General features: G+C 52.8%; 3 protein-coding genes across 3 annotated transcripts; 1 reads left to right on the top strand and 2 right to left on the bottom strand.

Annotated features, from left to right (window-relative positions):
• Nucleotides 1-22,366: 22,366 nt before the first annotated feature.
• Nucleotides 22,367-23,483, bottom strand: IUM83_04770 (uncharacterized protein; the record flags this gene model as incomplete). Its single annotated transcript, XM_067928867.1, has 2 exons — nucleotides 22,367-22,918; nucleotides 22,977-23,483. 2 exons carry the CDS (start codon nucleotides 23,481-23,483, stop codon nucleotides 22,367-22,369), a joined length of 1,059 nt encoding a protein of 352 aa, XP_067796147.1.
• Nucleotides 23,484-40,049: 16,566 nt separating this feature from the next.
• Nucleotides 40,050-40,415, bottom strand: IUM83_04769 (uncharacterized protein; the record flags this gene model as incomplete). The annotated part of the gene is made up of 1 exon (XM_067928866.1): nucleotides 40,050-40,415. One exon carries the CDS (start codon nucleotides 40,413-40,415, stop codon nucleotides 40,050-40,052), a length of 366 nt encoding a protein of 121 aa, XP_067796331.1.
• A 3,135-nt stretch (nucleotides 40,416-43,550) lies between these two features.
• IUM83_04768 (uncharacterized protein) lies at nucleotides 43,551-47,297 on the top strand (the record flags this gene model as incomplete). Its single annotated transcript, XM_067928865.1, has 2 exons — nucleotides 43,551-43,727; nucleotides 46,878-47,297. 2 exons carry the CDS (start codon nucleotides 43,551-43,553, stop codon nucleotides 47,295-47,297), a joined length of 597 nt encoding a protein of 198 aa, XP_067796332.1.
• Between the last annotated feature and the right edge of the window lie 24,792 nt (nucleotides 47,298-72,089).

Here is a 72,089-nt window from a genome sequence, read left to right as displayed (position 1 = left end):
GAAAAAAGCCATGGATTTATGTAATTATGAAATGTGTACCGATCGATGTCTACACCGCCTAAGCACCTTCGAATATCTGCCTGTACACAATGTTGTCAGTGTATGCACCGTCGTCTTCCTCCAGCTCCGGGTACTCGATCAAAGCCTTGAACTTGGACCTGGATGTAACTCGCGACAGCGCCACATAGAGCTGTCCGTGGGAGAAGCAGGGTGCCACCAGATACAAACCTTGGTTCTGGACAGTTTGGCCTTGGGCTTTGTTGATTGTCATGGCCAACGCTGGCACAACTAGAAACTGCTAACATCGCAAACGGAAGGGGAACTCGCGCGCGTCCCCATCGCTGACGAAGACGATCCTTGGAATTAGAACGTTTTGGCCAATCTGTTCGCCAGTCATGGTGGTAGCATGAATGACGTGGGGCTCGAGCTGGACAACCCGTAGACGCGTTCCGTTCCCAAGTCAGGGTTCAGGTTTCTCATCATCATAATTGAGGCGCCTTCCTTCAGTGTAATCTTGTCTGGAGAAATACTGTTGATAGTAATCGAATGCAACACCTCCGGCCCAAAGAAGTTTCCTTCGTTGTCGTCATCCACTGAATCCACGGAAAGATACACGTGGGTCTCCCCGGAGAGTCGTTCCGAGACAGCTTGGTCGATGGGGTGCACCACGGCGTTGGTAGTCGTCACGATGGTCCTGTTGGCGAAGCACTCGTCCGTTTCAACCTCGGGATCGTTGATGTCGGCGTACATCTTATCAATGATATTCTTCAAACCCCGTGGAACAGCTCCAGGAGCGATTTCTTCGTCTTCAGTGTCGTATCCTTCTTTGTAGATATTGTCGATCGGCATATCGCGCGGAATCTTCGCATAGTCCCTGCCCAGGTGTAGTGGGCCTACTTTGGCTCACTACTTTAGCTTGCACGTCGCGCCACGTGTATGAGGAAGCGTAGCAGTTTATTAATAATTTGAATTAATTATACTTGAGTCGACAAGTATAATATATATCAAATAAAACACCCAGTAGCTAGTTTAAGGTAAAATGAGAACTGTATTGTTTGTAAATTGATCTTCCTCCTAAATCTGCTAAAACTGTTTATCATTTATGAAAGGGGTTGACAGCGGCTGGCTGTCAGAGCCCCGCCAATATGCACGTCTCTAATTGGTAGAAAGATGCTGTTTTCTACCAATAGGATCTTTGGGTAGGTGTGGACCGCTCATTGTGGTGGCCCACTTCAATATATCCATTGGTGTGCCTTACACCAATGTGAGGAAGTATCTAAAACCTTTAACAGATATATATCTGTTAAGCCATAAGTGACAAATGTCATGCACAAGTGACAGTTGTCACTTGTGACCGTTGTCATGCACAAGTGACTGTTGTCACTTGTGTGTGTAACCCCGTTACACCATCCCCCCGTTAAGCTTAGACGTGTCGGTCTCGACACGTCAATTAATATTGACTGCTTGTCAATTGTTTGTGCTGGGGGATTCCGTGCTCATCCGTAATGAGCACGACCAAGCTGAAGACTGCCATTGCAGCAGAGTGTAAACTCTCTGTTGCTGAGTACCATGCGCGGTAGCGCGAGGTGCGCCGCTACCACGGGGACAGACAACACAGTGTCTGTGTACGATTCTTCGATGTCGACCACATCTATGCTTCGACGTCTCTAAGCGAATTTCTGTGGCTTACCGTGATCGGGTAAGCAAGCGCCAAAGCACTTCGAGTCCTTCTCGAAGTGAGGCAAGTAATAGCAACTCCACGCTGTTGCGGTGGAGGCTGGTGTCCGTGCGCCGCGCGCACTGTCCGTCCAGGTGGCGGTGCGTATTAGCAACCGCGACTACAACAGGTATACTATATGTATACCTGAAAGCTTCAATGATCTCCGTGCTAATTATCTAGCACGCGAGTCGTCAGGCGTTGTAGCTTACTACAGCGCTCGCACTACCTTCTTGCTGGTAGTGCGTGTTGGATTTCGTATTCCTTCACCATGTCCGGAACGTCTTCCATCAGGTCGTTCCGTGGTTCCCACCTGTCGTGTTGGGGAGGGAAACCTCTCCAGCGAATGCGAAAACAATCCGGACCTCGAATTGTTTTCCTATAATCAACAATTCGCTGGACGATCCAGCGCATTTCTCCGCGTGCGTCACGCAGCGGTGGCGGAGGTGGTGGAAACACGCCCCGATGGTCAACGCCGTGTTGACCTTCATCTCGTGTCGCTCCACGACCGTCACCCGGTCGTGGAGTACCTTCAGAGGGCGGCGGTAGCCGCTCTGTACCTTCGTGTCCCGGTTGTGGCGGTCTCCCAGACCGCCTTGAACGTGTCAGTCGTGCTGTAGGCCCGACTGTATTAACTGCTCTAGCGCGACCACGCGCTGGAGAGGAGGGTTTCCCCTGCCGATTCTGTCTCTTCGGGTCAGCCGAGCTAGATGGCTCGTGCTGCAGGTACGGCTTCAGCCGCCCGACGTAAAAGGTCGGATGGAGCCGCATCCTAGACGGTATGTCTAGCGTGTATGCGTTACCGTGGTGTGCCATCACCGTGAATGGCCCGATGAAGCGCGGAGCAAGCTTGCTTGCTCCGAAATCCGAAACTGCATGTTTAGGCAGGTTTTGAGTAGCTAACAAAACTAATGAACCAACTTTAAATTCATTTGTGTTGCCTCTGCCAACATTATCGGCGTTCAGCTTCTGTTGGTCACCAGAAGCTGTCATTGTGTCTTGGACACACCGAATTACGGCTTGGCTTTTGGTGATGAAACTGATTGCATCCGAGCCGAAGTCATTCAGCTCGTTCTCCGCTAGAGGCCCGACCTCTGCGTGGTTCTTTGCGGTGTCTGCGCCCTGCGTAGACTCATGTGGTTTGTCCATTGTTGCAGCTGACACTGTGCAAGTGTCAGCGGTTTTCTGCGGCTGCTGTATTGCAGTCGTAGATCCTCCCCCACTTAAAGTGGGAGCCATCACTCCGAGTAAACTCGGTAGACGAGGATGCCGCATGGCATTCACGTAGAACGGTGTATGCCCGGTCGAGGCATGCACTGAGTTATTGATGGCAAACTCTGCCATCGATAAGCACTCGCTCCAGTATTGGAACGAGTGAGCGTAGCTCTTCAACATGTCGATGAGCACGCGATTCACGCGCTCGGGTTGGCCATCCGTCTGTGGATTATCCGCAGTCGACATCGAAAGCTGGCTCCCAAGAAGTGTAAGCACTTCTTGCCACAGGTGCGCTGTGAAGCGTGGGTCTCTGTCCGACACGATGTCGGTCGTCATGCCATGGTGTTTGAACACCATGTCGACGAACAGACGGGCCGTCTGCTTCGCGGTCACTTCTGCCGGCACCGCAGCAAGATGTACCATCTTGCTGAAGCGGTCGACGAAGACCACAACACCGGTGTTCCCTCCGCTATCCGGGGGAAGACCAAAGATGAAGTCCAAAGACATGGACTTCCAACACTCCGACGGAGTCGGTAGTGATTGCAAAGGAGCTTGCGCGAATGGCGCAGGCTTTACGCGTTGGCATACCTCGCAAGCACGGATGTACTTGCGCACCCACTTACACTGGTGGTGCCAGTAGAAGTCGCGCGTGAGAAGGACGTATGTCTTCTCACGTCCGAGATGTCGCGCAGGCGGGGCATCGTGATACTCGTACATGATCCTGAGTCGCAGGTCAAGGTCATTTGGCACGACAACGCCGATCGCGTTGTCGTCGACTGCATTATAAAGAAGCAGTCCGTCGTGCACCCGATATCGGTGTGCACGCGCACGAAGGTGTTTGGGAAACTTCTGACGAGGCTTGTCAGAAGGTGTTGTGCCATAGGCCAGTAAGAGCTTCGCGTCCGCGTCGTGCGCGTACGCGGCCTTCACATCATCCAACAGAGATGATGTGGGTTTGCTCGATCGCATGGCGTCAATGGCATTGACGTCAACAGCTTCTGCATAGTCCGGCCGACGTGATAACGCGTCGGCCACCACGTTCAATCTTCCGGGTTTGTATTCGACCCGGAAGTTATACTCCGCAAAGAATGAGAGCCATCTCGCCATTCTTTGTGAAATGTGTGGCGACTTCACTGCGGTACGCAGTGAAGCATGGTCGGTGTAGACCACAAATGGTCTACTTCCAAGCAAATACACTCGGAACTTTGCGAGTGCGTACTTCATGGCAAGGCGTTCCTTGTCATGTACCGGATAGTTGCGCTCAGCTGGCTTCAGCTGACGCGATTGGTAGTAGACGCCACGATCACGGCCCTCGTGATCGTGCTGCATCAACGCGCATCCGATTGCAAAGTCGGATGCGTCACAGACGACGTGAAATGGACGATCTTGGTCGGCTACTGCCAAGATCGGTGCCTCAGTCAAGCCCCTCTTGACTGCATTGAATGCCTTTTGGCAATCGGTTGTCCAATTCCACACAGCTTCCTTCTTGAGAAACTGTGACAGCGGGCGGATCTTGCCCGCGTAATCCTCCACGTACTTGCACAAGTACGTGGCCAATGGAACTGCCTCAGTTCCTTGACACTTGAAGGCGTTGGCCATTCATTGATCACTCTGACCTTTTCCGGGTCAGGGCCAAAACCCTTTTTTCCTACGAGACACCCGAGGACGGGTATCTCGCTCGCCCCGAAGATACACTTCTTCAGGTTCGTGTAGAGCTTATGCTTTCGCATAAGCTCAGGCAGCTTCCGGAGATGCACCCTGTGCATCTCAATGTCGGTCTTCCCGTCCACAGCCCGGCTGTGGATGAATACATCATCGAAGTAGCTCGGCACGAAGTCGCGCACCGAGCGCAACAAGTGCGCCACGCACCTGTTGAAAGTCGCAGGGGCGTTCTTAAGCCCCTGTGGCATTACTAGCCATTCCCAGAGCATGCCGCTTGGCGTGCTCACTGCCGTGAGAGGGATATCGCTCTCACGCATTAGGATTTGATAGAATCCATCTCGCAAGTCGAGACCACTGTAAGCGGTGCTCCCGGCCATCGAGTCGATGATGTAACGGGGTTACACGCACAAGTGGCTACAAGCCACTTGTGAATTTAACAGATAGGTTATCTGTTAAAATCTTTAGATACTTCCTCACCTTGGTGTAAGACACACCAATGAATACATTGAAGTGGGCCACCATAGTGAGTGGTCCACACATACCCAAAGATCCTATTGGTAGAAAGCAGCATCTTTCTACCAATTAGAGACGTGCATATTAGCGGGGCTCTGACAGCCAGCCGCTGTCAACCTTTCATAGATGATAAACTGCTTTTAGCAGATCTAGGAGGAAGATAAAGTCACAAACAATACAGTTCTCATTTTACCTAATCTAAGTCACTTGGAATCCTATCTTACTTAACTTATATTTGTGTATTCAAATATAATTAACCGAAGTAATTACTAAGTACTTACGCTTCATCATACACGTTGCGCAACGTGTAAGCTAAAGTAGTGAGTCAAGTTAGACCCACTACACCTGGTAGCACTTTGTAGTCCGTCCAACGACCGACGGCTGGACGTTCGTACGAGGTGTACGAACGCGGAGCCGAGAACCACATGAGCACGGAGGTGCCCGTGGAGAGCTCCAATACGCCTGCAACGCATGTTGCACGCGCAGACTGCCCCCACCTGTCTGACCCAGAGTGGGAGGCCCTCCAACGACTGTCAGCAGTCATTGGAGAAGCGGCGATAGCTACGATGTTGCGTACGCTATCGCCGACGGAGCAACATGGTGTTGCTCTGGGGTTCATCATGAAGGAGCAGCGCGATGCTGCTTCCCCAGCAACGGCGTCGTCGGGGACGACACCGCGTGCTCAATCATTAAAATTGAGGGTAAGCAATTACGTGGGGAGAGAGGGCGAGCCTCTCCTCCGATGGCTTGTCGAACTCGACACAGCCATTGCGGCTCGACGTATCGTCGACCCGCTGTCGAAGGTCGCGTTCGCCATGTCATGTCTTGGTGGACGAGCGAGGAGTTGGGCGTACGGACGCCGACTCTCCGATCCTACGTGCTTTAACACGTACGAAGTATTCAAAGAGGAGCTCAGACAAGCGTTTGAGCCCCCGCAAAATGAGTTCCGGTCGAGGGCGGAATTCCTCGACCTGCAGCAGGGTAAGCATGACGTCCATGCTTACGCGCAGCGTGCACGGTACTTGGTCTCGAACATCGTGACCGACCCGATAGACGAGGCGACTAAAGTCGTCACGTTCATGAAGGGACTGAGAGATGGGCCTGTGAAGACCTATCTCTTCCGAGAGTACCCGAGTACTCTCGAAGCTGCGATTACTCTCGCAATGCAAGAAGTGTTTAGCCTGCGGCAGGCTAAACTGCATGCGAACGTGCCGAGGTCGCAACCGCGTCCGGTAGTGAGCACGGGAGGTCCGGACCAATGGACCTCTCGAATGCAACGGCTGCTGGTCACCAGCAGCACGGAAGTGATGTGCGATGCTTCCGTTGCGGAAGGATCGGTCACTTTGCCAGAGAGTGCACAGCTCCCGTGCACTACAATGGTGGCCGTCGTGGTGATGCCGGTCATCGCCGCGAACAAACAAAAAACGTGAACATCCAGTAGGCGCGGGGCGCCCTACTGATACTGCGGTCGCGCGTGCCGACATCGGGCACGCGACACTGAGGACTGCAGCCCCCAGCGAGACCAGCTCTCACTGCAAGAAACAAGATGACAGGCCAAACCTAGTCATCTTGAAGGTTTGCTCGAAGAGAGCGAGTGACTCTCTTCGAGCTTTGGTAGATTCAGGCGCGTCGAACAACTTTGTTCGACTACGAAGCCTGCCGAGACTTGACTTCGAGGAGGTAAAGGCACCTCGAAGTCTTCTGGAGGTACGACTGGCAACAGGTGCCATCGTAAAGACCGACAAGCGTGTCGTGAACGTGCGCTTCTCGTACAAACAACGAGTGTTTGTCGAACACTTTGTCGTCCTGGACCTGGACGATAAGTTCGACGTGGTAATGGGCATGCCGTGGCTTGCACGGCATGATCCGGTAATTGAGTGGAAGAAGCGCACGCTAGTGCGCTTCGGTCGCGTCTGCGAAACAGAGAGCGATGGCCCTGTTACCACAGCGCACGCACCAGCAGGTGCGCGCGACTCGCCACTCGAGACAGCGCTTAATGCCGCTGTCCCGGAGTGCCCAAGGAGTGCGCGAGGATGCGCACAAGTGGAATCCTCGTCGGCAATGCTGCCGACGTCGGAAGGAAAAGATGTGTCGGTTCCGGGAACCAACACTCGCGTTCAAGTACGCATGGGACAGTCCCTGACCCGAAGAGGTCAGGTCGACGACGACGCGTCGACTCCGGGAGTCGACGCACCCCCGGTGATGAGGGGCTCCGCCAATAACTGGCGTCGAGGTGGCAAATGCGTGTCAACTCCGGGAGTTGACGCTGCAAACAGTACGGACGGTTCCAAACGTCCCGTACTGATGCAATTTGTATGCTGTCGTGCAGCCGGGCGGCACGACGAAGCGCCATGCGCTCAAGCCGGGCTTGATACCGCGCGCCCGCGGACAGGGTCCGCCGGCGAACAACCGTCCATGGCCGGGCCTGGACCAGAAGAACCACCGTGTGGAGCCGGGCTCCGCACAACAAGAAGACGGCGCAAGCGGAGAACGCTGCGCAAGTCTCGGTCCGGGACCGAGACGCAACAAGAACAGTCTGCTGGGCAGACTGGGGCGGTGACGCCGGGCGTCGAGACGCTAAGCGTCTTGACGCGCACTGATACTGGATTCCAGTATCGCGAGATGGAACTCGCTAGTTCTCCGACGAGGGCGTCGGAGTTGACTTCGCTTCCAGCCATGAGCTGGAAGCGCTGCACGCGCGACTTGCACGATGGACGCATCGAGCAAGTCTGTGTTCTTTCGGACAGCGAAAGAACGGCGAGCGAGAGCGAAGAGCTGAGGCAGCTCTTCATGGGAAGTACCACTGAGAGTGAAGACACTCTCAGTGCGAAGACGAAGCGAGAGCGCTTCGAGGAACAAGGTTGGGACTCGCTGAAGTCGAGTCCCTATTACGAATTGTTGAGGGAGTACAAAGACGTACTCCCGGAAGCGATTCCTGCGGAGCTTCCGCAGGATAAGGGCATTCAGCACGAGATTGATCTCGTGCCGGGCACGAAGTACTGTGTCACGCGGCAGTGGCCACTGCCGCGAGAGCAAGTGAAAGCGATCGACGACTTCTTTGAAAGTCGTCGCAAAGCAGGGCAAGTGCGGGAATCAAAGTCCCCGCACAGTGATCCGACGTTCTGCGTCAAAAAGCCACAGGGCGGATGGCGCATCGTTCATGCGTATAACAAGCTGAACGATACGACGGTACCGGCGCAGACGCCGATACCGCGAAAAGATGTTGTCATCGATTCGATGGCCGGGAGGACCGTTTACAGTGCTCTCGACTTGCGCGATGGATTCTATCAAATCCCAATGCGTGAGAGCGATATCCCTCTCACGGCAGTGAGCACGCCAAGCGGCATGCTCTGGGAATGGCTAGTAATGCCACAGGGGCTTAAGAACGCCCCTGCGACTTTCAACAGGTGCGTGGCGCACTTGTTGCGCTCGGTGCGCGACTTCGTGCCGAGCTACTTCGATGATGTATTCATCCACAGCCGGGCTGTGGACGGGAAGACCGACATTGAGATGCACAGGGTGCATCTCCGGAAGCTGCCTGAGCTTATGCGAAAGCATAAGCTCTACACGAACCTGAAGAAGTGTATCTTCGGGGCGAGCGAGATACCCGTCCTCGGGTGTCTCGTAGGAAAAAAGGGTTTTGGCCCTGACCCGGAAAAGGTCAGAGTGATCAATGAATGGCCAACGCCTTCAAGTGTCAAGGAACTGAGGCAGTTCCTTGGCTTGGCCACGTACTTGTGCAAGTACGTGGAGGATTACGCGGGCAAGATCCGCCCGCTGTCACAGTTTCTCAAGAAGGAAGCTGTGTGGAATTGGACAACCGATTGCCAAAAGGCATTCAATGCAGTCAAGAGGGGCTTGACTGAGGCACCGATCTTGGCAGTAGCCGACCAAGATCGTCCATTTCACGTCGTCTGTGACGCATCCGACTTTGCAATCGGATGCGCGTTGATGCAGCACGATCACGAGGGCCGTGATCGTGGCGTCTACTACCAATCGCGTCAGCTGAAGCCAGCTGAGCGCAACTATCCGGTACATGACAAGGAACGCCTTGCCATGAAGTACGCACTCGCAAAGTTCCGAGTGTATTTGCTTGGAAGTAGACCATTTGTGGTCTACACCGACCATGCTTCACTGCGTACCGCAGTGAAGTCGCCACATTTCACAAAAGAATGGCGAGATGGCTCTCATTCTTTGCGGAGTATAACTTCCGGGTCGAATACAAACCCGGAAGATTGAACGTGGTGGCCGACGCGTTATCACGTCGGCCGGACTATGCAGAAGCTGTTGACGTCAATGCCATTGACGCCATGCGATCGAGCAAACCCACATCATCTCTGTTGGATGATGTGAAGGCCGCGTACGCGCACGACGCGGACGCGAAGCTCTTACTGGCCTATGGCACAACACCTTCTGACAAGCCTCGTCAGAAGTTTCCCAAACACCTTCGTGCGCGTGCACACCGATATCGGGTGCACGACGGACTGCTTCTTTATAATGCAGTCGACGACAACGCGATCGGCGTTGTCGTGCCAAATGACCTTGACCTGCGACTCAGGATCATGTACGAGTATCACGATGCCCCGCCTGCGCGACATCTCGGACGTGAGAAGACATACGTCCTTCTCACGCGCGACTTCTACTGGCACCACCAGTGTAAGTGGGTGCGCAAGTACATCCGTGCTTGCGAGGTATGCCAACGCGTAAAGCCTGCGCCATTCGCGCAGGCTCCTTCGTAATCACTACCGACTCCGTCGGAGTGTTGGAAGTCCATGTCTTTGGACTTCATCTTTGGTCTTCCCCCGGATAGCGGAGGGAACACCGGTGTTGTGGTCTTCGTCGACCGCTTCAGCAAGATGGTACATCTTGCTGCGGTGCCGGCAGAAGTGACCGCGAAGCAGACGGCCCGTCTGTTCGTCGACATGGTGTTCAAACACCATGGCATGACGACCGACATCGTGTCGGACAGAGACCCACGCTTCACAGCGCATCTGTGGCAAGAAGTGCTTACACTTCTTGGGAGCCAGCTTTCGATGTCGACTGCGGATAATCCACAGACGGATGGCCAACCCGAGCGCGTGAATCGCGTGCTCATCGACATGTTGAAGAGCTACGCTCACTCGTTCCAATACTGGAGCGAGTGCTTATCGATGGCAGAGTTTGCCATCAATAACTCAGTGCATGCCTCGACCGGGCATACACCGTTCTACGTGAATGCCATGCGGCATCCTCGTCTACCGAGTTTACTCGGAGTGATGGCTCCCACTTTAAGTGGGGGAGGATCTACGACTGCAATACAGCAGCCGCAGAAAACCGCTGACACTTGCACAGTGTCAGCTGCAACAATGGACAAACCACATGAGTCTACGCAGGGCGCAGACACCGCAAAGAACCACGCAGAGGTCGGGCCTCTAGCGGAGAACGAGCTGAATGACTTCGGCTCGGATGCAATCAGTTTCATCACCAAAAGACAAGCCGTAATTCGGTTTGTCCAAGACACAATGACAGCTTCTGGTGACCAACAGAAGCTGAACGCCGATAATGTTGGCAGAGGCAACACAAATGAATTTAAAGTTGGTTCATTAGTTTTGTTAGCTACTCAAAACCTGCCTAAACATGCAGTTTCGGATTTCGGAGCAAGCAAGCTTGCTCCGCGCTTCATCGGGCCGTTCACTGTGTTGGCACGGCACGGCAACGCATACACGGTAGACATTCCGTCTAGCATGCGCCTCCATCCGACCTTTTACGTCGGACGGCTGAAGCCATACCTGCAGCACGAGCCACCTAGCTCGGCTGACCCGAAGCCTCGGCAGGAGCCGAGGCAGAAGCGGAGGACTTGGCCTCGGCGACGAGCAGCCTCTCCTCCAGCGCGCGGACGCGCTGGAGCAACCCCTTTATCTGGGTCCCCAGCTCGACCTGGATATTCGAGGCGGTCTGCGAGACCGCCGCGACTTGGGCCTTCTGGTTCGTCAGCTCCTGTTTCAGGGCGGCGAACTCAGCGCCCCGAAGCCGCTCCACGGCGGTCACCAGGTCGTGGAGAGGCGCATACTGATCAGCCCGGGGCTGATCATACCCGGGGCGTGTTCCCACCCCCGCCACCGCCGATCCGTGACGCCCGCGGCTCAACCCGCTGGATTGTTGAGCGGATTGTTGACCATAGTATCCCGAAAACGAACCCTCAAGGGGCTCGTTTTCGTATTCGTTGGAGAGGACTTCCTCCCCATCGAGATACATGGGAGCCGCGGAACGTCTTGCTGGAGGACGTTCCGGAAATGGTGAGGGCGTACGAGGAGCAGCACGCGCTGGCACAGCGGAAGTAATACGAGCGCTGCGATCATCGCCAGCGCCCGAACCCTCACGTGCTAAGAACTTAGCACGGAGCTCTTTGAGACTCTCGGGCACACGGAACGACGTGTACCCGTTCAGGTCGCGGTCGCTCAAGCGGACCGCGCCTGGGAAGCACTTCGTGCACTGAAAGCCCTCGGGCACAGCGCACGGCACATTCGCCTCCTCCGCAGCAACGTGGAGTTGCTCCAACTTTCTACGCTTCGAGTACGTCTCGAAGCGATCACCCGCTTGCTTAATACGATCACGGTAAGCACTCGGCCTCTCGTTGAAGTGTTCAACAATGACGTTCCAACATTGACAAAGTGCCTGCCATTCGGGCACTTTGCTGCGAGAAGAGGTCTTCTTGCTTTGAAATCATCGGAGCTCATGAAAGAGTCCGATGTAGTAATCGCGCCTTTGATGCGTTTCCGCATCAAAGTGCAGCTCGGTAGCCACAGCGTCATCTTTGATGGCGCTGCATACGTGCAGCGGCACCTCATTCGGAGGTACCGAGTTCCCAAACCGGTCCGCGATCTCGGACGCGGACGGCAACCATGGATCGCGCGCTGCAGGTGCAGCGCGCGGAGAGCCTTGAGCTTTGACATCACGCGCTGCAGCAGCAGCAGCGCGCGGAGTACTGAGAGCCCCAGCGGAAGCGAGTGGGGTATCGCTCTCAGTACGCGGACGCTTCGAGCTCGAAGCGTCCGATTCGTCCCCTTCACGCGGACGAATGTTCTTGGCGTGAGGGTCGAGCGATTCGCTCGACACTGAGTCTTTGCGCTTTGAGGGCGAGTCCTCCTCGCCCTCCATATCTTCACCGTCGTCGTCGAAGTCGACGACGTCGCCGTTCTTCGCCTTCTGGCGTTCGAAGTAGTCGTCGATGGAGAGATGACTCCCCACCGACTTCGAGGCCTTCTTCGGAGCCGCGCTCATTGTTGAATGAGCGCGGATTTCTTCTCCAAACGCGGAGAATGGACGAATGGTCAATTCCAAAGGTTGACGTGCGGGGACCCCGCGCGTCAAACCTTAAGGGGGGGGGGTGTAACGGGGTTACACGCACAAGTGGCTGCAAGCCACTTGTGAATTTAACAGATAGGTTATCTGTTAAAAATTTTAGATACTTCCTCACCTTGGTGTAAGACACACCAATGGATACATTGAAGTGGACCACCACAATGAGTGGTCCACACATACCCAAAGATTCTATTGGTAGAAAGCAGCATCTTTCTACCAATCAGAGTCATGCATATTAGCGGGGCTCTGACAGCCAGCCGCTGTCAACCTTTCATAGATGATAAACAGTTTTAGCAGATTTAGGAGGAAGATCAATTTACAAACAATACAGTTCTCATTTTACCTAATCTAAGTCACTTGGAATCCTATCTTACTTAACTTATATTTGTGTATTCAAATATAATTAACCGAAGTAATTACTAAGTACTTACGCTTCCTCATACACGTTGCGCAACGTGTAAGCTAAAGTAGTGAGTCAAGTTAGACCCACTACAGATGATAACATCTTTTCGCGGTATCGGCGTCTGCGCCGGTACCGTCGCATCGTTCAGCTTGTTATACGCATGAACGATGCGCCATCCGCCCTGTGGATTTTTGACGCAGAACGTCGGATTACTGTGCGGGGACTTTGATTCCCGCACTTGCCCTGCTTTGCGACGACTTTCAAAGAAGTCGTCGATCGCTTTCACTTGCTCTCGCGGCAGTGGCCACTGCCGCGTGACACAGTACTTCGTGCCCGGCACGAGATCAATCTCGTGCTGAATGCCCTTATCCTGCGGAAGCTCCGCAGGAATCGCTTCCGGGAGTACGTCTTTGTACTCCCTCAACAATTCGTAATAGGGACTCGACTTCAGCGAGTCCCAACCTTGTTCCTCGAAGCGCTCTCGCTTCGTCTTCGCACTGAGAGTGTCTTCACTCTCAGTGGTACTTCCCATGAAGAGCTGCCTCAGCTCTTCGCTCTCGCTCGCCGTTCTTTCGCTGTCCGAAAGAACACAGACTTGCTCGATGCGTCCATCGTGCAAGTCGCGCGTGCAGCGCTTCCAGCTCATGGCTGGAAGCGAAGTCAACTCCGACGCCCTCGTCGGAGAACTAGCGAGTTCCATCTCGCGATACTGGAATCCAGTATCAGTGCGCGTCAAGACGCTTAGCGTCTCGACGCCCGGCGTCACCGCCCCAGTCTGCCCAGCAGACTGTTCTTGTTGCGTCTCGGTCCCGGACCGAGACTTGCGCAGCGTTCTCCGCTTGCGCCGTCTTCTTGTTGTGCGGAGCCCGGCTCCACACGGTGGTTCTTCTGGTCCAGGCCCGGCCATGGACGGTTGTTCGCCGGCGGACCCTGTCCGCGGGCGCGCGGTATCAAGCCCGGCTTGAGCGCATGGCGCTTCGTCGTGCCGCCCGGCTGCACGACAGCATACAATTGCATCAGTACGGGACGTTTGGAACCGTCCGTACTGTTTGTAGCGTCAACTCCCGGAGTTGACACGCATTTGCCACCTCGACGCCAGTTATTGGCGGAGCCCCTCATCACCGGGGGTGCGTCGACTCCCGGAGTCGACGCGTCGTCGTCGACCTGACCTCTTCGGGTCAGGGACTGTCCCATGCGTACTTGAACGCGAGTGTTGGTTCCCGGAACCGACACATCTTTTCCTTCCGACGTCGGCAGCATTGCCGACGAGGATTCCACTTGTGCGCATCCTCGCGCACTCCTTGGGCACTCCGGGACAGCGGCATTAAGCGCTGTCTCGAGTGGCGAGTCGCGCGCACCTGCTGGTGCGTGCGCTGTGGTAACAGGGCCATCGCTCTCTGTTTCGCAGACGCGACCGAAGCGCACTAGCGTGCGCTTCTTCCACTCAATTACCGGATCATGCCGTGCAAGCCACGGCATGCCCATTACCACGTCGAACTTATCGTCCAGGTCCAGGACGACAAAGTGTTCGACAAACACTCGTTGTTTGTACGAGAAGCGCACGTTCACGACACGCTTGTCGGTCTTTACGATGGCACCTGTTGCCAGTCGTACCTCCAGAAGACTTCGAGGTGCCTTTACCTCCTCGAAGTCAAGTCTCGGCAGGCTTCGTAGTCGAACAAAGTTGTTCGACGCGCCTGAATCTACCAAAGCTCGAAGAGAGTCACTCGCTCTCTTCGAGCAAACCTTCAAGATGACTAGGTTTGGCCTGTCATCTTGTTTCTTGCAGTGAGAGCTGGTCTCACTGGGGGCTGCAGTCCTCAGTGTCGCGTGCCCGATGTCGGCACGCGCGACCGCAGTATCAGTAGGGCGCCCCGCGCCTACTGGATGTTCACGTTTTTTGTTTGTTCGCGGCGATGACCGGCATCACCACGACGGCCACCATTGTAGTGCACGGGAGCTGTGCACTCTCTGGCAAAGTGACCGATCCTTCCGCAACGGAAGCATCGCACATCACTTCCGTGCTGCTGGTGACCAGCAGCCGTTGCATTCGAGAGGTCCATTGGTCCGGACCTCCCGTGCTCACTACCGGGCGCGGTTGCGACCTCGGCACGTTCGCATGCAGTTTAGCCTGCCGCAGGCTAAACACTTCTTGCATTGCGAGAGTAATCGCAGCTTCGAGAGTACTCGGGTACTCTCGGAAGAGATAGGTCTTCACAGGCCCATCTCTCAGTCCTTCATGAACGTGACGACTTTAGTCGCCTCGTCTATCGGGTTGGTCACGATGTTCGAGACCAAGTACCGTGCACGCTGCGCGTAAGCATGGACGTCATGCTTACCCTGCTGCAGGTCGAGGAATTCCGCCCTCGACCGGAACTCATTTTGCGGGGGCTCAAACGCTTGTCTGAGCTCCTCTTTGAATACTTCGTACGTGTTAAAGCACGTAGGATCGGAGAGTCGGCGTCCGTACGCCCAACTCCTCGCTCGTCCACCAAGACATGACATGGCGAACGCGACCTTCGACAGCGGGTCGACGATACGTCGAGCCGCAATGGCTGTGTCGAGTTCGACAAGCCATCGGAGGAGAGGCTCGCCCTCTCTCCCCACGTAATTGCTTACCCTCAATTTTAATGATTGAGCACGCGGTGTCGTCCCCGACGACGCCGTTGCTGGGGAAGCAGCATCGCGCTGCTCCTTCATGATGAACCCCAGAGCAACACCATGTTGCTCCGCCGGCGATAGCGTACGCAACATCGTAGCTATCGCCGCTTCTCCAATGACTGCTGACAGTCGTTGGAGGGCCTCCCACTCTGGGTCAGACAGGTGGGGGCAGTCAGCGCGTGCAACATGCGTTGCAGGCGTGTTGGAGCTCTCCACGGGCACCTCCGTGCTCATGTGGTTCTCGGCTCCGCGTTCGTACACCTCGTACGAACGTCCAGCAGTCGGTCGTTGGACGGACTACAAAGTGCTACCAGGTGTAGTGGGTCTAACTTGACTCACTATTTTAGCTTACACGTTGCGCAACGTGTATGAGGAAGCGTAAGTACTTAGTAATTACTTCGGTTAATTATATTTAAATACACAAATATAAGTTATGTAAGATAAATTAATTATACTTGAGTCGACAAGTATAATATATATCAAATAAAACACCCAGTAGCTAGTTTAAGGTAAAATGAGAACTGTATTGTTTGTGACTTGATCTTCCTCCTAAATCTGCTAAAACTGTTTATCATTTATGAAAGGGGTTGACAGCGGCTGGCTGTCAGAGCCCCGCCAATATACACGTCTCTAATTGGTAGAAAGATGCTGCTTTCTACCAATAGGATCTTTGGGTATGTGTGGACCACTCATTGTGGTGGTCCACTTCAATGTATCCATTGGTGTGTCTTACACCAAGGTGAGGAAGTATCTAAAACTTTTAACAGATATTTATCTGTTAAGCCATAAGTGACAAATGTCATGCACAAGTGACAGTTGTCACTTGTGACCGTTGTCATGCATCAGTGACAGTTGTCACTTGTGACCGTTGTCATGCACAAGTGACTGTTGTCACTTGTGTGTAACCCCGTTACACCAGGGACCTGTTGACCTCGTGCCCACCCTCTCCCGCTTGTAGGGGAAACTCCGAGAAAGCCACGAGCTCAGCGGCGGTGCTGTCGTTACATGCCGACTGTATACACATGTTTTCGGTAAGTCCGTGAAGTGGAATCGGAGCCAGTGCTTCCGCGCTAACTTGGCTCAGATCGTGATATCGCTTGAGCAAGCCCACGTAAAACACCGGGTATATGCGCATCTTCTTCGGAAGGTTGAGCGTGTACGCCAGGCCCCGTTTAGCCACGACCTTGAATGGTCAGATCAAGCGAGGACGTATCTTCGTCTTGAAGACAGCCGAAACTGCATGTGTAGGTAGGTTCTTTGCATTTAGCAACACCAGGTCCCCGACCTTATAACTGTCAACATTTCCTCTGCCCCTGACATCCGAATTTTCCTTTTGTTTGTCTTGGCTCTCAGCCATTGCGTCACGCACGTGCCTTAAGACACTTAGACGTGGTGACAGGAACTCATCAACCTGTTTATGAACAGTAGCCGGGCTGACATCAGCAAGCCGATCGGCTAGGTCGGCCATCTCTCCCCCACCATGCCCAGAACCACAGCGTGGTGGCGTCAAAGGGACACGGAGGTTGGCCGGACTGTTAACGTAAAACGGCGTATAGCCGGTGGATGTATGTACAGCGTTGTTCAACGCAAACTCACGGGTGGAAGCATAAAGCTCCAACGCTTCGGCGTTTCAGCCCAAATGCTGCGGAGAATATCCTCCACGACGCGATTCACGCGCTCCGTCTGACCGTCGGTCTGCGGATGGTCCGCCGTGGACATGTCTAGCTTGGTGCCAAGCACTGCAAAGCCCGCGCACCAGAAGTGTCCCGTAAATCGGGTGTCTCGGTCTGAGACAATCAACTCCGGGAGTCCGTGTTGCCGAAACACTCGATCTAAGAACAGCATTGCTGTACCTTTAGCATCAATCGTATCCGGCACAGCCGCGATATGAGCCCTCTTGCTCAACCGGTCCACGAGGACCACGACGTCTGTGTTGCCCGCCTTGTCGGCAGGCAGGCCAAACACGAAGTCCATGCTCATGGAGCGCCAGCACTCAGAAGGTACCGGCAAGCTCGCCAGCGGCGCCGCCGCATGAGGCGATGCCTTCGCCCGTTGACACGTCTCACACGTGCGCACATAAGTGCTCGTCCACTTGTACAGCATCGGCCACCAATAGTGGGTGCTCACCGAGCTGTAAGTCTTCTCGCGACCAAGATGGCCACCCAGCGGGGTTTCATGTGTCTCATAGAGGATGCGATACTTCAAGTCCTCATCATGAGAGATGACCACGCGGGGCGTGTCCTCGGGGCCCGTGTTGTAAAACAACAGGCCACCATCGTGAGTATAACGATGTAACCGCGCGCGCAGCCGCGCCGACAACCCAATGTCCGAGCTTTCAAACTCCTTGCTCCCCAGAACCTTCAATAACGGGACACAAGTGTCATCCTTATCTTAAGCTGCTCGGATTAGACCCGGTAGTGACGAAGTCACCATCGTGACGTAAGCGAGCTCATAGTCCGGTCTGCGCGACAGCGCGTCCGCGAGGACATTCTGCCTGCCTGGCTTATACTTCACCTCGAAGTTGTATTCCGCAAAGAAGGACAGCCACCTGGCCATTCTCTGCGAGAGGTGAGGCGACTGAGTCGCAGTGCGTAACGACGCGTGATCCGTGTAGACCACGAACGGCTGAGAGCCCAACAGGTGGACCCTGAACTTGACGAGCGCATACTTCATTGCAAGCAGCTCTTTGTCATGAACTGGATAGTTCTTCTCAGCAGCCTTAAGCTGGCGAGACTCAAACGCGACCACGCGCTCGCCCCCCCCCCCCCCCCGGCATCTGCTTGAAGCAGGGTATAGCCGATGGCGAAGGCCGAAGAGTCACAGACGACACTAAACGGACGAGCGGGGCCTGGCAAAGCCAAAATAGGCGCATGAAGCAGGCTAACTTTAATCGCCTCGAACACATTTTGATGCTCGGCGTCTCAACGCCAGTCTGTATCCTTCGTCAGAAGATTAGACAATGACCGAGCCATCTCAGCTTAGTTCTCGCTATACTTGTACAAGTAATTGGCGAGACCAAGCCACTTGCGAAGAGCCTTCTGGATCATGGGAACCGGTCAGTCAACAATGGCCTTAACCTTGACTGGGTCGGCCCGTAGGCCTTTCTTCCCAATGAAACACCCCAAGAAGGTATCTCTTCTGCGCCGAAGATGCACTTATCACTGTTAGCGTACAGCTTATTTGTGCGCATGCACTCGAGCACCGCTCACAGGTGCTCCACGTGGTTCTCCACGTCAGTTTTCCCGTGCTCGGCACGACTGTGGGCGAAGATATCGTCAAAGTACGTTTGTGCGTACGCCCGATGGGGCCGGAACAACTGCGTCACCAGACGGTTGAACGTCGCCGGCGCGTTCGACAACCCCTGGGGCATGACCAACCACTCCCAGAGCATCCAGCTCGGAGTACTCACAACCGTGAGAGGGATGTGACTTCCTCGCATGAGCAGGTGATAATATCCATCGACCAAGTCAAGCGCATTGTACATCGTCCAGCCCACCATGTTGTTCTGGAGGACATCCTTCCTCGGGATCGGCTTCTGCGCCGGAATGGTGGCAGCGCTGAGCTTGTTAAAATCATGCACGATGCGCCACTTGCCATTCGGCTTTCTGACACAGAAAGTGGGCGTGGCGTGCGGAGACTTGCTCTCGCGCACCATGCCTGCCTCGTACTTCGCACGGAAGAACACGTCAATGACGTCACACTGCTCCTTCGCTAAAGACCACTGCCTCGTAACACAGTATTTCGTTCCGGGAGCAAGGTCCATCTCGTGACGCACACCTCGATCCGGAGGGAGGTCGGGGGCGGGTCCTTGGAGACCACATCTTGGTACTTCTTTACCACCGGGTAGAATGGATCCGAAGGGTCCTTCAGGATCGCGGACCCGCTACGCGCATGCAGCGCCTTCTTGGTACCCTCGAGGACAACTTCATGAAGAAGCGAGGACGAGTTTAATTCTTCTTCAGGCCGTATCACAGCCACCTCGGCCAATTCGCCAGCCTTCAAGGCCTCACTGAACTCGACCAATGACATATCGTCCTACTCCAAGACAGCCTCAAACGCGGGCAGGGCGTCGAGACTGATGTTCCCGTCGACGTCGCCCGTCATCCCATTCATTTAGAGCTGCTCGCTCTCGCGCGGAGCCATGTCGCTCGATACACCATTCCCGACTTGGGCGAGTTCAGACACCTTGCGCCTCGCAGCCAGCGCACGGCGCCGCTACCTCCTCTTCGCAGACGTGGTTCGTCTCGAAGAGACCTTCGACTTCGCGCCCCTACCGGCGCCAGGTGTAACCTCATTCAACTCTGGTAGAGCTCCGGTGTCTCGACCCACACCCAGCGAAGTGCTGTTCGATGTATAGCCTCCACTCAGTGAATTATGTGCCACTCCACAGTTCCTCGGCACCATACCAACCGCGCCAAAGCTGGCACGCAGCAAGGCGCCGGCCTCAGGCGCGCTCCCACTCAGCAGAATTAGTGCCGCTCCACATCCCTCAGCCGGACATCGCTCCTGGCCCCTCGGCATCGTGCCGACCGTGCTTTCAGTAGCACGCAGCAGTGCCTCGCCCTCCGGGTTATTACCGCTCGGCGGAAGTCGTGCCGCTCCACGTTCAGCGCCCGAGCCATGCTCGGAACGCTCCCTCTCGACACACGCAGCGTCCACCAACTCGGAAACTCCGATATCAATCACGTTGACCGACTCAGTCCAGTGCTCGCGCCAAAAGCGCTTCTGCGTCCTAGCAGAGGTGGGTTCATGACTCGCCAAAATTCCACCAGGAGAGAAACGCGTAGCGCCTAACGTCTTCGACCTCCAGTCGATGTATGGCTCGTGGCGTTCTAGCCACGCCATACCAAGGATGAGGTCATACCTCGAATCCAAGTCCAAGACTAGACAGCGTTCCGAGCTGTCAAAGTCAAAAAACGTCACGCCAAATCCATGGGGACCTTGGACACCGTGACGCGAGTGCCCGTCGCTAGACGGTCAGTGACAATGTCACGCGTACGCGCTCGCAGCGCCTCAGCATGCAGGTGACTTCCATCAACCTTGTCGCGCCTGGCGTAATTGCCAAACGCCCCCGAATCAATCAGGACCGTCCACGGCTTTTCAAAGCCCTTCCCAGTTGCTTGGACGACCGGCAAGCCCGGCTTGCATTTCCCTTCCGTGTTAGAGAGTACGGCTCTCGTCGGGGCTAATCCCTGCTGACCTCCACTTTTCTGAGGCTCAACAGAACTTAGTTCTTCCCCAGCAGACCGCCCCGCGCCTACTGGGTGTTGCCGTTTCCCCGCGATGAACCAGACATCCGGTCCGAAGTGGGGCTTCGGCTCAAGCGAGCATATTGCGGCTTGCGCAGCGGACAACCTGGCCTCAAGTGATCGGTGCTTCCGCAGGTGAAGCACCTGCGAATACCACGGCGCTGCTCAGCAGCTCGAGGCTCTGCTACTTCGTCTTCAGCGTAGCTGAGGTCCATGGGCTCGGGGCCAACCGATATGCTCGTCTGTGCCGCGTTCCAGCCCATGAGAGCCGACTTGAAGTTGTAATCGGCATTGAATGCCACGGCAACGGCTTCCTCAAACGAGGTAGGGCAACTGCGGAAGACTTCCGTGCGAGCCACTCCGGTCCGAAGACCATCCATGAACACCGTGACGGTGACCGGCTCCGGCAGAGGCCCAGCGAACATACCCGCAATGAGCGTGCGCAGTTCTTGGACGTAGTCCACCAAATCCTTCTTCCCTTGGCGAGTGACCAAGAACTTGGGGTGCACGCGGTACGCGTGGTTCGGTGGCAAGAACACTCGCGAGATCTGTCGCTTGAGCTCATCCCATGTCGGGAAGGCTTGGTCCACCGACGACCCGCTTGTAGGCGCCCACTCACGTGATCATCCACTGAGCTTGGAGATGGCAAACGCTACGCGCTGGTGCTCCGATTGAAGCAGGGCCGAGCCCATGGCCATCGCGATCTCTCGAATCCAGAGTAAGCAATTTTCTCCCTCTAGATCTTCAAACGTCTTGACACTCAACATGAGTGGTTTGGGTCTAAACGACCCGCCCTGCGGCGCGGACGACACCATCGTAGGTGTCGTCGCGCTCATCCGTTGCTGGATGTGCTCCAGCAGAGCATTCTCATAACTTGAGAACGCCTCCAGACGCGCGTTAATCGCTCCCGGGCCTTGGGGGGGGAAGGTGCGCTACGCCCTCCGGGCCAAACAGGGACACCAGCTTTTTAAGCGCTTCCTGTTGGCCTGGGGCCAGGTTCGCGAACGCAGCTTGCTCCATCTTCACAGAGGTACAGTCTGGCATACTCAGGTGAGGGATTGACTACAAGTGCTACCAAGTGCAGCGGGGCTACCGTAGCTCCTCGAACAGAGGAAGGTTTAACGGCTCCGAGAGTCCAGCAGGGTCCTATCCGAGGACCCGCTCAGAAAAAGTCACACAGACTTCCTTGCAAAAGGCAAACTGTACCGATTTCTTTACTGCGGCTTCGCCGCCTAAGGTGGAAGTATCTGCACTTCATCAGTCAGCTATAACTAGCTCTAGTTCATTCCTAATGGTTGGCCCGCGGCCGTACTTCATCCAGGGGTAACCCTTGTGTAAGCTACACCAAAAGGGTAACCCCTCGTGTAACCCCGTTACATTGCATATACACGTATACATGTATTAGAAGCACAAACTACATTGCAACACATCAATTCGTATCACGAATATACCCCCGGTCGGGCCTGGCGTTGTGGTCGCAAAATCGCACGACCCAAACACTCAATCAGGCACTACCTAAGAATGTCCCCCGCTCACTGTAATGCAAATTTTAGACAAAATTAAATTTCGCTAAGCTGATTTTATTATTGAGTTACCGCTGACTACCTAAATCTTGTAGTGCTTGCGGATGGCCATCACCAGGCCTTCTAAGTACGTGCAGACGGGCACCTTTCCCGCAAAAAAACAGGTCTTCCAAAGGAACTCATCCAGGTACCCAGCCAGCAGCTCCATGCGGACACCCCTTATTCGCTTCAAGTGACCCTTGATGCGCACCTCCCAAGCGCCCTCGATGCGGTTCGTGTGGGCTCCGGTCACAGGGTCCACGAAGAACTTGTCATGGTTCACCCAGCGGTGGGTGTACTGCATACCGCGTAGGTAGCGATTATTTTCAAGTGTGTGCTTGCCGTTCACGCTCACGTAAGAGGCGAAGGCATCACCAATGATGGTGGTCTTTGCCTTTACGTGTTTACGCAGTATAGGAGACAGTGTCTTCGTCTTACGGTCCGCACCCGTAAGGATGCCGAACCACAGATTGGTGGTCCTGTCGACCCCACCAAACAGCCAGTTATCTCGGTGCTGCAGGCCGCGGCCGTACTTAGCTTTTTTTTTGTTTAAGGTAGTCTCGTCGATTTCGATGACGTGGCCAGGGCCCTCAATCTACAAACAATACAGTAAACTATTAGCGTAGATCAATACACCACAAAGTACTGTAGACATCCTGCATGCTGCACGTCAGCATTTCCTTGGGGCAGATGTCACGGCAAAAAATGTACCAATCAATTGCCGTGGCATCTGAAATGTCTAGCCACTGCTGGGCAACACCTACGGGTAAATCACTGCACCAAAACAGTAGCAGCCGCAGGCACTTCGTCAAGGGCAGCTTCAACTTCGCGAAGAAGCTGCCCGCCCGCCCGCTGACTTCGTAGTCGCGGCAGCCCTTACGGCTGCTGCGCCAGCGCGGCGCGTTCACCGACATCTCGCTGTCGCAGTGACGGCACAGCATCGTCCGAGAGATGAGCCCGTGCCTCATCATGAAGATGACGCAGGCGCGCTCGTCGACGGAGGCGGCCATGACGTTGTCGTGCGTGAACGCCGACGCTTCCAGGGCGGACGTGGCGTACAGGTGCGGCGACAGCTCCGCGGGCGCCATTTGCATGACGTTAACCTCTGCGTCGGTAGCAGCGCGGGAGGCACGGAGACGAGCGGCGCGTGAGCGTGGCATCGCGGTTGGTTGGAGGAGGAAGGGGGGGGGAGGCTTGAGTGCAGGGGGGCTTTTTGGTTATGAGCTAGGTTGGCAGCCTGTACGTTAAGGAAGCGCGAAAATGCGCGCCAAAACGGGGGATGTGCCTTGCCCGCACCGTGCCCTTCATATTCTTCGAGATTTGGTACTAACTCGACTTTTTTTGATGTTGTAATTTTTGGGTTAGCGGGGGACATTCTTAGGTAGTGCAGAGTCTACCAATCCAAGTGATGCTCACTAATAGCATGACCAAATCCTCTCAACCCAAAGAATTCCTGATATGGTCAGGATTTGGGAATACTTTTTTGAAGAAGCTGCTTTCTTTCGGAGCTCGCATTCAACCGGCCCCGGACTCGGCCCAATCTGAGCCAAGACGGTATTCTCGATTCGTGTCCTCTACTTTGCTGCAGCACATTCAAGACGTTCGGCCGCTCTGTACTTGACAGAGTTCCTCGTCCTCATTTACTATGTCGGTGTCTTCATCCCATTCATCTTCTGTAAGTATAACTACACTTCACGGATGTTCAACCGTTCACTGACCCACGTGTCGATCTTACAAGCAGCAATTTACATGGTTGCGATGTACAGCTTGCCCAATCCAGTCTACTACGCACAATTAGCGATCTCACAGAGGCCGAACTCAACGAAACATTGAACATCATTCTATTCAACTGCGTGCTCAAGCTCACATCCCTATTACTGCTTTGTGGGATACTGCAGTACCGTCTTCGGGTCTCGGCCATACGCCAACTCGCGTTCGTGCTCGAGAAGCAGTGGCCGAGCGTGCAAATCAAATTTGTTTCTGGGTCTTCTACAATGTGCAGGCATCGCTTCAACAGCGCGGTACGTCGGGTGGCTGCGGTCAGTTGTTAGCGTTTGCCATCTAAAGTGCATGGTTTTTCTCAGGTTTCGACTACACATTCGAGTTCGCTTGGCTGAACGAAGATACTGCGGCAATGGCGAACAACGGGTGCGATCTGCGTGTAGAACTGGTGTTACTGTTATAGCTGATACCCTCCTGGCAACCGCTATCAGCTACGACAGGGTGAGCCTACCACCGAGTAAATATGGCCAAAAACACTAAGTGAGAGCTTACCTGTCGAAGTAACTCACGCGATTTTGCAGTGTCGCCTTTTCCGCCATATCGATCTGTGCAGCATCAGTTTAGTACATTGTTTTTAGCACGTACAAGCATCCATGTTATGTACATGAATGTCACGAATATGTTTGCCGTTCCAGACCGGTCGAAGTGCTGCAGCATTAAGCTGAAAGTAGTTGCGGATCGCATCAACAACGAGTTTGCCTGCGTAATGGTCCATCAAGTACAGCTCGTCGCTCTGCAACCAACAATTAAAAAATCAACCAGCAAGGTAAGCTTCGTACACTATCAGATCCCCCAATGTTTCCTAAACGTACGCTGTAAAGTGCGTAGCAAGTTCATGCGCAGACTGCAGATCTTGTTTTTTGCTTTCTACGAGTGTTTTTAACAATTAATTTTTTATGCCCGGTTATGTACGAATTTTGATTGGTCAACTTTAAACGCGATTATCTCGATAACTCCAAATGGTTGCTAAGCATCTTTTTGTTTGCCGCGGTCTCAAATCATGTTAGGGAGGTGCACCCTCGAACTCCGCCAAAACGACAAGGCCACATCCGAATTTAAGCCATCTCGCAAAAATCTCTGCCTTCACACCATGGCCACCGCTACATGTAGCAGCATGGGCAAGTGGTTCACCGTTAGCAGAAGTACCTGGTTATCCTCGAGCATCACCGGCAGCCGACGCTATCTTGCTCCAAGCTTGCTACCTGGGCTCAGCTCAAGTTTGAACTGCAAGATCCACCCAACCGAGAAACCGTGCGTATTCTACTAAAGTCCGCGGCAACGATCGAAGTGCCTCATCGCCACGACTTTAAAGGGGAGAAATCAACAAGTAGCGTGCCCTGAGTTGGAATCACGGCTGGGGCGTTTCAACGACGGAACTACGGCTTGTACATGTCCGTCGCGTGGTTTGATACGTCTAATAGCCTCAGAGATCCTGGCAGAGACTCCAAACGTGCCCCCCTTAAAGTTTTTGGACGGACGGTGGGTGGGCTTCATGAAGCGGCATGATCATCGCTTCAGAACGATGAATGGCGAAGCTGCATCTGTGGACCCCTCCCAGGTGAGCCCGTTGAGCAACTTCAAGCGATGAGCTGGATTGATGAGGCGTGGGGGGAGGTAAGCGCCGAAACCATTGCGGATTGCTTTCGCCATTCCGGGGTTCCGGTTTCTGATGATAAAGAGAAGGAGAGGTAGATTCTATTTGGGGTCGTATACGGATCGGATCGTGTTAGAGGTCGTACACACTACCGGGTCGTCGTTTTAGACATCGTGTTTCTGGTCATCGAGAGTAGTCCAGTGACTGCAACTTCATTTATCCCGCAACCAAGGCAACAACTCGGCGCCGCGCCTGATGGCGCACTGTGTCTCGTGTAACCCTAGTAGAGCATGGCTAACCGCACACTTTGAGCTGGTTGAGAACCGCAGCAACGGTTCAATATCAACGAGTGGCTGGCGACGGACAAGCTGCATGCATACCAAGACAAGTAGTGTTTCGCTTAGCATCCACAAATTGACACAGTTATCAACGTCGACGGCTTACACACGTTATAGACTCGGTGCGTGGGTGTACCCCCAGAGCCGTATGTCGGAAACGACAGGGAGGTTAGACGACTACGATTCACGTCGGCCTTCGCGTCGTTACATGAGAGAGATGGTGCGACCTCTCACCCTGGCTGCGTACGACAGTACCGATTGAACCCACAGCCCAGTGGGCGCCTTCCAAAACCTAGATAAAACAGTTTAATCGAAAAATTCTGATCCTCCGATTCGGCTCGTTACTTGCCGGACCAAATGCCAGCACATCTTAGTAGATAAAAACCTAGGCCAAAACCATCATTAAAGCTGATCTGTGTCCGGCTACCTTTGCCACTTGACGAAAGAGTATATTAGTCTCATTATGCGGATCGCAAGGGGACAATCGTAAGCTGGACATTTTTTTTACAAAAAATCTCTAGTAGTAAAGATCTCGTTCGGCGGGAAAGGTCGTTTCGACCCTTTCCGAGCAACCGACCTCGTCATTTGCTTCTCTCGCGCTTCTTCTAGCACAATGTATGGCCCGGATACAAGCTTACTGCTGATGCTCTGTGCATCGTCCCGGACGCGCCGTCGCTCGCTGGAGACGCTCCGGGGCTTGAGGCGGCGGCTGCACGACGAGCGCAGGCGCTGGGAGTGGCGGCGACTCGTACGAATGCGCCATTACATCACCCTGGACTGCCTAAAGGATCCTGAGTCTTCGTCCTGGATGGACACGTGGCTCAAAGGAAACGATAAGAACATGATAACAGTCACTAGCCTGTCTCGGTAAGGTCAACATGCAGATTTGAGTGTTCAGTTGGCGTCTAACTATTTCTTGTCATGTAGGGCCTCATTCAAGCTTCTATTATCTCGGTTTGCCTCTCAGTACGAGATCCCAATCTTCTGCGCGAAAGGGGGCCGACCCCGTAAGCTCCAACACCACCATCAGGTGTTGGGCTTGCTTCTAGCTTTCTATGTAGGCTGTGAGCATCGCGGGCGCCTGTGCCTCATGTTTGGGGTCCCCCAACGACGCTTACCCGCGTGCTAAATGCAGCTGAAGACGCTCTTACGGCGGCGCTGCGAGGGTTTGCGCCCGCTAGGATTGTATGGCCTACGTTCACCAGGCAGAAGGCTCTAGCTCGTCTAGTGGCAGCAAAGGAGTCCATGCTTCAGTTCACATGGGGGTTCTTGGATGGGAAAAACTACAAGGTACTTACATCAAAATGTGATTTTATTTATTGATGATCTTACCATTCCTGTATCATACTTTTACTTCACAGGTGCAGCAGCCTCCAGACCGAGATATCCAGAATGCCCATTATAATGGCTGGCTACATGGTGTGTTCGTCACCGGCACTCTATGTTTTTCGGCGGACGGGCTCATCGTTTGGGCGAAACATAACTGTCCAGGATCCTGGAACGATGGTGATACGAGTCTAGACTTCCGGCGTAAGCTAGCCTCGGCGGAACTAAACCCCGACGCTCGCTATGGTGTTGTTGCGGACAGTGCTTTCCCCTGCAGTGGGAACATGACCGGCAGAATCATGACACCCCTGAAGGACGGAGATGCGAGTAGACTGGTGCCGTCAGTTCGTGCGGCGGCTAGGGCGTTATCAGGGGCAATAACTTCGATTAGACAAAGTGCGGAGTGGGGAATGGGTTCTGTCGAAAAGGTCTATCACCGGTTGCTGATGCCGTTGCCGTACGACCGCAGCAAACGGCAGCAGCGCTTGGACAACCTTTTCCGGCTTGCTAACTACAGAGTGAGAACAGTCGGTATTAGTGAGATTCGAACCACGTTCCTTCATGGCGAGGGCGACAGGAGATACACAAGAGTGAGTTGAAATTGATTACGCAGATAATGCAAATTGAATGCACTACTTCTTCCTCCTTGCACGCGCATTTTATCAAGTACTACTTGCTCTTGTGAATCGTAGAAATCAGTAGCATCATTTGCTCGTGGCGCTGCCGAGCTTCTGCACGGTCTTGCTCGAGACGAGCTTGAAACTGTCGGCGACGCTCGGCCTCTTCTTCTCGACGGTCCGCTCGAGCTGCTTCCTCCTTCTTTTCCGCAGCTTCGAGGTGTTTTTGTGTGTCCTCACGGTCTTGTTGACGTCTGGCTTCGACAAGCGCAGCTTCATCGCGGCGAACCTTCTCTCGCTCCTCTCGCTCTCGCTTTTCCTTTGCACGCCGCTCATCTCGTTCTTCTCGTCGCCGCTTCACCTCTGCTTCGGCTTTGCGATCGGCGTCTTCGCGAAAGATGAGCAGTAGCTCCTTCATTTCCGATCCCATTGAAGCGTGAACAGCCTCTGCTTTTTTTAAATCTTTGTCAATAGAGTCCATTCGTTTCTTGGCCTGGTTTCTCTTCGACGTAGCGTACGTTGTCGTCACCGAACTCTCGGACGCGGAGCTTTTGGTTTTTGCTCCTGGATCGCGCCCACCCATTGCTTCGAAGTTGTCCCGAAGTACCCGTAGATCCCGCCCTCCCAGGCGATCACTGGTAGTGTACAGTCGTTTGTGTTTTTCCGACTCCACTTCATCGGAAGCTGCACGATCGGGGTTCCTCATCAGGGTGGGCCCCTCAGGCGAAGCAACCGATGCCAGAGGTTGGCTGTCGCGTCTGGGGCGGCCGACTGCTCTCGGTGTCACTGGCGTGGGACTTGCCGATGCCCTGGAAATTGCTCGAGTGTCATGGATCGTTGAGGTGGTCGCAATATGATCGCTTCGCGCCCCTCCAGATCTCGCTTGGTCTCCTTGCGTGTCACTCTCCTCTTCATCGCCAAGATTGGCGTTAGTGTGCTGGAAGTCAGCAGCGAACTCGATCGGAACGAGGCCTTGATGGGTCATCACGGCCCCTGCCAACACAGACTCGCCGCCGTGAAGCTCGGAAACTGGAGGGATAGGGGGACCACGAGGTTGGTTGGCGTCAGCCGCCTCGGATGTATCCGCCTCTGAGCTTTTCTCGTCCTCGACCGAGTTGACAGAAGAGACCGAGGCGTCATCCTCCTCCTCCGCCTCTTCTTCTTCTTCCTCCTCCTCCCGCTGTTTGTTGATCTGCTCACGGTTGATGTCGCCACCTCCCTTGGTCGAGACTGATTTCGCCCTCGATCTTCCATTGAAGGTCCTGTTCACCTCGTCCGCGAAGAGGGCGGCGTTGACCTCGTCCATGAGAGCTTCATCGTCGTCGCCATTATCGTGACCATCGTGCGAGGTATGCACCCCTCCTTTCTTCTCTATCTCATACTGCGTTTCATGGGCCAAGAGGATAGCTCGCTGCCTGAGCGTGAGGCGGTCTCCTTGATTGCCCGTTGGTTTGGGTTTTCCGTAGAGCTTGCGGAACTTCCTTCGCAGTGAGTCGAAATCGCGTTCACGCCAATTTGGATCCTTGGAGCCATTGTAATCGGTTGCCAGCGCCATCCACATATTCCTACCAGTTGGTAGGAGTTTGGCGGCCAAATCGCAGATAAGAAGCTCCTCCTTAGCACTGTAGTTCTGGTATCCTTGCTGTCGTCCTCGCTGTAGGTAGATATGTAAGATACGGCGCAGGTTAGCCCCGAAGAGGAAAACATCGATTGGAGACAACGAGCTGTACGAGACGCACCGCCATATTCTCCGACGTTGCTTGCGTCGAAGCCGTCGAGCGGGCGAATGAACCCATCGCGTCGTGGGTCAGATGTACGATGTTCAGTATACAAGACAGGAAGCTTCGAATTTCAAAAGATTTCATTACACAACACGTACACCATTTTTATATACCTACGTGCGGTGGATTCACGCAGACTCCGAATCCTGGTGCAAGTGCTCCAGGTGACGATGTTGGCATCCCGACCACCCGCAGCGACAGAAAAACCACAACTTGTTGCCGTAGGAAACCGTCACCTCCTCGCCCGGGTAAATGTCACGAATACTGACGGCGACCACCGTCAGCCTTTGACCCGTTTGGACTTCATGGAACCGGGTGCTCGGATTGCAGGCATGGTTCATGAAGCGGAGATTGCCGCCCACTTTCAAGGCGTCGATGCCTATGAACTTGCTTCCCGTGCTCCGAGTGCGAAGATGCATTCTGTAGCCATCGTTGAACGGGCCGTTCTTGCACGGCGGCCCGAACAAGTCCATGTGGCCCAAATACTGCCCGATGACTTCGCCAACAGGAATAGCAGCCTGCGCCACCAAACCGCGCACTCCAGTGCGCAGGTTGCGACCGATAGCGAGCGCACGGCTTTCGTGAAGCCCATTGCCACACTCGGCAGCAAAGGTGCAGTTGTACTCCGTGCAGAATCTGCTGCTTCGAGCGTTGAGGCAGGTGTTAGCTTTACACCGTTCTTCGCATCCACAGCCAAGCCCCCCTCTCACCCCCACGCTGACGGCTGGAAACTTCCAGCGGCGCGGATTCAGCTGTGCCGATGTGAACTGCACGTCATCCGGCCACGACTCGAGCTGCCACTCGTCGCGAGGTGGGTTCGCTGAACCGCCTTCGACAACAGTAAATCCGGGAGAGCTCGTGAGCAAGCAAGCGACCGATGGGCGTGCAGCTGGGAGCGGGGAGCCGATGAGCGGTGCCGTCTCGGAATCGTCGCTGTCGGAGGCGACCGCCTAGGTGTACCATCGAGGAACAATCTCTGCTCGTTGTTGCTGACGGGTCCGGAAGGGGCTTTGGGGTGACCACGGAGCCACAGTGCTCGCTTGGGAACTTGCCGTCGCAGGCGAGTATGCAGCATCTGGGATCGGAGCCGATCGCGCAGGCGTGCCTGGAAGCGATGATTCCGTCTCCGTGCTCTGGCTGGAACGAGGACTGGGGAGGCCTTCACTCGACGAAGCAGGCGGGGAGAGCTGAAACTCTGCAAGCGGCGCCACGTGCATCGTCACCGACGCGTTGACTCCTTCAGGCAGCACAACCCGGCCTGATCGCGTCCTTGGCGACGCCGACAGTAGGTACTTGGAAGCAGCGGGGGCTCCGGCGCCGGAGGCCATTGGAGCTGGTTGCGCGGATATCTCTCTGAGCGGCTCGTCTTCGGCGGAGGACGTTGAGCGTGGCGACGCTCGAGAAACTCGTGTCGTGACGGTAGTCGTGACGGTCTTGATGACCGTCAGTACCGTGGTCTTCTTAACCTTCGCGACGTCGTTGGACCCCGTCGACGGTTTCGTGGGCGCGACAGCAACTGTGGCCGAAGGCACTGGGTTGCCTGATACAACCACAGCGGCCTCGCCGCATGGCTCTCCTGAAGGCGGATTACAGCGGATCGACTCGGCCGCAGCGGCGCTGGAACCCAGCGCGGCGGTGATCTTGCGGCGCTTGGTGTCGAAAGCAATCGAAGTCTCGAGGACACTGCTTGCCGTGTGGCGGCGCTTGCTCGGTGGAGACGAATGCATGGCTGCCTAGGCAGGGGATAATCGATAGTTTAGATGAATGAACAACTGCATTAACTCGCACTGTACGTACACGTTCGTAGCAGGCAGGCGAGGACTTCGGCACGAGGAGTCCAGATTCGAAATGAGGCGTGCGCTCTGCAAGCGCGCGCGCTTTCGCGCCTTAAGACCCTCCAAGATCGCGCGCGCAACTTCAATTCAAATAAAATCTCTAAATAAGGGAGCTGTTTGAACCCATACATTCTTTAAGATACTTTTTAATCGAGTTGCCAAATAAGGGGGGTATTAAACGGGCGACCAAACCCATTTTCGAATTGTTTGAACGGACACTTTTTTGATCCTTCAAACAATTCCGTTTAATCGCTCCGTTTAATGACCAGTTTAATCTCCCCTACCCCTAATGACCAAACCGTTTTATATAGGTTTTGGAAGGCGCCCAGTGGGCTCCGCCCCTGCCCAGACAAGATCATTCCGCATTTCGCCGAGGAGAAATCAAAGCTAACGCCTACAATAAAGCCAGCCTTTGCCTACGCACACTACAGCCTTGACTATTTTGTGGTCATAGTAGAAGTGTAATTCTCATTCGCTCTCCCAAGAAGCGCGAGCAGTCGGCGAAGTTCTATCACGGAGGCTACGAATTCACTCGGGCATAACCTTCAAGTCGAAAGATCATAATGAGGTGCAGTGTGTACCACATCACAGACTGTAAGGCTCGCTTGGAGGTTCGACGCACTGTCAGACATTGCCATCTAAGTAGAACTCAGCCCTCCCTTGCTGCCACACTTCGTTGGCAGGAGCATTAAGATTGACCACGGATAGACTGTCAACACGATTTTTCATCGCAACCGTGCAATACACAATATCAGTAGTCACAGCAGAAGTCGTCTGCTCACAACTGTGGGTATTCACCAGGTTGTGGCAATATTCAGCCGCACAGCGGGTGAAAATAACTTTTTGGGATAATGCAAGGATGAAACCAAGCCGGTCGCCTCAGTTAGGCATAGCGTTTAGTTTAAGAGTTTCCAGCTTTCCCACAAACCGTTATCTTCACGTGGCTCAAGACCCCCGCCCCCACTTTCTACGCGCATAGGACAGTATGACCAGGCTTACCCCTCGCTCTTACATGCACCTAGTACAAGCGTAATGTGATCCGGGCTTCGCTAAGAAGTTCTTCGTGAAAGGTACATCAATGGATGGGTCAAGTGTATCATTCCGGAGCATCGAAGAAGAGCAAGAGGGTACCATAGCTCGTTCGGTAGCTGAACAGTACATAGTGCCGGCGGTTGAAGTGCAAAAGGCTGGAAGAATTTGTTTACTGCGTCAACCAGTCGCTGCTGTCACAGCCGAACGTGTGTATCGCGGAAAGTAGTGTTTGAAGTGGTGACTCAGTTACAGTAGCAGTCGGCGGTGAAGCGCTGTCGATCAAGTACTCGAAGATCATCATAGTCGCCCCAGCCGTGACATTAATCCTGTAACATATCACTTTCAACTTAAGTGAGTGAGAATTGCCAGAGGTCGAGCCCTTGCATGACGAAGTTCTCACAATATTCATCGGCACTAACAACTAATACCGTTCAAGAAACATTAACGAAATTATAGAAGGCCTCATTGACCAAGATGGATTTCCCAAACCCAATCGCATTTGTCGTTGGATTCATCCAACCTCCGGCGGTTGGTCAGAATTGCCCCTACATCATGCAGTTGACTTCGCATACTACGTTGACAGAGGCGTCCAAACGATTGTTGAGTCCGTTGGTAACTCTTTCTGTGAGCCGCCGATATCCGTCACAGCCAGCACGAACGCAAGCAATCATGAAACGAGTGAAAGCAATAACCCGCTTTTCGACCCGCTTCAAGACGACGATGACGCCGCCCCAGATCATTCCGAGATCGTAGAAATAGTAGAGACGGGAAATGCCGGACTAGCCGGAGCAAAACGCACTCGTGAAAACATTTCTGCAACAACGGGACGTACACCTAACTCAAAACGCGATTCCAGTCTACACACCCGGCCCGCGACCGAGATGCCAGCATCATCGCAAAATTCATGGATGAACCCAAATTCTTGGGTCATTTCTTAAGCCTTCGCCAGAATCGTGCCAACTCTCAATCTGGTGAGGAAGTCGCTACGACGTCCAGGTCACCAACACCTCGTGACGGTACCAAAAGTAACAAGCACAGTTTTACAACTCGAGCGGAGTAACAAATGGTACATGATCGCAACACGGCACGCCAGCATCAAGGTAAGCCCTCTTCTACATTTATTCTTTCTTTGATCCGGTCAGAAGCTGTCTTGTCCAAGCCTCTACCCGGGATTTTAACCAGACTGTACGACTGACAATTTGGTACGCGGGGTCTCTCTGTAATGCACTTCGCGCAATTTCATCAAGATTCACGCATCGCTTGATACGAAGCTGGTGGTGCAAAATTTTGAAACCCTGAAAAATTATCTGCGACGACAGAGGTCGGACCAGCAAAACATGCAACGTCACTGGAAGAGGTTATTGCGGCAGCTCGCGTACTTCAACTTTACGCGCGAATATTGCTGCTCCGAAGCGAGTGAATAAACGGATACTGTGGTGGCATTCCTTAATTCGAGTGCTCTCCAATTACAACGGAAAATGGCCGAACTATTCACCTTAGTGTTCTGGATAAACGATATCTTTGAGGACTTTGAGCGGCATGTGCAGCGAACACAGATCTGCGCCAAATTAGTCGACGATGTTCCTCAGATGACCGCATTCTTCGGGAATGTACGAAAACTTGCATCAAAAGGTCGATGCATTAGTCCCAGCAAGTAATTCGCAATCACCCGCACAATCCCGTTCACATCAAGTTCAACAGACTGGGCGGCATTCGGTTGGAGACAGGAAACCGAACCTGGTCCACTGCCCGAGCGCGTCCCCAAGCTTACCCCTACCCAAGTCTATCCCTCGAGCGGTGAGTCTCGTAGTTTGTCTGCATTATCTCTCAACGACGGGTGTCTATCCGAGGGCAACCCAATGTCACGGGGGCAGAGAGCATTTCGTCCCAAAAGCTCTACACGCACTCGTGGAAGCCGAAATCAATAAGCGTTTCGGAGGAATCAAGCAAGAATATAAAGCACTTCGACTCCTCCCAGGTGAGTTCACAGGGCACTCACTCGGGAATCCAATTCAAGCGCTGCCGATCCCACTCCTCAAAAACCACGCCGACGACGACAGTGAACAATTCTCTCCCGGGCTCACAATGCAAGTCGATTTCGAAATGACATCGAGCGTTGTGCCAGCTGTAGGCGCTGCAGAAATGTTCAACCCCGCCGTCGTCGAGACGAAAATCTCTCCCGAGCTCATTGACCAAATCGATGCTTCATTGCAGTCGAGGTCAGTGATAGCTGCAGGCGCTACAGACCCTTTCGTCTCTCAGGGGAAACTATCACATGTCGATTCAAATCAAAAACGTTTAACTAGCACAAGCCAAATTACATGGACAAGCTATTCGGCTAGGATTATTCTGCACAGTCTCGGGTCCGAGCTCCCACGAGAAGAAGCGAAAAGTACACAAATTCATCGTCGTGAAGGTTGTGTACGATCGGATCCAGCGAAACAAGACGCCATCGACATGTCTGCCTGTAAAGCTTTATCTGACTGCATTCACACTCAGCAATTCAGTGTGGAGGAGGCTACTAGATTCGTCCGCGGCCAAACAACACGTGACAACCGGCCCACAAAAGCATTAGACCCCGTACGGCGTCAACAAGTGTTAGGTGGTTATCCCCACCTCGACGTCTTGATGCAAATTGCAGAGCGTGAAGTGTCTGCGAAATGGAGAGATGGCCTTATCGCGAGGCGTCCTCCTCCAAAAAATATCACAATTCATGTTCAAAACATCTACAAGCGGTAACTAGAAGTATTTGCCATGGCCAAGGCGCTGGCGAATACCTAGTTGTGGACGGCAGCATCCTCGATATCTAGCCATACGTAATTTGCAGTCCTCTTGGTGTCGCTCTCGAGAAAGGAGTAGACACAGCAGCAGAAGTTCGTACGAAACACGATTTATCCTACCCCATTTTCGATTCAGTGAATGGCGCGTTTGTCGTTGACTCCGCTCCAGTGGTCCCATATGAACCCGTAGTAAAAATCGCGATGCGAATTGAAATGTTAGCTGGCCAAGGGTTCGAAAGAAAAATCCGCCTGCTAAAAGGTGATGTCAAGTCAGCTTTTGCGCAATCTACGAATACGTGTTGATCACGTTTTCAGAATGGCAGCTTACATCAAGGAGCTAGATATTCTCATGATTGGCTTTGCAGCTCCATTTGGGTATTCGATATCACCCCCGTTTTTACGCGTTATTAGGTAGAGCTATTTCGTGGCTGATGAAAACCAACTCGCCCGCTACCGTCTCCGACTCCACAGACCGGGATGCATTGTTTAGTTATGAATGGGTACATGACCACGTTCTAGTTCCAATCCTGCGACGAAGGCGTCGGAGTTGACTTCGCGTCCAGTCATGAGCTCGAAGCGCTTCACGCGCAACTTGCACGATGAACGCATCGAGCAGGTCTGCGTTCTTTCGAACAGCGAAAGAACGGAGAGCGAGAGCGAAGAGCTGAGACTGCTCTTCATGGGAAGTACCACTGAGAGTGAAGACACTCTCAGTGCGAAGACGAAGCGAGAGCGCTTCGAGGAACAAGGCTGGGGCTCGACTTCACCGAGTCCCTACTACGCATTTTTGAGGGAGTACAAAGACGTACCCCCGGAAAAGGTTCCGGCGGAGCTTCCGAAGGATAAAAGAACTTTAGGCTCTTTCAATCCCGTTGGATTCAGAACATGAAGTAGTAGTAGAACGTGGGTGCGACACGGAATCAGCCCCTGACTTACCATTTGAACCGGGTGAGTGTTGCGATGACGAGAGCCAAGAGGCAGTATTGTAAATGGCTTACACTAGTCACCAAAAGCTGATTGTTCTTAGCTTTGTGGTAGGGTCTAGATGTAATGAGCGTTTAGGATGATTATTACGTTTGGGAACTGCACAGTTGTTTGCGAAGTGTGTTCATTTAGGAAAGCATTTATCAATCCTCTACTACTCCTGCCTGGCAAGCAAGGAGGGCGGTGTATGGCAGCAAGTCCTAGCTCCGCAGCACCAACCAATGACGCTTGATTATACAGTGTCTCTGTTGAGGCGGAACCCACGCAGTAGCTTATGGAGTGGCAACGTTGACGCGGATAGACTATTTCTGGGATCGTATACGGATCGGGTCGGGGATTAGGTCGGGCATCAAAACTGTTAATGTGATGATCGGGCATGTGCGAAGCTGCTTTTCGCGGCTCCAACACAAGCACTGACGTACCTGCATATTCACAGGGTGCCGTGCCGTCCGGAGGTTGTTGCTATCTATTCGTAGACGGCTGTTACAGATAGCTTGCCGGCTATCAAAAATAATAATAGCATACATGGCAGTGCCCAACTTAGGAGAACCACAGGCATCGCAACCGCGCGAGGAACGGTTGCTGCTCTAACTTCGGCAACGACCTCCTAGCGACAACAACCTCAAGCATCTCGATAACAGTCGAGACGCTAAACGTCTCGACGCGCACCGATACTGGGTTCCAGTATCGGGAAATGGAGCTCAGTCACGCGACCTGACTCGCTCCCGCTAGCGCTGTCCGCAGATCATGACAGGGCAGACAATCGAGGGACCAGACACCAACATGCCTCAGTCGATGCTGCGAACGACGCGAAAGGCTCAAAGTCGTACAGGCGAGACGTGCGTGTACCACAACGGAATTCGGTATACCAAGGGCTGGGACTCGATGGTGAAGATCACGTTTCGGTGCAGTGTATACCGAAGCGCACAGTGCAACGCTCTCCTTCACGAGTACGCCACCGGTGGATGTAAAGTGACTGAGAAACACATATGTCTACCTACACAAGGTCCAGAAGCCGATACAATTGACGTGACAAAACAAATGAAGCAACAGGTGGATACATTGGCTATTATGGACCTCGCGGTGCCGTATTATCAAATCTGGGATGCGGTTAGCAAAACGTTTGTCCGAAGGACGACATTACCTGGAAGGGGCTTAGTGTCGACCAGGTTAAAAATCGAGTCTATCGAATTCGACGCAAGCACTACGGATCGCACATACTAGGTTTGATTGAGGTTCCACCGCGTTCTATGGTGGTTGGCAAGCCGTTAAGCTTCTTCCAGTGTCACCAGTCTCCACACAGCAACGGTCCAACGGCAAAGTATCAGCGAATTATAGGTTGGACCCACCCAGAAGTTCGACCGCTTCTGATGTATCACAATGTATCCGTCGTATTGATGGTACATTTCGCTCCGCCTCAAAGGGCTTTAAGCCGTGCGTTATCATGATGGTGCATAACAGAGTCAGCGAGTTGTACGTGCCGATCTATCACGTGTTTTGCATAGGAAAAGAGCGCGGTATGTACTTCGGCATTGTGGAGCAGATATATCGAAATACATCAGAAATCTTGCAAAGAGTGAAATTGGTACGACTTTGAGCATGCATTGATCGAGGCATCGCGAAAGCAATTCGAGAATGCCTTGAAAATGGGCGAAACGAGAGATTAGGAAGCGCTGTGATGAAAAGGGAATCCCGTAATCTCATCCCACATAGAAGGAATTTTGGGGCTACTTTCGTGCAACATGGCTGGACCGCTACAAAATCGAGGGGTGGAATGTACACGGTGTTCAACACGATCTCGTGACGCGAACTAATAACCCGTTGGAGCGCTTTCATAGGGAACTCAACAAGGCTTTCACGACTCGTCCAAATATCGTTACATTTGTGTCAACTATTCGCAATATCTCACAGGTCTACGTTACAAAACTAGCTGATATCGCTTCTGGACGTCGAAAACCAGGCACGAGGAAGAACGCGAACACACGCAGGAAAAAAAGAGGCGTGGAAAGGGTATGAACAAGCGTAACAAGCACCAAAGCCAAGATGAAGAACAAAGTGGAGCCGACGAGTTTAGCGTGGCAGTGTCATTGGATCTACGTAATGTAGCAGGAGTGTTAGCCTACGAGAGCGAGGATGAAGCTCCGGCACTCGAAGAGCTGGAAAGGGAGGCAGACAGCGACAACAGTGACGATGCAGAACCTGGACATACCGAAGACAACTCCGCCGACAATGATTATATACCCGACTTCTCGTGTGAGTTCCAGGAGGAGGATCTAGATGGCGCTGGAACAAGCGACACTGAGCAAAACATGATATTGGTTCTAGTGTAGATCTAGCGCCTAACGCGCGTCTAACACATGCGCGAGGAACATGCATTTCACTTAATATACTCGCATAAGAAGACCCGGTTACTCAAATCCCTACTTTTGATCGGGTCGGTAGATTGGGTCGGGGTTTGATGCCCGACTTAATCCCTGACCCGAACCGGATACGATCCCAGAAAAAAACCTACGCTCAGGTATCGGTTCTCGCAGGGTCCCAGGTTGAATAAGCACTGCTGATATGCGAAACCCGTTTGTGCAGACTCACAGTCTTTGGCACCATCAATGAAGTCAGCGGCAGAGCTTCAACACTACCGGTAGCAGTATGCGCCGGCGAAGGGCTAAGGTCAAACAAAATTCTTTTGCTGTGTCGGTTGGTGTCGGAGACGGTGCAGTGTTGTCGGCGCCACCACCATCGGCGTCGCAGTCGTCTGAAACAATTCTCCATAATGCTACGAACTAGGGACTCCCGGTCTGGCCTGGCGTTGTGGTTGGCTAAATCGCACGAACCAAACACGCGATCAGACCCGTATACGACCCCAAAGAGAGTCTACCGAACCAGGCGGGTTACCAGCCCCCGATGGTCCAGTGGCGTCGACTGCCTCAGCTGCCATTAGATATTGCGTCGTAAAGGCCTCCTTACCAATGAGAAACAAAACGGGTATACGAAGGAGTAAGACTATATTTTTGAGCTGCGCTCTGTATTCATGTGATCGCGATCACAAGCACCAAACTTCGGCGGCCTCAAGTTGGACTCTGTTCGTGGGATGCTTGTATTACAGTGTAGAATATCCAGTGCATTTCAAACTAAAATAATATCGTATTATTACGAAAATGTATGCCTACCACATGGTACATGACAAAATATAAAAAACACCTTGCCAAATGCAGGGTGCACACCAAAACAGATATGCCACACAGATGGGTGCGGCAAGGTCACCAGGATTTGTGACCTTGTCGCACCACGCAATGGGGTAAGGGAAATCCAGTGGGAGGACGAGGACCATCCATCCTACTTGCTAGACCGCCTGCGTAGCGCGGGCCGCGCTCCCGATTCTCATTTCAGAATCGGCAGTCAAGTTCGCAGACATCACCAAGGCGCGGCATGCCTGGCCCCGCGCGGCTACAATGCGGCGCCCCGTTCGCCGTGCTTGTGTGTGCTACTCCACCGGCCTGTGCGAAGCAAGTTCAAGGGTAACCCCGTTTACTGCTTCAGCTGATGGCCGTAGCAGTAGTTCACAAACGCACGTGTGCTTCATCGACTATAGCGATTGCATCAAATAAGCATCGTGGGGTTTGTATTAGAAAGTTATCGTGTAATATATGTAAATGCGTACTATCGCTTCTTGTGTTGTTGTTCTTCTTTATTCTTCTTGCGCTTCAGCCTCCACGTAGATGCGCTCAACTTGACGGCGTCTGTGCCGTCTGAAGCGCTCAATTTTCCCGACGGCAGGTTTTCCGTGGTTTCCAGCGTGGGCTCCCATGACGTTAGAAACAGAGTTCGCCCGTTAACCCGCACATGATCGAGAATAGTTTTCATCTGGTAGGTGGGGCGGCCACGCAGGTCCACGTCAGGTGGCAGGACCCACTCGGCCTCCCCCGTATCATCACCTTGTAATGCGGCATCGATAAGGCGGGCCTTGGTAATGCGCGCATGCGCGACCGCATCAAACGACCGCTTGATTGCGCGCTCACCATCCATAGTGGGCGAGGTTGAAATTAGCCCCCATGTCCTCAAATAGCGGGCGGCAGCCTCATCCAGTCGCCCCCACCCTCTTTCTTTAAGGTACACTTGACACCACTTGAAAAAAATCTTGAATGAGGTGGGGGGAGCATGGTTAGAGCTGAGAGGCCCCACCTGAAGTGTTCGGTGAGCAGTAAGTTTGCAAATGAGCATTATATTGGTAGAATTGAGCAGTATAGGTTACAAAAGTAGTCGTTTTGAAACGACAACGTGAAACTACAGCTGTATTTAAATTTACTTATCTGCTACCAACTCCCTAGACCAGACTGAGTGGGTGGCCGTTATTACGAGGTCGCCCAGCTTGAACACGGCCAGATTCCTTACTGTTTTTGCGGCGCTTTCGCGGTACTGAACGGTTGACTAGGGTTCTTTTACCATTCAGTCCTGCATAGTACTTGACCTGCTAACCGACGATAATGCGGATCTACGTACCGAACTTGAAATGGTACTTGCAACCACATGTGAGCTTGCTCAGGTCGACGTTCCAACCACCATCGGGTTGACCTTCGACCTCCATACGCGCATAGTTTGCCCCCATCTGTGCTGAAATAGGAGCTTTCTCTCGACTTCGTCATAGCTCTGGAAGAAACACCCGGTTGCATCCACGTGACAGCACACGAATCTCGTTTGGGTTGGGGGATATGAGCAAAACCTCAAAGCTGGATCGGCTTGGGGTCATGTCAAGAAGTAGTTCGCGGCGACGGAAATCCTTAACGGGGGTATTTAACCCCTTGGACGCGGAGGGTAGGAAATTTGCCTTATGCTGTTCTGAACAGCATAAGCAGGAGATCCGTTTTGGGGGCGGGTTGTTGCAGGTCTTCCATTAAACCGCCCAGCATTTGCGGTCCTGCCGCCACACTTTAAAGATAAGGCGGATCCTACTCTGCGCTCGTGTATTCTAGAGATGTATCCATCACTACACAAAGTCAGCGCGCTCCGTGACATTCTTAAGTTGTACATTGCTTATTTGGTAAAGCATTCAGTGTTTCTTCGTAAGGCACTACTGTAATGGGGTTACACACACAAGTGACAACAGTCACTTGTGCATGACATTTGTCAATTATGGTTTAACAGATAAATATCTGTTAAAGGTTTTAGATCAGCTTCATATCTAATGTAGCGATCTTGGACACCTCCAAGCGACCATCCTACACGTAAGCAAACCCTAGCGATGGACGGCCCACCAGTAGAACCACTGCAAGCAAAGGTCGCAACACCTTTTCGAATTGAATGTGTCTCATAATGCGTCTGCTGCTTGTGCTCGGCAACGAGTTTGCGGAGAATGCCACCAAATCTAGCTTTCTGCTATGACCCAGGAAACAGAAAACCTTTCGACTGCATTGGTCCGCATGCTAATTTGGTGAAGCAGATCGCGAGACGAGAAGTGACGAGCGAGGCGCGCCAGAGGACCGTTGTCCAGAGTATGGGAACCCGATCTGTACGGATTCTACTGCGGAAAGGGTGAAAGACGCCTCAGATGCCAAGTCTGAGTCGGAGCTGTCATTCAGGGCTCTAGGGCGACCTCACTTTAGTGATACCCCGTTTGAATGACCCCGTCTCAGGTCTGGTACGACCCCGTCCTAGGAACCGCTGAGACGCGGTCTGGAGGACCCCGTCTCAGAGATCAAGCATCATAAATCAGGGTATGCGTAATCGAAGTAGGGTTAGGCATGGAACCGTAGTTTAGCAATCTTCAAGTAGAGTCAGTAGCATAGGATAGGTGTAAGTCTCAGTCCCGAATCTTCTTTGTGCCGCTCAAGTGGATTTCTCCCTTTCGGTCCAAGGTTTCCTAGTGCCGGCAAGCAGAGCCGCCCCAATAACGCGGCCCCCCGTCCCTCGGTCGTCGGTGCACTCACCCTCAGACCCGTGCCCAACAGGAGGAACACGTTAAACGATACCGCTCAAGCACGCCCGATAACGCGTCGCTGAAGGCGAAGACCCGTGCCGGCCCCGATAACGCCGCACATGACCGCGTCGGCCCCGGTAACGCCATGCACCCCAAGGACGCGACGCACCGATAACTGCACGTGTTCAAGGGCAAGAAAGGAGAAAAGACGGATCAAGGACAAGGCAGTCCCAGTAAGGAAGACTTCACGCTCCAAGCTTGAGCTACTCGTTACCCTATCCTGAGATACGCTACTCAAGTCCCGGGGAAATATCCGACGCGCCCACCGACAGCAGACGCGACGGGTTTGTGCGAGGACGACTTTGCAGATTTCTGTGAGGGCGCTACTCCACACTAAATAGGGAGCCAAAGACGTTATCCAGCATTTTTCCGGGCTAAGCGGATTTGCATACATGTGACGGGGGCCTTTAGGGCCACTGCCCTCCTGATTCGTTTTCGACTTGTACATAATGCACCCAACACTGTCGTCATGACAGCTCATGTGCTCGGTGCATAGTGTTTGCACGGACTTCGATCGGCACATCAACTTCCATTGGGTAGTGAGAAATATGTGGGCAAAGCCACCGTCTTGTCGAGCAAGTGTAGAGCGGCACAGCTCCCGGTACAAAGAGAAGGGTATCGGGTCTTTGCTGGACTCTTTTGGCGACCCAGACTGAAGCTTTCAGGCCTCCATGCGTTTCAATCCTGAAAAGAGTATAGCCATTCCCTTCTCGTAAGCTGCAGGAAGAGGTATTTCTTGACGCCGATAGAGATCCTTTATTGCGCTATGATACCCAGTGAGCGTCCCCACACTGACACGTTTACGCTTCTCCAACCGGAACGCCTCAAAAACACTCGGCGTAAAGTATGTGAGGTCGAGCTGACTAGTGCTTGTAAAATACATCGGTGCCTCGTCGCCTTTAGTTGATCAAATCCGCCGAGATGTAACCGCCAAGCCACCTCGATACGCGCGCTGTGGTTTGGAAGACACGCACGCATCCCTTACATCTTGCACAGTGACTTCTCTTTTGTCACTCCCATTGTGCTCAGCAGCACAAGTCGACGGTGAGCTGGCCGATTGGGGGGAGGGGGACGCCACCAAGCTGGTGGATGAAGGGAACACGTCACCGTTGCACGTCGAAGGCGCTATAGATGGACTGCTCGACGGTGGAGTACGAGGCGAGACAGACTCAACGGAGACCAGCACCATGATGGCGCTCCTGGCCAAGCCGGACTTGGCGGCGCGTGATGCCGAGCAGGACTTGGTGGCGCTCGAGGCCAAGCTGGGCTCGATGACGTTCGAGGTCGAGCTGGACTCGGCGGTGCTCGAGGCGCTTGAGGCCAAGCTGGGTTCAGTGGTGGGCGGAGCCAAGCCGCGCTTAGAGGTGGATAGCGGCAGGCTAGGTGTGCTTGAAGACAGGTTCTCCTTAACTTGATCGGTCGCGCTGTGGGTCTTCCTGATGCAGGAGAGATCGACGGCGTGAATTGTTTTGTACCAATCCTACCACGCCGCATGTGTCGCCTACGAAACACGTGCCATTCGTTCGTCTTTGGGAGTGTATACACATTTCTATATGTTCATTTGTGCTATCACTCACATTTTTGTCGATTTGTCCGCGATATTTCCTACGATTACATACAAAGTGCCAAATACGGCCTACGTTTCACCGACAATCGCCATTGTCAAATCTACGACTACCACATGGTTTGCTCGCCAAATTTAGAATAGGGATAGCTCAACCGGTACGGTCACCCTTACAATGAATTTTGATCAGCTCGCGAAAAACAGTGTGCTACAACACCGACAACACAATGCGGACTTAAGTACCCACCGCCTTGGTGCTACAACGTGTTCGCCCCAAACGCTTGAGGTTGGTCGTGACTGTGCTGATGCAGTCCGAAGTCCGTCAGGCCGACGATGTCACAACGTATGACACCGCGCCGGTGCGTGCCCGACTGGCAGCGACAACTATTTTATTTACAATACAAAGTCGAGGTAGCTAGGCTACCAACCGAGTTATCAACTAACCTCAATACACGTCCGCCCGACACAAACAACTTGAGTTCCGCCCTGGTCGACTCTCTAGCCACTCGGACGTACGCCCACGCGCGCCTCCCTAATCGTTCCAGCCGTCGAAAGACGTGGAAGCCAAGTGCTTCCTGGACGTCCCTCCGGAGTCGTCCACGCCGTACAGTCGTCCACCGAGCCGTCGCTGGTTACACGCCCCGTTCTACTCGCCGTTTCGTCCCTAGCACTCGTTCCGGGAGCGCGTCGTTCCGTTGGTCGGCTTGCTCGTCAGCCGTCTCGTCCTCAACCACTCGCCCGACTTGCTCGTTAGCCAGCGTATTCCAAAGTGCTCGCCCGGCTTGCTCGTTAGCCGGCGGATTCCACAATGCTCGCTCTGCTGCCGTCTGGCACGGAAAAGATCTCACTTCGCCTCGTCGGGCACGAAGTCCTACGCTCGCGATCCTGTCGTGCGGTAGCTCGTGCAGCAAATCCTGTCGCACACGAAGTCCATTGGGTTCACGTACTACACAGACGGCTACTTCAACACCGTCACCCGTCGCCTCATTCGCACCTAACGTCTCACTCGTTGCCATGACGCTTGCCTCCTTACAGTGCAATAGAGTGTATGCGACGTACTGTACCTCATGCTGGTGGTGTCCACTGGTACAGCCGACAACACGGAACGTTTGCGATCGAACGATTGGTCCATCGCAATCAGCAGAGGATCACCCATCACCAACATTCCTTCGCAATTCTGAGAACACCGGCTATAGTCAGGCCTATCAAAATTAGGTAGTGTGTGAAGGGAAAGTACAAAATGCCTATTCCTATTTTTTTCAAAATACCTAATTGCGGATATGCCTGAAACCACCCCAGCTCGCAGTTTATTCGCGTCGCTGCCTGTGCATTCCACCTTTCGGCGCTCTACATCTGCTAGCACGAATGGGGAAGGCAAACGCATCAAGGCGAGGGTCTAAGAAGGATGCACGTGGAGACCAGTAGACCACACTACAGGCTAAAATCACCGGTTCAAATGGCAGTGTTAACACTGCCCTTCCGGCTATCGAGTTTACGACGCATTGCTTCTTCGAGTGTGACCCTGTCTAGGGGACATGACAGAAAATCTGGGAACCATGGGCTCCAGTTTTTCCCTGAGGTGGAGGCTGTTGATTATCCGTCCGACCGCGATGTCCAAGATGAATGGCGCCATCTTCGTGAGGTTATTCTCATTTTATGGCGTATCCACACAGCCATTGTGTTCCACACGCTATGGTGTCTCCGGAACGCTACCTATTTCCACAGTGTGCGCGCGATCAGCCGAAACATTCCCCATTTGATCTGCTCGTTTTAGCAACACTACTTGTACCTCAATCGCCGATCAGCCGAGTTCAATCTTGATAGTGACGAGATCACGACAGTTTTGCACCGCCTGGGTTCCCTGAACTAGTTCATGACGACGTTTAACTCGTGTGTGGGTACCTCAGCCTTTTGTTTGATTTAGTTTTGGACGTAGCTACGGTTTTTGTATTAGAGCCTCCCTTCAGAGCTCGAACTCCGCAAACTTCTCATCGTAACAATGTTTCTTGAGGGTCTGAAACACATATCTAAACAGCAAGCGCCAGCTCACAGTAGAAAAAAAGTTCTACCAAAAAAAGGTAGCCGTAATATTTTGTCCGGGAGTGCAAGACAATTCATTTGAATAATGTACACCACCTGGATGCCTAACTTGGATTTTGAGCCGTTTGTATCGAACTACCTAATCAACCTTTTTTCATAATGCCTATTTGAAGTCAAATTAAGTAGGTATTACTGCCTAATTTTGAGAGGCCTGGCTATAGTGGAGCTGTTTGGTCACCAACTCCCCAAGCTCTCTTATACATGTAGATTTATAGCTGCTATGAGAGGAAACCTATCATTCAACATACAAACTACTATTCCACATGGAAAGGGATCCTATCGTTTAACATACAAACTACTATTCCGCATGGAAGACGAGATGAGCAGGCCTCCGAGAAAATAATATCACTGCCGTAATTACTACCTATTTTATATTATACTGCGGATTATTGTTTTTTTTCGAGAAATAATATAGTGTGATACTGACGGAATAATACAAATAAATCCCGCAGATGTTGCCAGCCAGTCGTTCCCCGCTGCCATCCATTCACTCGGAGCTCGAGTAGCTCCGCATCCAAGCAAGAAAAACTCATTCTTCAATCCTCCATGTCGTCCCAGTAACTCGCCGCTTTCTTCTACACTATCGTGGAGCCTGGGCTATATAGATGCAACATCTGCGAGCAGCCACGCAAGCAATCTCAGCGTACAGGCTACACAAACCTGATGTCACACCTGAACTCCAAGCATCCCACTCACAGTGACGAGTACGCTGAGTTCTAGCGCCGAAACTTGACCTCCCTTGAGGTGTTCGGCTTCGTGGACGAGGTGACGACCCACATATACGACTGGCTGCAAGCACAAGCGAACGCTCGGTGAAGTACGTGTTCGCTTTGACGCTTGTATGGCGAAGTACCCTGTCATGGAAGAGTATCTCAAGCCTACTGCCCAGATTGTTCACTCGCCGACCTTTGAATCTGCTGCTATCAAGGTCATGAGCTCTCGTCCTGTTTCCAGTGCCGAGTCCAAGACGCTCGAGCCGTTTCGACGTCCAGAAGGCTCCGAACCGATTGATGAAGAACCGGCTGCTGGCTTTGCGAACCAGATTCTTCGCCGTGCTAAGAAGCCCCGCACCTCGCAGAGGCGCGCTGTTGACTACGTCCCACTACTTGGTGCAATTTCCCCAACCAGTAACCGATGCGAGCGGTTATTCTCGGAGTGTAAGTACGTGCTTGAGTCGCACCGGGCTTCCATGCGCTCAGCAACCTTCGAGAGACTGATGTTTCTAAAGCCTAACCGGGAGCTATGGAACGCGTCAACGCTCGTACCGTGATCTTAGAGTTAAGGCTGGCCGCAACAATACATTGAAAATTGCGGTATTGCGGATTTTTGATCGTCTTGATATTGCACTATGTATTACTTGTGGGTGCGTTGCCTGCGTATATTGACTACGGTATTTTCGGAGGCCTGGAGGTGAGCACTTAGAGGCGATTGCCATTCTCCTGGTGGCGTTGACAACGTTCTGTACGCTGGTGTCCCGCAATCCGTGGGCAAACATGTACATCTGGAGCTTTTGCGCCCCTTCTAGTGCCTCGCCGTGCGAGTTCCTCCTCTCGCCAACACCGTCACTCTCGCTGTCGCTTGAAGACTGCTCGCGTGTGTCGTCTCTCTCTCTCTCTCTCTCTCTCTCTCTCTCTCTCTCTCTCTCTCTCTCTCTCTCTCTCTCTCTCTCTCTCTCTCTCTCTCTCTCTCTCTCTCGGTTGTTCTCAACAGCATATTCAACAGAACGGATCCAATAAATCTAATCTAGTTATAAGCAGCTCTAGATCTCCAAACTCCGTTTCTTTACCTGGTAGCCGGTTCACTGTCGCACTCCAGCCTAGCGCCCATGCTCATTGACATGATCCTAGTATGAAGCAGTGTAGAATTGTCGCCTCCTAAACAGCGTTCCACGCGACGGAGTTTGTTCTTTTAGTAGATAGTGAGGTGCTGGCGCGACGAGACCATTGATGTACTCCTGATCGTGTTTAAAAATGACCCACGTGTCCCCCACACTCTTACAATGTGTGGTTTTGGTTTGGCGGGGGAGCTTTCTTACACTCTTACAGCCTAATAGCCGGTTTGACTTGATATTACTATAGTCACGATTTGGGATCTCACGAAAGCCCTCTAATAATCGATTTTCTCTTATTACCGGCGCCACTATAGCCGGTGGTCTCTGTAATCACGAATCGTGATAAACCTAAACGACATCGTGATTCACGATGTCGTTTACGTACGATTCATAGGAGAACGCCGTACTCGAGTTGATCAACTCGAATGCGAGGCGTGGCGAAATGCGCGGATGACTTGAATATATGTGTAAGAAACTAAATGGTTGCTTTTAGACGCTACAGCGTTTGGGGATTTTCCAAGGAGCCGAAGGCGAAAAGGAAAATCATTTTCCCGCTTGCGTGGAGGTCATCTCAGAATGTGAAGGTCAACCGTCCGTGCTTCGACCGGAATCAGATCTCGTCCTTGCCGAGCGGCTGTTTCGTATATTTAGGTGCCTTGGTTTACTACCCAACACACGGGGCTGTAGCATGCCGTCCCCGTGCGGGTAGGGATTCCCAACACTAGACAGGATAGTGGGAATCCCAGACCAGTTCTGTCGTTTTAAAATGAAATGGACGGAGCTTAGCTGAAGCCCTCTCCATCTTCGGCTCAGTCCCAGCTAACGGGGCGCGGGTCGAACGCACTCACAAAAACTTCTTACTTTTAGGGGAACTTTCGGGCTGGGAGAGCGCCGAGTGCGGACTCTCTGCTAGCTAGTTCCAGAAGTCGGTTTCTTTCCGTATTCGTTACCTGTGCGATGTGAGTAAGTGAGTAAGAGGGGGGGGGGCAAATCAGCATCGTGTATTGCAATGGATGGAATGTAGCCGGCGACAGCTCTGTCCAGAAAGGACAGGAACTGAGCCCCCCAACTGGCCAGTACGGGTCGTCATTGCAGTAGTAATGTGTGCTTTGTCCCGCTTACCATCCTCGATGCGAGCGACGACACTGACTTCTTGCACAGCCTAGTGTAGATTTGAACGTGTCAGCGTCCAGCGTACGTGGTATTAGATAGTGAGTGTGTCGATACCCGACCGATACATGTGTGTGGCTCCACCTGATCGTACGGAGTGCGTGCGGTACGCGCGCGGATCTTCTCCGACATTCCTCGCAGCATCCTGGGGTTTACTGGACAGGTGGCATGCTGACACCGAGCTGATACCGCCGTTCTCAGTCGGGTAGGCTGCGATCGGCAAGTCCATCGGAAGGGTTTTCCGAGCACGGACTGGAAGGATCGCTCCGAGCACTGGGCACAGAAACTGGCGACCGGAGCGTTGCAGCATCTGCGGTATAATCTGCCCGGACGGATTGTGTTTTTATCCTCGTAGCCGAATGCGGACGGACACGGCTGAGCGCGCGTCGAGCGTTGCTCTATCTGAGCTGTCGAGAGCTACGACGTCCATAGCTTTTAACACGAACCACCCGGAACCGCCTTGTGCTGACCGCCACTATCTCCGACCGGCAGAGCAAGAAGAAGAAGGCCATCCACAGACCCCCCCCCCCAGAGCGCCTGGTCCGAAGGTCGAAGCAGCTGAGTGAGGTGAAACAGGTCTCCAGAAGACGGATTGAGACTGGTGTTTCCGGCCAGGGCGGGGGGTATCAAGGCGGCTGATGCCTTTGAGTAGCATGCGGATCTGTGTATGGTCCGACGGAAATGACCGACCTGAGGCGGAAAAGAAATGTCGGACTCCCATGAGCGTGTTCAGGATTATAAAGCTCTGTATTGGGCAGTTGGATCCATAGCCATGTTGAAAACCGGAGAAAGTGAAGTTTGATATAGTATGTAATTTGGCCGAAACGGGAAAAGCCATCCAACCAAGGATTCAATCCATACCGAGCCGCGAAAGCTCGCCCGACGGTGAACGCGCGACGATGCTTGGTGTAGGTTGAGTCTGCCACCGAATGCTCGCGCGGATATCGCGCCAAATCCGTTCCAGGCCCAGGATATCCACTCGCGGATGGACCCGTGACCACGTATACGTGCGTTTAGTAAATCTTTGTAGCGCCTGGGGGGCGTCCTGGGATCTAGGATCCTGCATCCGCCGTTCCTGGAATGTGTGACGCAGAAAACCGTAGGCCATACGCCACCTCACACGACCCGAGGAGACGGATTATGGTCTGAGCCCGAGTGTTTCTAGATGCCATCAATCATTGTCATGCTGATTTGTTGTCGATGCGGAAGTGTACGTGGATCGGGTTCGCGTCGCAGGTGTTGTGTTCCTTACACTAGGCACCCGACCACGTGTGAACCGCAAACGCACAAGAGAGCAGTTCTCTGTAGTTAATATCAAATACGATTTGGTGCCAATTGTGGAAGTCGTTGATGAGCTTCCGTTCGGTGTCTGAGAATGAGTACGTCAGAACCTGCTGATGTGGACGTTCCAAGGTACACAATCCAGTGTCCGACGCGTCCATTTATAGGACAACATCGGCCGAAGGGGATGTCCTGAAGTAGCTGAGAGAAACTCCGTTGAGGGCTGATGAGTGCAGTATATGTTGTCACCAGACAAAATCTTGCCTCATGTCGTCTGTGATGGATACTTGGGACCACCGATGTAGGGTTGCTTCAGGTCTGCGAAGACATTGCAGGAACAGCCTTACTGGCCGCAGACACGTAGCTACGTGGCGAATGCAGCTGAGGAGGGACCCAAATTGGGTACGGCTTAAGGAAGTCGCGTGGTAGGCGTCGAAGACTAGTTTGGTGGCCTTTTTGGATTTTGGCCGGTGGCACGGACACCGTGCACTGCTCTGTGTCAAACACGAGCCCCAACACTTTCTAATGTGTGCTCCACTGGGTGAATTTGTCGTCACTGACAGCTTCGGGTCCCAGCGCGGTCATTATGACGCACCTTAGCGATCGCTCCACATCTTGGCGGGAGGAACCGATATCTGCAGAGATGCAGCCATGGTCGCCCACTCAGTGGTAGTTGAAAAGGCCCATAGGATGTGCTGAATTGGCAGTCTGACTGTGGATATATGAGATGGCATTGCTGCCTACACTATAGTATCCGGGGGAACAGGTCCAGCCAAAGCACGCCGAGATATCGATCACGAACGCATTGCCCTCCAGCACTGTGCCGACAAAGCGGTGAGCTGATTGGCTATGAATGCCGAGGTTTCGAAAGCTGCGGCGACATCCCCCGAAGGATGTTGATTACATGATCAGGGAACCGAGCGCACTGAGCAAGGATCTCCTTAGCGATGGCATCGCAGTGTTCATACAACGTGTCGGGTACTGATGATTTTTCGGTGCGGTCGTTGATAGACTGACCGTCGGGATAGAATAGAACATGGGTGGCCCGACCCGACACCTGAGGGTATTCATCCCCTTTATTGACGGCACCAAACGGGCTAAGAAAGAGCCCCGGTCAAAACTGGACAAAGTCCATATCGGGGAAAAGACACCGACCGAGATCCTGCTCCTTCCTTATGTTCTTGCGGAGGATGTTAATCCGTTGGCGGGCTGATGGGTAATTGGGTGAGGGAGACAGCCGAGTCATCATTGATCGTGTAAGTATGACAGAGACGCCTTTACGAACGATAGATAAGAGCTTGGGAAGCTGGATGTAGTTGCTACACGCGCGTTAAATTAGGTCTGGATGAAATGTTTTTATGTTTGGGTGTTAATCCGAGGGAGTTTGCCCACGGTAAAGCTCCACTAGCCCTGCCAGCGAGCAGCGGGAGCGGCATTCATATTACATATTCGGAGAGATCGCGTTTGAGCGGTATGTTAAGGGGGTTACGAGGTTCGCCCGCGGGACCGGTAGATACTGGGGTGGACGCGCTAGGTAACGTCATATTGACGGCCGCCAAGGCTTTGCGTATTCATTTGAGGCGGATTGCTTCGCATAGCCGAGACGTGGTGCGGCAGAGAAGTTAAAACTGGGTTACCGGTTGGACCGTTGGTGGGCTCCACCTGCAACCAGATGTAGGGGTAGTGAGCGGGTCGGCTCGGACCAGCCGTGAATATATGCCTATGGTCGTGTGGAGGGCATGATGAATGCCGCGGCTGTAGGCGACGTGCGAGGGAGATGTGTCTCGTGGCGGACCGTTGAAGTTGACGTGAAACAAGGCAACGTATAGCTTGACTTGCCTGGTGAAGATGATCGAACTAAAGGATGGGAGCCGGTTGGGTGTTGTGTTGTGTTGCGGGATGGTGGGGCCCGAGTTGCTCGTGTGAGATTCCCGCCAGAGACCGTGGCGAGCGCTGGCCGAACTGCGTCGAGGACAGTGGTGGTGCACTACGGTTAGACGGCTGTCATATCTGTGCATGAAGGGTAGCGTTATTGCTGATAGACGCACGATGTCGCATATATGAGATAAGGCTGGGTGGCTCTGAAACGCGTAAACGAGTCGCAGCATTACTACTGATAGAAGTGGGATGCCGTGCACACAAAGTGAACCGAAGCGCTGGTGAGCCAGCCGCGTCTCGGCATCATCACTTCCGGCGAGAGCCGTAGTGGCCGCGGTGATTAGAGCCGTAAAACCTGTTGATTAACGTTTGGAGGTCTCGGTGGAGAGGTGCCTCCCACGTGTGCGCGGTATAAATACGCGCTCTTCTCGCGAGTCCCCCCGAAACACATGCCACCACCGAAGAAGCGGAGGCATGGCTCCGTACTGTCGGAGCGACGTGGCACCAGTTGTCGAAAATGATCAGGTATAGTAGGGACTCGTGGTTGTGTGGCCGGTGGCGTTGACTCGCAGGTGGGATTGAGCGCCGCTCCGGAATCTCAGAGCGCGGTGCTGGAAGGATTTGTAACTCGAGCAGCCAGTCCAAAGACTTGTACTCAATTGCGTCTGTAGCTGCACAAAAATCTGTCCACCATGTAGGGGTGTCCTTTGCCAAGGGCCCTACGCATACCCCAAATACAGATTCGCGTATTGGAGGGTACGTGTGACGCTCAGGTTGTTGTTGCTGGAAATCGGCTGCCTAGTTGTCAGTTACAAACTGACGAATATGGTCGAGTAGATGGTTCATGTGTGGCTACCAGAAGATGCTGCTGAAAGCTCTCAGGCCGCTCAGGGCAAGTAGAATTTCATCGTGGGTCGTCACTATAGATGGTGGTTGTGGAGTGCTACTGAAGTTCATAGAGAAATTCGAGTTGTCAGAACTGCGGGTGAAGCGTTCGCCATGCGTCAAAGGTCGGAAATATGTAAGCAAAAGCCCATGTGATTCAATGCGTGCGCTGTATAAACCGGTCGCCGTCGGAACAGGCATTTCAAACGGGATGCAGGTTGAATCTCGGAACCAAAGAAGAGTATCAGAGAGAGAATGGACGCACCGTCCGGCCTCGATAGGTTCGGGATGCTGCGGTATGCGGCCAGAATGTGCGAAAGGTGAGGGGTGTAATCGCCTCTTCTTCGGTGCAGTGTAGACGGATCGCTGGAGACGCGAGGTTCACGGAGTAGCACGGGAGGAAGGCCGTGTTCATTGGCCACTGGTAGCGTCGACGACGCCTTCATGCCGTGTTACACAGGTCAGACAGTGATGTGCTATGGGCGTGTTCTTGCTGGCCGGTTGTAGGTACGCGTATCTCCGGGGCAGCTAGACAGTCGCGCTGCTCTCGTACTATTGCGCTTAGGGACCCCACTTGGGCTGCGAGTTGGGCTACAACTGGGTCCGTCCGTTGGGGCTCAGAGGGCTCGAATGCGGCGTTGCCGATAACGCCGGAACTGGAAAGAAATGACGCGAGGTCAAGTTGGCAACACCGCAAGTTGCAGGCTGAGTCGACGAAGGGATTTGCTGGGCAGGTGCTTGAGACACACTGGATGGCCCCGCCGCTGTACCCGGCGTTGTGCCCGCACTTGATAATGGCAGGTCATTCTGCAGAGGAGGACTGTCTAACTAGATGATTAGCAGATGGTAGCGCATCCGCCCCTGGCGCTGCAGTCGGTCGCTTCACTGTAGGTGGTAATGGCTCCTGTTGCGTGGCGCTGACGGGGCCATGTGAAAGGTCGGGACCCGGAGTTGGAGCGGTGCGAAGTAAAGTTCCTACCTCTGGCGAGGCCTGCGCGGAGGCGCGTGCTGCGGTGCCAAATTTCTTTTTTGCCTGTTGCTTTGAGTGCGTCGTAGACGCCCCAGTCTTTCGGGAAGCCAATACGGGCGGCGCCGATAAGCCATCGTCGAGAGTGAAGCCGTGAGAGCTTGATCCAAATTGGTACGGCTTCTTGCGGAGCTCCACGGAACGCAATCCAGCGTCTGCATTCCGTTTCTGCAGACGCATGCTAGTCCGGGGAGTTGTAGAGGTTGGCGTCGAGGTTGTGTCGTAGGTCCCCCCAGAGGTTTGGGGCGGCTTGGGCTTGGGTCCTCGGGAGGGGCTGGCGGCCGCCCCGGTGAGAGCGGCGTCAGGTTTCGCAGGTACCCGTGGCGAAGTAGGTGACGCGATGAGTAAGGTTGAAGGTGCCGACATGGCAGTCAGTTGTTGCAGGGGGCGAGGACGCGAGGGTGGCAGAGGTCGAGCTTGCGGGGCTGAGGGCGAAAAAAAACGGATGATCTCCTTGCGCTCTCATCCTGCTGCAGCCTGACCGCTACCGAGATAGCTCGGTTGGACTGGAGGGGTTTCATAAAGGTCACCCAGGACCGGCAACAGAAACACCTGGTCGTGATCTTGCCACTAAACTCACCAACTTCAGTGTTGTGACAAAAGATGATGCGGTTTCCAACACAAGTGAAACAACTTAATGTCCGAGTTTATCGCTGGCCAGTGGCTGCGTCATGAGATCGGAAGGATTCACGTCAGCCTTCACCTTTCACAAGTCCACGGTCTTCTTTCCCACTTAGACATGTACGTAGTGCCAACATAGCTCGATGTGTCGTGTCCCGCGAATGTAAGTTGGGTTAGTAGCTATTACGTAGGCAGCTTGGTTATCGATGACAATTCGAAACTGGACTCCAAATCTGGAAAAAAAATTGATCAGCACGTTGCGTAGTCCTTGGCCCTCCATGCATGCTTCGGATGCCGCAACATACTCCGCCTCAGCGTTCGATTGTACCACGATGCTTTGGCGTCTTGACGCCCACGACCGCACCTCCGACCAAACAGTGAACAAAACCTGTGATGCTCTTGCGTGTGTCAGGGTCATTACCCCCAATCGAGGTAATGACCCTGACACACGCAACCCAAAAGCTCGAGTTAATTATTGATAAGTCGCAATACTTATCAATAATTAACTCGAGCTTTTGCTCCGCTAGCTTGTTCGGGGTGTATAGAATTCCTTGCGTCGTGGTCCCAACTATGTATCTCAGCACTCTCTTGGCGGTGCCAATGCGCTATTGTGTAGGATTTTGCACGTATCTGCTAAGCTGTCCAACAGAGAACACGAGGACCGGTCTTGTACAGGTAGTCAAGCACATGAGGGACCTGACCAGCTCACAATGCGGGGATTTCTTGCCGTTCACGAGGCTCACCTTGCGTCGACTCATGTCAGTGTCTTCACAATCAAACGCATGTTCGTCTCCATGGGGATCCTACTCGAGTGAGCGTCCCCAAAATCGAATCGCTCGATAATCTCGTCGCAGTACTTTGTCTGATGCAAGTTAATGGAGTCTGCGTTCTGTTCTACCTGCACGCCGAGGTATGTGTTGAGAAGAGCCTTGTCCTTTAGTCCATAATCTGGTCTAACTGCTCAAACATTCGCTTGTTGAACTCAATGTTGGTCGTCGCGCACAGTATATCATCAACGTACAGAAGTACGAAGGCGAACTCACCGTCTTGATTGTAGAAATACAGGCAAGGCTCGGTCTCACACTATAGTCCACACACCAGCAATCCGCCTCACTGTTCCATTCTCTGCCGGACTGGCGGAACCCGTCCAAAGCCTTTTCGACGATGTATTATGTTCACACGGGTAGCCTTCAACCGCTTCCAGATACTGTTTTATACCTAACGTAGCGTTAAGGCAGCCATCTCAGCGGTCATAGTTTCACGCCAAAACTTGGCTTGCTTGGAGCGTATCGCTTGTATATAGTTCTTCAGAATCTTGATGGCACTCGCACATAATCCACCATTACCACGACGATTTGCGTGTAGTCCCTTGAACGCTGAGTACACATCGTAGTCCTCAAATCGTTCAGGTTTATGGTTCTGCGAGACTTCACAAAATCCTGGGTACCTTGCTGCCGCTGCAAGCTTGGCCCTCAACTTTGTACGCTTCTTGTCATGCGCACGACGAATATCTTCGTATCTTGGATGCACCTTTCCGATTAGCATCTGCGATGGAATTGCAAGAATACCATCGTCTGCTGGCGCTGGCGGTTAACTCCCGTCATCGCTTACACCGCTATCGCACTGTGCCTCGTGATCATCATTTGGGCCGAAAAAATAATCGTAGCCATCAACGCCATCAAGCTCCCTGTCATTCTCTTCAGGAACAGGTGTCAGATTAGACACATGGCTAGATGTTCTTGTCAGTTCATAAATTAACACTCCAACATCATCATCATGTTCATCAAATTCACTCTTGCATCATCGGCATCTTCGCGCTTCGTTTGGGTAACAATGCTAGCTACGCCGTCACCAACTTGAACCGCTTCTGTGTCCTCATCCTCCTGCAACCTCATAGTCGGGCAGAGAGCTGTTTTGCAGATTATTGTCCCCCGACCGCTGGTCATTTTCTGCTAAACCACTGTTAGAGCTGCTCCCATCCTCATTGGGAAGGTCGCTGTTGCCTGCCATATCACTCCACAGCTCTTGATCGGTTTCGTCGATGTCGTCTGTGCTTACAGCAACGCTGTGCATTTCGACATTGCTATTGTCACGGACAGATTCAGCGTCATACACTGCTCGTTGTGATGCTTCGCTGTCATATTCTGCGTAGTCGATATCTCCATCCCGAAGAAACTCGTCGAACCTCTGTAACCATCTGTTCACCTTTGTTTTGCATCCGCTCTCGTAGCGATCATTATACTTAATCGCCTTGTTCACCTTCCCATCAGCCATGAAGCCCTTTTGGTGCTCGGTAGGAAATATATACTTGACAGCCAACAACGCCTTCTTGATAGCCAAAGAGAAAACCCACCTTACCGTTCACACTCAGTTTCTTGCGTTTTATCACCTACGTGAGGTAGTACACCAATAACCCAAATGTACGAATGTGATGAATATCCGGCTTAGTACCATATGGGGTTCGTCCGACACCATTGCAAAATACTCGGTTATTAATGTAAACAGCAGTGTGGTAAAGTGGCAATCAAGAAAGGTTCCCCGCGTGGGGCGATGTCCATCAATCGCCAGCTAGGACCGGGACGGATCCAGATCCAAGACAGGCGATGACAGAAGAAGACGGGAGAAGACGTGCGATCCGGCTAAGTGACGCCTCGGTGTCAGGGGGAATACAGCCGATCCGATGTGGTCGCTGTCGATCAGAGTAAGTAGCGGCTATCCGATCTGGGACCGGACAAAGCCGGCAAGTCTAGAGCCGGAGGAACGCATGCGTGAGTGCAAGGGGCGACGGTACCGGCTGAGTGGGGCCGTGACAGGGCAGGATTGGCGGCTGATGTGGGCCGATCACGGTTCAGGCATACGGATCGAGGCAGATCGCCGGTCGACATACATGTTTGGGAAATTTGCGATCGGCATCCGGATTTTGGCAGTTCGCCGATCGACGGATGATGGGAAGCATCTGAAGGCGCAACCGGGGCAAGAATCCAGCGGATGTCAAGTTGTAGGATCAGCGAAGGGATGGTAGGGTGTAGGGAGGAACAGGCTAAACATAAATCAGAGCTGAATTTGCATCCAAGGGCACAGGTCTTCACATCTCGGGGAATTGCATTCGCCCCGACTAAGTTACAAGAAGAAGGTAGTTGATCTAGCAGTTTAGGTAATATTTGGAGTAATACATTGGTCAGCTTTCTCTGCTCTAGTGATCTACTGTTTGTGTGCTAGCCCTCGATCGACCGGAATTATTTGCTTGGACGGCGATCGTTTCACCTCTCGACCGAACTCGATCCCGCTATAGGAAGCGGTAAGCAACTCAAGGAAGGGAAGTAGGAAAGGAACGCCTACGAAAGGCAACAACAGGCCCCGGATCAACTCCAGGCAACTCGAGCGGAGCTGAAGACACCCAATCGAGGCACACAACTGGACACAGAGCGAAGATTTCTGCGCTGCTCCACCCCATTTCCCCGCGTCACGCCAAGACATTCATTCTTCGCCAAGTGCTGCATCTTCGGAGCCCCGAGAGAGCAGATCCAGCTGCTTGCCAAAATGACAGTTAGTAGTGGAATTTCGGCTAGTAGTCATACTACTACTATCCAAATTCGGGCAATAGTAGAATATTGTATCTATTAGCAGTGAGACACCAACGGTATTAATACGACTACTAATATCACTGAGAACAAACTACCATATCCGGCGCTTACTGGGCACCATACTCAGCCGTCTTTGCCCAGCTTCTCCATACTCGTGCCTCATTTCCGGCCCGTTGTGGCGAAGTAAGTACTATTGTTTACACGGATCAAGTAAATTATTTTTTCGTCGGTTATTTAACTATCGACATTCATCCTAATAGAACTATTTCATCAGAATCAGAAATCAAGGAACCTACCTCTTAATGCCCTCTGGTGCGAAGGAGGACTCCTCCAAACTTCCAAGCACCACAGAATGAATCTAACTTGTTGAGCACAATGTCGTTTGATATAATTTTCTGAGATATTAAGATCGATCCATCCTGATAGATAAAATATAAAGATATAAATAATCATATCCTACGATTCAACCACCCAACCCATAACGATAATCATGAACGTTGTAGAAGAAAACTTTGAAGATGAATTCTGGTGTCAGGATATGCCTGAAAATACGTTCACTGAAGGTGAAATTGAAGACCAAATCATGCGCGATAACCGAGAGGATCGTATGTGGTAAATTGATTGTAAGGTGACTCAATACATCGAATTCCCTGTAGATCATGATGGGGATGCTTAATTCGTGAGGACTTTACACGAGAGATTCGTGAATTCAAGATTGGAAACAGAAGCAAAAATATGTCCCACAATCATCGTGCTAAGGGATTAATCAAGCAGTGCATCGATATATCTAAACACAAGAACGTTATCAGAAATCAGATCTTTGAGCAACTCATCGCTGAAGTCATGCACCCAACGCGAATGATGAAGCAAATGGAAAGCTTCGATGACATCGAAGCCTTCTTCGAATGGATGGGATGCTAAAGTTCTAGATTTGGGAAATTCCTATGAATTTTCCAATTATTTCTGAATTTCAGACAGTTTTCTCTGAAATTCGAGATTTTGTTTATCGAAATATAGGTGTGGACAGGGTTATAGCCTTACATAGATTCTTCAATCAAAGCGATGACTTTAGTTATCACTATTACAGCTATCGATATGTATTAAAGGATATCAACCTCATCGGACTCTATTTTTCTTTCAAAAAATATCATTAGCTTACAGCTAATTTAGAGCAGTCAAAAGCTTAGGCATCTTCTCACGAACAAATTCATTCTTCTTCAACCATTCAATGTAGTTGGAATGAAGGGCTTGGACTTGCTTAATAGCGCGTCCCTTATATTTACCCCACGTTAGCAAGAATGAACCATCATCATTGTGATAGCTGATTCTGAGGAATTCAGCAATTTCGAGGTTCGATTCAAGCAGAATCTTCTGGTTCAGCAGCCAACGACAGTAGCTTGGATCAGGTACATGAACTTCCTCAATGCTCTTGGATTTATGCTTTCCAAAATTAAGTACTGAACTAATGATTATTATCGGGTTTATCTATATACATACCCACCAGGAAATTTTCAAAAATATATTAATTAATGCAAAAATGCGTATTTAGGAGCTAAGGAAGAGTAAATCAGTGATTAGCATAACTAGATTCGTTTTATTGGTAGAAGAGACTTACACTTACTCGTTTCCGGAGCAAAGATAGATGTGAGAGTTAAGCATATCGCTTGTGGGAAAGGTAAGACGCTCCTCCAAGTCAAGAACAGTGATGTCAGAATCAGACTCAAGAAAGGCGATTACATAGTTTGGGAATCCTTCGAACCACAGCTTAGTTAGCGGTATATTCAAGCACCTCTCCGACCAAGCGGTTGAAGGTCATTTCGTCTTGAAAGCCAACAAGTACCAGCATGTTGCAGCCCTGCGTCGAGGCGTTAGTTCCCATGACCTGAATGCTCTGATGTACGTCCTATTCAGTGAGGCACCATACATCGGCTACGAGGACACGATTAAACTGCTGCCAGGTTTGGTAATCAATAAGGCCGTTCGACAACTCCTTTGTTTCTTCACCATTGATCGAGCCGAGCTTAGAGAGCTCATTAATGAAATCTTGGAAATCATAGTCACAGCTGATATCAAACACTTGCTGACTACCGATACGCACGTTGAAATCACGAATCGACGAACGGCTGGACGGTCCAAGGCGCGCTATCGAAACAACGTTGGAATTCCAGAATGGTAGTCGACGAGAAATTGCCTGAAGAGGTCTCGGCGAAAGGAAGCAAAGTCACTACCTTAGCATTCTTCGGCTAAGCCGATAGCTGTAGATCAAATGCAGTGTTTATCTGAGTGGTAGAGGTGCCAGTACCAGCGCGCTGGTAGAACCACTGAGCATAATAATCCATATATCTGATTGTCTTGTTAGGCTTACTGATGATAGCTTGGGGGTTCTCAAGATTAAGGAACGGAACCTAGAGACGGGTAGTCGTGATTGGAAAGTATGTAGAATCAATAGTAGGCTCCAGGGAGTTCGTAATTGCGCCCCATGCGACAGAGATCTGTCCAGAAGCAGACGTGGCGATGACACCAGAGTTCGGAAAATTAGCTCCCGCTCCAGATGCAACGAGGATTGGGCAAGTCTGCCCCGAAACGAGAGTTGTCGAAGATAGAGACATACCCTTCGTAGTAGTAGTAGCAATAACTGCATTGCCCTGATTCACGCGGAAACGGAGCTTAATCTGCGAATTAGCCATCAAATGAAGTTCCTTAAAGATTGGATGAAGATCGACGAGCTTGATCTTAAGCATATAGTTCCACGTTCCTGCGACTGCACCTGCAGCAGTACCACCAGGAACAAAAGCACCACGTCCAAACTGATTCGCAATAGTGTTCGCAGCGTCAGAAGCGATAGTAGCCCTCCGTTCGGGTTCTGACTTCCTGCCGTTGGAGGATTGCTCAGCAGATGCTTTACAAAGCCATCTTTTGCTTGTAGAACACCAAATCCAGTGCCTGAAGCAACAGAATATACTCCAGTTAGATCCGAAGCAACGTTCGAGTATCCATCTCCATATAGCGAACTCGTTCCGTTTGACCATTGCATAGAGCCAGGTGTCAGGGAAGAGGAAATCCTCAGCGCCGTGCTTGTGAACATAGTCGAGCGAAGTCTCAGCCTGAGCACGAAGGTTGTTGGCAAATAACTTATATTCAAACATCGAGATGTTCCACTTGCCATTGAGCTCGAGGCTCATGCCGTCAATAACATTCCAAATACCAGCCTTCATTCCAACCGATAGACAATTAGCAGCCGCAGCAAGAGCGGTAGATGCGTGGGTGTTCTTCATGCTCACTTTGTAAGGGATTACAACGTACGCATCGCGAAGGCATACGACACAGTCCGCACCATTGAGCTGAGCAGTAGCATCGATTGTAACAACGCCATTCGCGTATGAACCCTGATTGAGATCGATCACATACGGAACACGCTTGCGTGAACTGACTTTGACGGCTGGGTCGCTCTTCAGCGAAGACTAATATAGAAATTGATCGACAAGTTGAGTATCCGACATCGAGACAACGAAGATGTCGAAGTGCAATACTTTGTTTTGCTTGGTGTGAGAGCACTTGTATAGCTCTCGATATAGGACCTACGAAAAATTAATTAAATGAACTTAGCCAAACAAGTATCCTCTGCCCACGCTCTAATCACTCTTGCGAAGACGCTTGGTATCCACCTTGATCACATTTATGAGTCAAATGAGATCAAATCGGCTCTCCCAAGGAAATGATCATTTCTAATTCTCCTACGCGAGCCAAACCAGGATGTAGATCATTGGACAGCGGTTCATGATCATGAATAGTACGGCAGTATTGGAGAGGGACCGCCACCAATCTATGGCATCAGCTAGTACAATCAACTCTAGACTCAATCAGCGCATGGTTCTTGTTGCGGCATATGGTGTATGGTTTGGCTGTATGCAAAGCAAAATAATCGCATGGATATCTTTAAACGATTTTATAATTTAAATATCGTTGTTATTTAATTCAGTGAATATACTACCATCATGTACCGAGAACTCATCATCTCAAGCGGTGTCCCCGCGCATAAGCTACGTAAAGCTGTCAAGACTGGAAAACTATCGCTTATAGCAGCCGAGCTGGCTGGTACAGGAGCCGAAATGCACTTGCATCCTCAATCGCATGAGAAGGCATCGAAGGCTAAAAATGCTCATCGCGACGTCCGGCTTCACATCACGAAGCACGAAATTAAGAAAGGGTACAAGAAGGCTCAAGTAGGCTCTATCTGGAGTAAGATTTGGAGCGGAGTCAAGTCTGGTTTCAAATTCGCCAAAGACTCCGGACTATTAAGCAAGGCAGCTGATGCTGCTGTTCCAGCGTTCGCTACCGCAGTTGGTGCTCCTGAAGCTTCCGTACCGGTTAGAACAGGTTTAAAGTATCTTACAGTAATCGGTGCAGATAATTTTGATAGTGATGAGGAAGGAGGTCGCGTTAGTTTCGCAGATGTCAAGCGACATGCGGGCAATGCCCTCCGGTATGCTAAGACAAAGGGGATTATCACTGACGTCATCGATACGTGCGAGCGTTTCTTACACTCTAAGGCAACCAAGCCTGGACATCACGAGCTCATCAGCACTGTCCGCAAGGATATCAAGCCTCGCTTTGGAGTAGGCGTTAAGCAAGCTCAAAGGTCGGAGACCGCGAGTATTGCGACTCGAGCCTCCTCTCTTGCGACAAAACGCAAGAGCAAATACGCTAAGGGCTCTCAGGAAGTTAAGGCTCACATGGCTAAGCTTCGTGCTATGGGTAAAATCAAGACCGGGGGCTCTTTCACTATGTGATCGTACTAAGAAAAAAATGCTTCTTTTTTAGCTTCGTTTTTTACGCAGTAGGAGCATGATATTAACGCTATTATCACGACAGTTCACTGCTTGATTCTTCTAGTTCCAACTCGAGAGGGTAATGCTCGCCCGAAGGCCGTCATGAGCCTGGCACGAAGTTTCATGCGAAAGGAAGTACTGAATACGCTGGCCTATATCAGCATTTCCTTTATCAAAACAGGCCATTGTATCCCCTGAAATCACGAAGTCATTCCTGATCTGGTGGAAGTCACACCAATGGATACATTGAAGTGGTCCACCACAATGAGTGGGCCACACATACCCAAAGATCCTATTGGTAGAAAGCAGCATCTTTCTACCAATCAGAGTCATGCATATTAGCGGGGCTCTCACAGCCAGCCGCTGTCAACCCCTTTCATAGATGATAAACAGTTTTAGCAGATTTAGGAGGAAGATCAATTTACAAGCAATACAGTTCTCATTTTACCTAATCTAAGTCACTTGGAATCCCTTCTTATTTAACTTATATTTGTGTATTCAAATATAATTAACCTAAGTAATTACTAAGTACTTACGCTTCCTCATACACGTAGCGCAACGTGTAAGCTAAAGTAGTGAGTCAAGTTAGACCCACTACACCTGGTAGCACTTTGTAGTCCGTCCAACGACCGACTGCTTGACGTTCGTACGCGGTGTACGAACGCGGAGCCGAGAACCCCATGAGCACGGAGGTGCCCATGGAGAGCTCCAATACGCGTGCAACGCATGTTGCACGCGCTGACTGCCCCCACCTGTCTGACCCAGAGTGGGAGGCCCTCCAACGACTGTCAACAGTCATTGGGGAGGCGGCGATAGCTACAATGCTGCGTACGCTATCGCCGGCGGAGCGACATGGTGTTGCTCTGGGGTTCATCATGAAGGAGCAGCGCGATGCGGCTTCCTCAGCGATGGCGTCGTCGGGGACGACACCGCGTGCTCAATCATTAAAATTGAGCGTAAGCAATTACGTGAGAAGAGAGAGCGAGCCTCTCTTCCGATGGCTTGTCGAACTCGACACAGCCATTGCGGCTCGACGTATCGTCGACCCGCTGTCGAAGGTCGCGTTCGCCATGTCCTGCCTTGGCGGACGCGCAAGGAGTTGGGCGTATGGACGCCGACTCTCAGATCCTACGTGCTTCAGCACGTACGAAGTGTTCAAAGAGGAGCTCAAACAAGCGTTTGAGCCCCCGCAAAACGAGTTCCAATCGAGGGCGGAGTTCCTCGACCTTCAGCAGGGTAAGCATGACGTCCATGCTTACGCGCAGCGTGCACGGTACTTGGTCTCGAACATCGTGACCAACCCGATAGACGAGGCGACTAAAGTCGTCACGTTCATGAAGGGACTTAGAGATGGGCCCGTGAAGACCTATCTCTTCCGAGAGTACCCGAGTACTCTCGAAGCTGCGATTACTCTCGCAATGCAAGAAGAGTTTAGCCTGCGGCAGGCTAAACTGCAAGTAAACGTGCCGAGGCCGCAACCGCGCCCGGTAGTGAGCACGGGAGGTCCGGAACCAATGGACCTCAGCCATGAGCTGGAAGCGCTTCACGTGCGACTTGCACGATGGACACATCGAGCAAGTCTGCGTTCTGTCGAACAGCGAAAGAACGGCGAGCGAGAGCGAAGAGCTGAGACTGCTCTTCATGGGAAGTACCACTGAGAGTGAAGACACTCTCAGTGCGAAGACGAAGCGAGAGCGCTTCGAGGAACAAGGTCGGGACTCGCTAAAGTCGAGTCCCTATTACGAACTGTTGAGGGAGTACAAAGACGTACTCCCGGAAGAGATTCCTGCGGAGCTTCCGCAGGATAAGGGTATTCAGCATGAGATTGATCTCGTGCCGGGCACGAAGTACTGTGTCACGCGGCAGTGGCCACTGCCGCGAGAGCAAGTGAAAGCGATCGACGACTTCTTTGAAAGTCGTCGTAAAGCAGGACAAGTGCGGGAATCAAAGTCCCCGCACAGTGCTCCGACGTTCTGTGTCAAAAAGCCACAGGGCGGATGGCGCATCGTTCATGCCTACAACAAGCTGAACGATGCGACGGTACCGGCGCAGACGCCAATACCGCGAAAAGATGTTATCATCGATTCGATGGCCGGGAGCACCGTTTACAGTGCTCTCGACTTGCGAGACGGATTCTACCAAATCCTAATGCGTGAGAGCGATATCCCTCTCACGGCAGTGAGCACGCAAAGCGGCATGCTCTGGCAATGGCTAGTAATGCCGCAGGGGCTTAAGAACGCCCCTGCAACCTTCAACAGGTGCGTGACGCACTTGTTGCGCTCGGTGTGCGACTTCGCACTGAGCTACTTCGACGATGAGTTCATCCACAGCCGAGCTGAGGACGGGAAGGCCGACATTGAGATGCACATGGTGCATCTCCGGAAGCTACTTGAGCTTATGCGAAAGCATAAGCTCTACGCGAACCTGAAGAAGTGTATCTTCGGGGCGAGCGAGATACCCGTCCTCGGGTGTCTCGTAGGAAAGAATGGTGTTCGCTCTGACCGAGAAAAGGTCATAGTGATCAATGAATGACCAACGCCTTCGAGTGTCAAGGAACTGAGGCAGTTCCTTGGCTTGGCCACGTACTTGTGCAAGTACGTGGAGGAGTATGCGGGCAAGATCCGCCCGCTGTCACAGCTTCTCAAGAAGGAAGCTGTGTGGAATTGGACACCCGATTGCCAAAAGGCATTCGATGCAGTCAAGCGGGGCTTGACTGAGGCGCCGATCTTGGCAGTGGCTGACCAAGATCGCCCATTTCACGTAGTGTGTGACGCATCCGACTTCGCGATCGGATGCGCGTTGATGCAACACGATCACGAGGGCCGTGATCGTGTCGTCTACTACCAATCGCGTCAGCTGAAGCCAGCTGAGCGCAACTATCCGGTGCATGACAAGGAACTCCTTGCCATGAAGTTTGCACTCGCAAAGTTCCGAGTGTATTTGCTCGGAAGTAGACCGTTCGTGGTCTACACCGACCATGCATCACTGCGCACTGCAGTGAAGCCACCCAACATATCACAAAGAATGGCGAGATGGTTCTCATTCTTTGCGGAGTATAACTTCCGGGTCGAATACAAACCCGGAAGATTGAACGTGGTGGCCGACGCGTTATCACGTCAGCCGGACTACGCAGAAGCTGCTGATGTCAATGCCATTGGCACCATGCGATCTAGCACACCCACGTCGTCTCTGTTGGACGACGTGAAGGCCGCGTACGCGCACGACGCGGACGCGAAGCTCTTACTGGCCTATGGCACAGCGCCTTCTGACAAGTCCCGTCAGAAGCTGCCCAAAAACCTTCGAGCGCGTGCACACCGCTTTCGTGTGCACGACGGACTACTGCTTTACAATGCAGTCGACGACAACGCGGATCGCGTTGTCGTGCCGAATGACCATGACCTGCGACTCAGGATCATGTATGAGTATCACGATGCCCCGACTGCGGGACATCTCGGACGTGAGAAGACATACGTCCTTCTCACGCGCGACTTCTACTGGCACCACAAGTATAAGTGGGTGCGCAAGTACATCCGTGCTTGCGAGGTATGCCAACGCGTAAAGCCTGCGCCATTCGCGCAGGCTCCGTTACAATCACTACCGGCTCCGTCGGAGTGTTGGAAGTCCATGTCATTGGACTTCATCTTTGGTCTTCCCCCGGACAGCGGAGGGAATACCGGTGTTGTGGTCTTCGTCGACCGCTTCAGCAAGATGGTACATCTTGCTGCGGTGCCGGCAGATGTGACTGCGAAGCAGACGGCTCGTCTGTTCGTCGAAATGGTGTTCAAACACCATGGCATGCCGACCGACATCGTGTCGGACCGAGACCCACGCTTCACAGCGTACCTGTGGCAAGAAGTGTTTACACTTCTAGGGAGCCAGCTTTCAATGTTGACTGCGGACTGTAACGGGGTTACACGCACAAGTGGCTGCAAGCCACTTGTGAATTTAACAGATAGGTTATCTGTTAAAAGTTTTGGATACATCCTCACCTTGGTGTATGACACACCAATGGATACATTGAAGTGGACCACCACAGTGAGTGGGCCACACATACCCAAAGATCCTATTGGTAGAAAGCAGCATCTTTCTACCAATCAGAGTCATGCATATTAGCGGGGCTCTCACAGCCAGCCGCTGTCAACCCCTTTCATAGATGATAAACAGTTTTTAGCAGATTTAGGAGGAAGATCAATTTACAAGCAATACAGTTCTCATTTTACCTAATCTAAGTCACTTGGAATCCCTTCTTATTTAACTTATATTTGTGTATTCAAATATAATTAACCTAAGTAATTACTAAGTACTTACGCTTCCTCATACACGTAGCGCAACGTGTAAGCTAAAGTAGTGAGTCAAGTTAGACCCACTACACCTGGTAGCACTTTGTAGTCCGTCCAACGACCGACTGCTTGACGTTCGTACGCGGTGTACGAACGCGGAGCCGAGAACCCCATGAGCACGGAAGTGCCCATGGAGAGCTCCAATACGCGTGCAACGCATGTTGCACGCGCTGACTGCCCCCACCTGTCTGACCCAGAGTGGGAGGCCCTCCAACGACTGTCAACAGTCATTGGGGAGGCGGCGATAACTACAATGCTGCGTACGCTATCGCCGGCGGAGCAACATGGTGTTGCTCTGGGGTTCATCATGAAGGAGCAGCGTGACGCGGCTTCCTCAGTGACGGCGTCGTCAGGTACGACACCGCGTGCTCAACCATTAAAGTTGAGCGTAAGCAATTACGTGAGAAGAGAGGGCGAGCCTCTCCTCCGATGGCTTGTCGAACTCGACACAGCCATTGCGGCTCGACGCATCGTCGACCCGTTGTCGAAGGTCGCGTTCGCCATGTCCTGCCTTGGCGGACGCGCAAGGAGTTGGGCGTATGGACGCCGACTCTCCGATCCTACGTGCTTCAGCACGTACGAAGTGTTCAAAGAGGAGCTCAAACAAGCGTTTGAGCCCCCGCAAAACGAGTTCCGATCGAGGGCGGAGTTCCTCGACCTTCAGCAGGGTAAGCATGACGTCCATGCTTACGCGCAGCGCGCACGATATTTGGTCTCGAACATCGTGACCAACCCGATAGACGAGGCGACTAAAGTCGTCACGTTCATGAAGGGACTTAGAGATGGGCCCGTGAAGACCTATCTCTTCCGAGAGTACCAGAGTACTCTCGAAGCTGCAATCACTCTTGCCATGCAAGAAGAGTTTAGCCTGCCGCAGGCGAAACTCCATGTAAACGTACCGAGGCCGCAACCGCGCCCGGTAGCGAGGACAGGAGGTCCGGAGCCAATGGACCTCTCGAACGCAACAACTGCTGGTTACCAGCAGCAGGGAGGTAACGTGCGATGCTTCCGTTGCGGAAGGATCGGTCACTTTGAACGGGAGTGCACGGCCCCCGTGCACTACAATGGTGGCCGTCGTGGCGATGCCGGGCACCGCCGCGAACAAACAAAAAACGCGAACATCCAGTAGGCGCGGGGCGCCCTACTGGTAATGCAGTCGCGCGTACCGACATCGGGCACGCGACACTGAGGACTGCAGCCCCCAGTGAGACCAGCTCTCACTGCAAGAAACAAGATGACAGGCCCAACCTAGTCATCTTGAAGGTTTACTCGAAGAGAGCGAGTGACTCTCTTCGAGCTTTGGTGGATTCAGGCGCGTCGAACAACTTTGTTCGACTGCGGAGTTTACCGAGTCTTGACTTCGAGGAAGTAAATGTACCTCGAAGTCTTCTGGAGGTACGACTGGCAACAGGTGCCATCATGAAGACCGAGAAGCGCGTCGTGAACGTGCGCTTCTCGTACAAACAACGAGTGTTTGTCGAACGCTTTATCGGCCTGGACCTGGACGATAAGTTCGACGTAGTAATGGGCATGCCGTGGCTTGCACGGCATGATCCGGTGATAGAGTGGAAGAAGCGCACGCTCGTGCGCTTCGGACGCGATAGCGGAACAGAGAGCGATGGCCCTGTTACCGCAAGCGCGCGCACCAGCAGGTGCGCGCGGCTCACCAGTCGGGACAGCGCTTTATGCTGCTGTCCCGGAGCGCCCAAGAAGTGCGCGAGGGCGCGCACAAGTGAGACCAACGTCGGCAATGCTGCCGACGTCGGAAGAAAAAGATGTGTTGGTTCCGGGAACCAACACCCACGTTCAAGCGTGTAAGGGATAGTCCCTGACCCGAAGCGGTCAGGTCGACGACGACGCGTCGGCTCCGGGAGCCGACGCACCCTCGGTCAAGAGGGGCTCCGCCAATGAATGGCGTCGAGGTGACGAAGGCGTGTCAACTCCGGGAGTTGACGCTGCAAACAGTGCGGACGGTTGCAAACGTACCGCACTGACGCAATTTGCATGCTGTCGTGCAGCCGGGCTGCACGACGAAGCGTCATGCGATCAAGCCGGGCTTGATATCGCGCGTCCGCAGACAGGGTCTGCCGGCGAAGGGACACATTACCGTGCAGCCGGGCTGCACGAAGGAACATGCGCTCAAGCCGGGCTTGATACCGCGCGCCCGCGGACAGAGTCCGCCGGCGAACAACTGTCCACGGCCGGGCCTGGACCAGAAGAACAACTGTGCGGAGCCCGGCTCCGCACAACAAGGAGACGGCGCAAGCGGAGAACGCTACGCAAGTCTCGGTCCGGGACCGAGACGCAACAAGAACAGTCTGCTGGGCAGACTGCGGCGGTGACGCCGAATGTCAAGACGCTAAGCGTCTTGACGCGCACCGATACTGGATTCCAGTATCGTGAGATGGAACTCGCTAGTCCTCCGACGACGGCGTCGGAGTTGACTTCGCTTCCAGCTCATGGCTGGAAGCGCTTCACGCGCGACTTACACGATGGACACATCGAGCAAGTCTGCGTTCTGTCGAACAGCGAAAGAACGGCGAGCGAGAGCGAAGAGCTGAGACTGCTCTTCATGGGAAGTACCACTGAGAGTGAAGACACTCTCAGTGCGAAGACGAAGCGAGAGCGCTTCGAGGAACAAGGTCGGGACTCGCTAAAGTCGAGTCCCTATTACGAACTGTTGAGGGAGTACAAAGACGTACTCCCGGAAGAGATTCCTGCGGAGCTTCCGCAGGATAAGGGTATTCAGCATGAGATTGATCTCGTGCCGGGCACGAAGTACTGTGTCACGCGGCAGTGGCCACTGCCGCGAGAGCAAGTGAAAGCGATCGACGACTTCTTTGAAAGTCGTCGTAAAAACAGGACAAGTGCGGGAATCAAAGTCCCCGCACAGTGCTCCGACGTTCTGTGTCAAAAAGCCACAGGGCGGATGGCGCATCGTTCATGCCTACAACAAGCTGAACGATGCGACGGTACCGGCGCAGACGCCAATACCGCGAAAAGATGTTATCATCGATTCGATGGCCGGGAGCACCGTTTACAGTGCTCTCGACTTGCGAGACGGATTCTACCAAATCCTAATGCGTGAGAGCGATATCCCTCTCACGGCAGTGAGCACGCAAAGCGGCATGCTCTGGCAATGGCTAGTAATGCCGCAGGGGCTTAAGAACGCCCCCTGCAACCTTCAACAGGTGCGTGACGCACTTGTTGCGCTCGGTGTGCGACTTCGCACTGAGCTACTTCGACGATGAGTTCATCCACAGCCGAGCTGAGGACGGGAAGGCCGACATTGAGATGCACAGGGTGCATCTCCGGAAGCTACTTGAGCTTATGCGAAAGCATAAGCTCTACGCGAACCTGAAGAAGTGTATCTTCGGGGCGAGCGAGATACCCGTCCTCGGGTGTCTCGTAGGAAAGAATGGTGTTCGCTCTGACCGAGAAAAGGTCATAGTGATCAATGAATGGCCAACGCCTTCGAGTGTCGAGGAACTGAGGCAGTTCCTTGGCTTGGCCACGTACTTGTGCAAGTACGTGGAGGAGTATGCGGGCAAGATCCGCCCGCTGTCACAGCTTCTCAAGAAGGAAGCTGTGTGGAATTGGACACCCGATTGCCAAAAGGCATTCGATGCAGTCAAGCGGGGCTTGACTGAGGCGCCGATCTTGGCAGTGGCTGACCAAGATCGCCCATTTCACGTAGTGTGTGACGCATCCGACTTCGCGATCGGATGCGCGTTGATGCAACACGATCACGAGGGCCGTGATCGTGTCGTCTACTACCAATCGCGTCAGCTGAAGCCAGCTGAGCGCAACTATCCGGTGCATGACAAGGAACTCCTTGCCATGAAGTTTGCACTCGCAAAGTTCCGAGTGTATTTGCTTGGAAGTAGACCGTTCGTGGTCTACACCGACCATGCATCACTGCGCACTGCAGTGAAGTCGCCACACATATCACAAAGAATGGCGAGATGGCTCTCATTCTTTGCGGAGTATAACTTCCGGGTCGAATACAAACCCGGAAGATTGAACGTGGTGGCCGACGCGTTATCACGTCAGCCGGACTACGCAGAAGCTGCTGATGTCAATGCCATTGGCACCATGCGATCTAGCACACCCACGTCGTCTCTGTTGGACGACGTGAAGGCCGCGTACGCGCACGACGCGGACGCGAAGCTCTTACTGGCCTATGGCACAGCGCCTTCTGACAAGTCCCGTCAGAAGCTGCCCAAAAACCTTCGAGCGCGTGCACACCGCTTTCGTGTGCACGACGGACTACTGCTTTACAATGCAGTCGACGACAACGCGGATCGCGTTGTCGTGCCGAATGACCATGACCTGCGACTCAGGATCATGTATGAGTATCACGATGCCCCGACTGCGGGACATCTCGGACGTGAGAAGACATACGTCCTTCTCACGCGCGACTTCTACTGGCACCACAAGTATAAGTGGGTGCGCAAGTACATCCGTGCTTGCGAGGTATGCCAACGCGTAAAGCCTGCGCCATTCGCGCAGGCTCCGTTACAATCACTACCGGCTCCGTCGGAGTGTTGGAAGTCCATGTCATTGGACTTCATCTTTGGTCTTCCCCCGGACAGCGGAGGGAATACCGGTGTTGT

The sequence above is a fragment of the Phytophthora cinnamomi genome (assembly GCF_018691715.1).
Source record: "Phytophthora cinnamomi strain GKB4 chromosome Unknown Contig17, whole genome shotgun sequence".
Classification (NCBI taxonomy): domain Eukaryota; phylum Oomycota; class Peronosporomycetes; order Peronosporales; family Peronosporaceae; genus Phytophthora; species Phytophthora cinnamomi.
The sequence above is the reverse complement of the archived record's forward strand: the minus strand, read 5'-3'. Positions and strand labels throughout refer to the sequence as shown.